A 51,829-nucleotide genomic window follows, 5' to 3' on the forward strand; every position below is an offset into this window, starting at 1 on the left:
AACTAATCTGCAGGCAGAGACATGTTGGCCTGATGGAGACCCGGCCTGCCAAAGATTCTACTTAAAGCTCACAGTAATATGGTTTCAAATATCACAGCTGAGATATCACAGTTATCGCTCCCCTTCTAGCATTAGCATGGATGAATTGTTCTTTAATGGCAGGAAAAATGTGACAACATGAAAAGTGAAACGTGTTGCTTCTAAAACAATTCAGATCAAATAAGGACAAAAGAACAAAGGTTTGATTCCCGTTGCTCTGCTCTGTGTCTCTCTCAGGGGCAGCTGTTCGATCTGATGAATCACTGACTGGGAGCTTTGGGGAGACCCTGAAACTCGACACTCCAGATACTCAGCTGATCGGTGAATATGAGATCATCTGGTCTCATGTTCAAGGGGGAACCACTACCGTCTTAATCCACTATGATGCTGGAGAATGGAGAAAAAATGCAACAGACAAGCACCAGCTGGATGAAAAGACCGGCTCACTCATCATTCGGTCCCTCACTGCTAATGACAGCGGACTTTATCAGAGGCAGCTCTTCAAAGGGAGCGAGCTGATCGAGAAAGAATTTAACCTGACTGTTGTGGGTCAGTAGTGAAATAGTCACGCAACACAAACACACTGGGGACATACTCACTTTAGTTAGCATCACATTATTTACCATTATTTCTTCTTATTATAGAAACGTCACATCATGAAGTCACATTAACAACCCTTTCAGCATCCTTCACAATAAAAGCATCAGCATCATTAACTCATTATCAGATGTGACAGTGACTCTGTGACAGTCAGAGGCTGATGGGAAATGGAGTTTCATATAAACTTTATAAGCTTTTACTTTAATACTGTCATGAGTGATAATATTATATCATGCACACAGCAAAATTTAAACACGGCCAAAATCAATTTAATTACACACGTGAGCTCATGAGGCGAGCGGCTGTTTAACAGATTCATTTATGCACATTATTGTTCAGAGTGTGATTTCCCACCACCGTCACACCTCAGCTCGCTGAGTGTTTCAGCTGCTGAGGTGATTGTTTGATCTGAGATATTTGAGTTTGCTGTAAATGAACTCCTCCTGTTTCCCCAGAACCGTCCAGTTATTCTGCAACACCGGCACAAACGTCAGCTGATCACAGCACCGCTGGTGAGTTTTCAGCGAGGGCTCGTTTCCATATATCAGTATGGAAACATCAGCATTTATTACTGCAGACATGGACAGTTTTTATATTGCTCTGGCAGAGACGAGCGCCTTTCTTAATTCACAGTGTCTATTTTTCGTGATGTACTTGGATTTCCTAATTATGTTTTTAGTTCTAATATTTCACATGAATTTCATCATTGAAATAAACATCACTGATTTTAGTGAAACTACTTGTTGTCCCCTTTTCGTCTGTTCCAGGTCCAAAACCAACTACGCCTCCAAAGAACGGGATACCCTGGATCGTTGGTGTTGCTGTACTGATTGTGTTGGTCGTTCTTCTCGGCTGTGTTGTGTGGAAATATCGTGAGCAAATCAAAGGTCAGTTTGAGCGTAAAAGTAAGAGTGTGGGTTAGGGTTAGTTTCCTGTGGGGTTAGGGTTAGTTTCCTGTGGGGTTACCTTCACCTGTGATGAATGAACTTTCTCACTATGAGACACGATGAGCTGACAGATTCTCAGTCTGTGTCACTGAAAGCAAAACCAGGAAGTCAGATTTCAAAATCCTTTGAAGGTTTGATCATTTCTAGCTTTTATCCAGATATTACAACAAATACCATCACACACTGTGGTCAGCAGCCTGCAGGCATCAGCTGCAGCTGGTTGTTAATATGAACTTAATGAAGTGTCCACCACACTGAGAGACATTAGGAGTCACAGTCAGCATCTCTTGTGTCCGTAGTTTTCAGTCTGGATCTGTAGAAAGAGCTCGACTAAACCTCAGTGAGATGTTCAGTGTTGTTGCATCTGCAGAGCTGCTCTTCTTCTTTCAGAGAGCAGCTGTGACGTCTTTAACACGTGATCCACTGTCATCAGTCGTATTTCGTGTTTTCTTTTGTTCACAGAAAGGTTTCGGGTTCGGTACGCGGCGTGTGATCGAAAAGATCCTGGAGGACCCTCCGGACAGGAGAATGTAACACAGGATACAGCTGTGCAGATACAGCTGTGTAACGGACCTCCCACAGATGTCCAGCGTTACAAAGGTCATGTTTAATGCTGCGGACCTGACAGCGAGCAGTAAATAGCAGTAAATATGGCCTCTGTCTTTACTGTCTGTCTCTTTAAGACATTTGTCTACAAAAGATCCAAAGAGCAGCTGCTACACTGTGAACCTGGAACATCCATGGAGAGAGTCGTAGGTTTTTAAAGTCTGGCACATGTATCTCAGTGGAACTGCTCTTTCTGATATGCAGTGCTGCTTTTACATTTTCTTCATCAGGTACTGAATATCTACATGTTGCACTGATTCTGGATGTCAGTCTCTGATAACACCAAAGATCCACAATATTCCTGTAATTTTACGCATTAATCTTGTAGAAACGCTGAGATGTTCTCCTGTACTGGCACTTCTTCTTCTTCTGTCATGTTAAAATATCTCAGGGATTAAATGTGTAGTTAGCTTCACTCGTCTCGCTCACTTAAGATCAGCGTGGGCTGTAAGTGGCCCTGGATGTCAAACGATTCCTGGATATTCCTGGATATTTAAACCAAACAGGAACGACGTCTTTCCAAACAAACCAAAACTGATTTTGAGGAAACTTGAAAAGCTCTGACAGACCGGGCTGTTTGGTGTTTACTGTTGTAATAATATTGCAATAAAAGACATTTCCAGTGTGTGTGACAGACTTTACATGATTGATCTTTGGCAGTTTTTCCTTTTCTTTGATGTTGTTGTAAAAACCACAGTGAGACTGAAAGATGCTGATTTACTGAGAATTTCATGTGTTTGTACGGCTGGTGGATAAAATTCTGGTTATAAACTTACATTTGCATCCATTGAAATAAAGACTGTGATTAGAATCAATTCACTTTTACTTCATTTGTTTTGTTTGATCAAGTTGATCCTTGAACATCAGGATTTCTGTTGGCAGTTTGTCAGCTGTCATGTTGTTGATCTTTTATATACAGTCTGTGGTTTGAAGCCGCGGGGCTCACTGTTGTCACAGACTGCAGATGTAATCAGTAATCTGTGTCAGTAATCTGTAATCCTGACCGAATTTGACGCCAGGAGTAATTAGGGCTTCTGCTCTGACAACATTCAGGACATGTAACCGTACACTGGTTGGTGGTCACATACGTACAGCTACACTCTGTATCAGCTGTGGACACAAAGTCTACTGTCATTATAAACACGAAGCATTTTTACAGATGAGCCATCACCAGGAAAGAACTTCCTGACTGTTAGAAGAGTGTACGTTTGATTTCTATGAAGGGACCTTTGCATGAAGTGTGAATGATAGTGAGGAACAAGTGTCCAACATTTGGCTCCAGTTCATGGATGAGTGACTCGCTCACAAGTTTGAAGAGGGCGTCTCTCTGGAGATCAGTGAGACTGAGCGTGGGCGGGTTTTTGGACACCTCCCTGATATTCCTCAGGTTGGCAATGACATGTTTACCCTCACAAAGCAGGAAAATCCTAATTCCTTTTATAAAGTCCTGGTAAAAAGAAAGTCCGAACTCTTTCATAGTTCTGTTGCCAGACCTGATTCTGGTTACGTTTTACTGCAGCTGTGAGACGGGTTACAGTTTTATCTCACACACTGATGGTAACTCATTTCCCTGCTGTGGTCACACTCCATGGCTTCATGTCGTCTCCTGTCTCACTGCTGGTCTTAAACATTTAAATACGATGTGTACAATTAAACTAGCTTCAGGCAGCTTCAATCCAAACACTGCTTTCAGCAGCTGATTGTTTAAATATTAACTTGTGTGTAATCTTCATGCTTTTCATACCAGCTCTGTGCCTGTTGTGACCTGAGGCGCACACACTGCTGCAGGAACAATGGATGCCTTCAGTCTGGGTGTGACGGCGAGCCCGGCTGGTGGGGAGCGGTGCACATAATGACGTGACTGAGGAGCTGTCACATCCCCCATGATGTCCGCTCCAGTTTATAAAGCACTGGTTTCAATCAGCTGCTTACTTTCATAAACAGAGTTCACAGAGCAGCCGTGACTGATCTGATCAGGTCACACAAAGTGTAGATGATAAATGTGTCATTAGGAGCCAAGTTCATATCAGATACAGGAGATTATCAGCTGGATAATGAGCCACACACGAGCTGCTGAGTCCAGATTGAAGTTGGTTTAACCAGACAGAGCACAGCTCCCTCTGTGCGACACTGAGCCTCTGACAGTGGGTCAGTCAGTGTGGATAAAAATGTTTTAACCAGCTTGTGTGTTGTAACACATGAATCAGAGATGATGACTTTTTTAAGTCTGCACATTTACACGACTGCATGTAAACTGGGTGCAGTAAGAATTCCTATCGTACACTACAGTGCAGGTATAAGCACACTGACCTGTTTTACCTGAATCTCATCATACTGAGTGACGTCGAGAGGCACAGCTTGGCTGAAGCAGACCCAGGTGTAAATTCCTTTGGTGTTTACCTGATATATGTGCTGATCCTAACGGCTGTATAAAGTGAGAAACAATTAGAGTCAAACACCTGTCTGACAGCTTTGAGCACGCGTTACAAGTTTGTCAGTGAAGAAGTACCCGATGATGATTGTAGATGTGACGCTGCTTTCTCTGTTCTCCGTCGGCTTCTTGTATCTGGGGTAGATTTCCGATTGGCACGAGGAAACGAGGAAGACTTAGGAAGTCTTAAAAGCTTCCTGAGAGTGAAAGCTGCTGGATCATAAAGGCTGAGTCAGCTTCAGACGATTACTGTGTGCAGCACGCTGACATGCTGTGTGTCAGGGAATGACAGCCATCAAAAAGAGTCTGACTTTATGGCTCAGCCACTCGGTTTGTAACAGGACAAAGATTCAAATATAAGAGCGCATTATTCCCGGAGACACTGCTGCTTAGGAATCGGCCTCTTTTCCTTCTTTCTTAAACCTGGATGTTTGCAGTGTGGAATCAGGCTGTCACTGAACACCAACCAGTAACTGCTAAAGTTGTGACCTGTGGAAACTGATCACTGAGCACCGCTGAGTAAACCGGTGAGCTGCTGGAGTGATGATGTAATGCTGCATGCTGAGCCTCTTTATCACAGTAACACTCAGGAACAGCAGCAGGCAAGTCGTTTAAATAACGGAGCTTCTCCAAACACAGTGAGCTGTGAGTCTTCATGGTGACTCACTGTGAATATCTGGATATGTCAAACATGTGCAGCAGGTAGGAAATCCTCAGGGTCATTTCCAGCTTTTAACCTGCCTAAAAGCAAAAGGTCACCTACCCAAATACTGCAGACAGGAAGTTCAGCTGTGACTGAGTAACACTGTGCATGCTGCGTGTGCTGCATGTCTGAGTCACAGCACACTTTCTTTTGTGCCTGATTGTTTGTCTGAACAGTGCAAATACTTTGTTTGTCTCCAGGTGGTTTCTTGTTCCTGCTGCTGTTCAGGAATAAGTGCATGAATCTCTGTGTTACGCAAAACATGCTCGGGGTATTTCAGACTGTCAGAGCAACACTGCAGCAGTACAGCAGTGAGACTCCATCACAGTCCGGAGTTTAGACTGTAAATCACGGCAGACGCCACGTAACCAGACTGTGTGACTGAGACGTTTCAGAGTTTAAATAATAAATTCTAAAGAAACAAAAGCAAATGAAAGAGTTTATGCTTCTGATCCTCTGAGTTTTAATAGAGTTTATAGTTTTAATAAACTCTGAACTATTACACCACAGCCACCGCCTGCCCCCCTCCTGAGTGTGCAGCCATGTTTGCCTGATCAGGTCACACACACACACACACACACACACACACACACACACACACACACACACACACACACACACACACACACACACACACACACTCTTCATCACATTTCTCCTGGAGATCATCAGCACAGTCAACAGCCTTAAAGGTGAAATGTGTTTGATGACAAAGAGCTGCTCTTTTCATCACTCGTGGTTAAACAAGCTCACGTTCTTATGAACAGTTTGACAAGCAGGTCAATGCGACTCATTCAGTGCAGCTCTGTGTGCTCTCACGTGCTCTTGGTCACTATTCAGGTTTCAAGTGTCGACGTCTACGGCGTGTGTGTGTGTGTGTGTGTGTGTGTGTGTGTGTGTGTGTGTGTGTGTGTGTGTGTGTTCTAATGTGATATTTACAGTATATGTAAAATAAACATTTCTGTATAAATATTAATATAAATTGACACAATAGGAGTGCATAATCACAGCCATCAGATAAGCCTGAGTAAGTGTGTTATTATAACAGATGAGTGGATCAGTGAGCAGGGCGGCGCTGTTATGTAGTCAGGCAGGTTTTACTGGAGAAGATTTTTCTTCTGGGTGTGTTTGGTATTGTATGTTCAATATATTATACATAGTTTATTTCAAGAGGTTCGTGGGTTTTTGGAAAAAAGACAGAAAGTAGCAGTAATATATTTCCCAGCATGCCCTGCTGCTGTTTTGTAGTAAAGGCAGAAACATTTCCAGCTAAAATTCAGCTCACACAGATAAATGCAGACTCTAACAGGACCGTGACTTAAACAAACAATGGGACTCTTATAATCTGTCTGAGTCATTAAACATAGCAAACTGTGATGTGAAGCATAACAATCATGCCAAGTGAGCCACTGGGACCACTGGGACCACTGGGACCAGAGGAATGTCCCCGATAAACTGCTGAGATGCAACAACAGCACCTTTCATCAAACCAGTCGCTGACAGGAAGCTGATGTAACAGTGATGGTGTGGAGTCCTCAGTAAAAGACTTCCACAGAAGGACAAACATGCCCCTCCCCAGAGACAAGTGAGGGCAGGGTGGGGTGTACCTTAAATGTGATGCCTCAGGTCAGTGTCGTTGGTGCTGCTGTGTGTTCGTGTGTGCTGTGCTGTGTGAGTAACTCTTCTTCATGATGCTTTTTTAAACTGAAGCCTGTAAACTTTCACACAGAGTTAAATCCAGGTCTGTTTTTGGACAGTAGTGAGCATGAGTCTGGATGTCTAACAGCTGACAGCAGGGACACAGTAACTCAAAGGTCTCACAGGAATCTCTTTACAACCTCTGTTCTTCATTTCTAATGTGAAACACTGATCAACAACGACGCTGGAGTCTCTGTAGAAGATGATTTTGCAGCAGAGCAGAGAGATCAGACGGAGGAATGTATTCAGCTGTTTGTTTAGTTATTGTTCATTTCTCATCATAAAGAGGAAACATGCTAACAAACCACCGTATGATTCATTCAGCTGCATATTTTGGATGTTTTGCTCTCTGGTGTCTCCTCGGTCACTGTGTGCTCTACGAACAATTAAATGTTCACAACTAAACCACCAACAGTCCTTTTCTCAACAGTCTGTTTACACAGTGATAAGATCTCGGAGAGGACACTGTCTCTGAACACAGGTGCTAACGTGTTAGCACGAGTGTGTGACGACATCTGTTCATAGCTTTACATGTAACTCTGTGTTTTTACATATGTGGTAGTTTTCACACAGTAATTTATTTGTTTTGGCTGGGTTGGTGTGGCCTGACTGAGGAGAGTTTTATATTTAGAAACCTTCACATCCTCTTAATTATTGCAGTCTTTTCAGAAACCCACGGGTCCTTCAACACTGCTAACTTGTTCAGGAAGAACCTAAAGCTGCTCTGACTCTTCTAGCTCCCTTCCCCTTTCTTTCCCGTGATCTTTTCCACACTGCGTTGTGCTGGCCTGGTCGATGGGCCTCATCATGGTGCCCTTTGCTGGCCTTTCAGAAGTGTGGATATTTTGCAGATCAGGGGCACAACTTCACAAATGTGCGCTTGCACAAAGCAGAGATAGCAGAGAGGGTACTGAGCGCCTTATTCCACTCAAAGATGGCGACGTACTGTTGCTGAGTCATGCTGCTCGTGTTGCCCTGCATTCCTCTCGCCTGCTGTCCTGTGGGGGGAAGTCTGCCGTCTGCAGCTTCACACACATTTCAAACAGCAAAGAACGGATCAACAGATTTTTGTCTTTAGCCCAGAAAATCATTACATCGTGCATAACAGATGAGTTTAGCAGCAGGCACACGTGTGTGTGTGTGGGGGGTACTCTGGTAAGTGTGTTATTTAAGTCCTCAGAAAGACAGAGGAGGAGCGCAGCAGCCAATGAGGAACACACCAGAAGCTGTGTTTTCTCAGAAGAGTAAATAAAAGAACCCTCAGCAGGCTGATGAGGAAGTGTTTTGGTTTCCCCCCTCATGGCAGCTGTTGTATGTGACCTCTGACTTTGATGATGTATTTTTATCTCCTTTGCTTCCTTTAAAGAAAATCTGCTAAATTGTTAAACTTTAAACAGTGAAGGTGTGAGAGATGCTGGAGAGACTGGTGCACGTCTGACAGTCTGTGGACGTTGGACTGCAGTGCTTCCTTATCGTCCTTTAGTTACTGTGACTTTAATAATCAGAGTACGCATGTGTTCCTGTTTCCTGTTGAACGCCTCAAAGTGTTTTAAGATCTATGCTTTAGTGTCCTTCTAAATTTGTAAAACTTTACTTAAACATGATCCTGATTTGTCTTTGGACTCTTTTGGTTTGTGTTTGAACCAAAAGGACTGAATGGATTCATCTCCATCATCCATGGCTCACTGTGAAAGTGTCCTGCATGCTGAAATGTTTAAATTAGCTCCTTCAGAAATAATAAGAACAGCTGTAGATAAGAAAAGATCTCTTTTATTGGTTCTTTGGGTGCAGAGCGCTTTGGGAGGGTTATGATGAGTCTGCCTCAGAGCTTGTTATGCACTCAAATCGTTTACACAGGTTTACACATTGTTTTGGGGGTTTCCACGACACCGCATTTCCCCCCGAGGTCCACAGAGCCGCTGAAAAAGCTCTGGAGGTCCCTGTGTGAGCACGTAAACCTGTGACACAAATTTCGTCCAACTCACACAGTTTTCCTTCGTGATTTGTGATTGATGTGACATTGATCAATCAGCTGAAAGGAAAACATGGGGTCAGTATCCGTACTTGCAAGTTGAAACTCACACAGAGCCAGGGAAGTGCAGAGTTTTATACGTAGTTTTTTCTTTGCATCTGTAACCAGACGTTAACAAAAAGCATTTGTGTAAACTGGTCAGCTCTTTCTTTGTCTGCAGTGTGTGCTGTGACTGATTTCTGGTGTAGTTGTTTCATTTATTTCATTTTTCCCTCCATAAGAGACGTTTTCCACACAATCTGTATCTGCAAAGTTACCAGTGAGACACACACACACACACACACACACACACACACACACACACACACACACACACACACACACAGGAGACTGCGAGGTCTGACTCACTTCTTCCTTTCTCTGTCTTTTAGCCCCGCCCTCCTGTCACGCTGCTGCTCTCACACACTCCTTGAACACTTTTGATAGAAATGGGTTTATGTGCTACTGCCCTGTTTTGGGGCTTCAGTTGGAGAACTGTTTCAAAGCCAAAGGCCAAAAATACATCAACAAATAACACTCAGTCCATAAGTATTTCCTCCAAACCTGATCCAGGGTAATGTGCTCGAGTGATTTCCTTTGACTGATGTCACAGCTCCAGCAGCAGGCAGTCAAACGCAGATCCTGAAACAAAGCTTGATAAAGGAAATCCTAACGACGCACTCACAGACCGGTGGGCCGCTGCAGGGAGCTTTAAGTTCCCTCCTCATCACCCACAGCAGCAGCAGAGAGTCACATATGAACACAGCCAAGCTGAGCACAAGACTCAAAGAATCAAACTTCCACACATGTTTTCTATTTTCTACCAGCTCAACATAAGAAACAAGCATCAGCATCCATAATCCCAATAATCCAAAGTAAAGACTGATGAAGAAAATCACTGAGAAAGAACTGCTGGAGTCAGAGGATTTGACATCATACAAGATTTTTACCACCACACTGCACAGTACCTCTTACTGCTACTGTCTGTCTGTCACTGCAGCTTGTTTCCCCTGTTGTCTGTTTCAAAGAGCCTTTCATCTTTTTCATCTTTTTCATCTTTTTCATCATTTTCAGCTGAAAGTTGTGTCTAACCTTTGTTTTTGCTGAATTTGAGCTGCAAACATCTCAGAAGGTGAAGCTGAAGAGCTTACAGAGTTTTTCTCACAGTGAATAACTTTGAGCCGAAACGAGTCAGTGCCTTTGAGCAGGGCAGTATCAGACCAGCTGAGTACTTTCAGCGAACAGCAGGATGGCTCTTACAAATATTTGGTTCTACGTTAAAGCTTTTTTCTTTTTCTATGATTCCTCAGAAATAATCTACTGCAGGTCAGGCTAATGCACATTCCAGCATATAACATGTGTTCATGCAGGGCTGCTCTGGCAGAGGGAACTGTAGCTTTTCTGCAGTGAGGTTAGAAAGGGAACAACGCGTGTGTGATGTGGTGAACCACAGACACGGTTTCCTTATCGAGGATGATTTAAGGAGTGTGCAGTGCAAACACAATCTATGTGTGAGGTTTTTATTGGCTACAAAGTCAAAACACGTACTGTCACTCAACTTTACATACGCTCATTAAACGCTTACAAACTCTCAGACTGCTAACAGTCTGCCTTCATGTTTGGCCTTTAAATAAAAGCTGCATGCAGTCATTGCATGAATGTGATTGAGTGAATAGAGTTTAAACGACAGTAACATGCTGTCTGAATAGAAGCATGGACTGTTGTTTCCAGGCTCTTTATTATGAGGCTACCTCATCTCTGCAGGCAGCCACAGACTCTCACTCTCTGTGTTGTTGTTCTGCATCTCTGTGTCTGAATCTATTTCAAACAGAAGGTAAATGCAAAACACAAGAATGTGTGACAGCATAAAGTGGACGTGTTGTACTTTTCCTTCTTCCCTGACACACATTGTGTTCCAGCATTATTAGATGTATTATTATTAGACATGTAACAGACGATCGACACAGAACCACATACGGTGGTGCAAGAACTGCAAAATGTGCACAAAAAAACAAAGACAGTGCAACACCAGACAGAACGACACAGACACACAACTGTGCAATGGAAAAGTGCAACAGTGTTCAGGAGTCTGACAGTTTGGGGGAGAAACTGTTCCCCCGTCTGGCAGTGAGGGCCCGAATGCTCCGGTACCTGCAGCAGGGTGAAGAGTGTGTGAGGGGGGTGTGGGGAACTCGAGCGCCACGTGCAGTTTGTCTGGGTGGAAGGAAACTGAACTGGAAAGCAGGAAGTAGTGAAAGAGTGCCGTGTCTGTTATTGTTGTAGCAGGAGCTCTATGAGCTGTGTGAGTGATTCAGAGAACAAGGAGCAGCTGTTTACTCCTCAGGGCTCATTTAATGGTCTATCAGCAGAAACTGGGACTGTTCAATAAGCTGAGCTCATTTAATTACTCTAGTATTCATTTGATCTCTTTCTGAACTGCTCCTGGTAAGAGTCCATATTACAGGTACAGTAAAAACACCAGAGTATTATTCTTTAATCAACATTCCCCTAAAGAACTGAGTAAAATGTGCATTTGTTTGCAAAATTACAAAGACTGAAATTCATACAAAGTGTGATTTTACTTGTAGTTTAATTACTTCATCTCAGAGGTGGGACCAAGTCATTGTTTTGCAAGTCTCAAGTAATGTCAGGCAAGTCAGAGTCGAGTCTCAAGTCACTGGTGTAAAAGTCCGAGTCAAGTCACAAGTCTGAAACTTTGAATTTCAAGTCCTTTCGAGTCTTTAAAAAAAACAAACGAAAAAATAATGTTGCAGTTATGCTAAATGTAAATATTAGACCATGTAATTTTAAAATCTGTGTTTTTCTCAACACATGACAAAATAGTGAACTTAGAAAATATACACAAATTGTGAAATTGCACCTCTTTAAAATGCAGCTCAATTAAACCTAGCTCCAAGAATAATTTTCACCGACAGTTCTGAGATAAGCTGCATGTTATTCTTGGATGCGGTTGTAGGACCGGCTTTAAAATCGCATGACAAAAATATCATACACATTAAAAAAACTGTATCACCAACGTAGCCTGGACAACATTTGCTAGTTAGATGAAGTCAGCTATCTCATCTTAGCATATTTATATGCATATTTATAATCATACGGTTCTTGGAGTGAGTGCACACACTCATGAAGTTTAGTAACTTCAGGTCACTGCAACAAGCCCAGGTACAGTTTACCGACGGATGGGTGCAGGACCTTGAAATGCACCGTGTAGAACGAAAGACCATCGTACGTATCATAAGTTTACCAGTCTCACAAATCGTCGTCATAAATACACATTTGTTAACCGTTTATAAATAGGACCTTTGAGCTCAACGGTAATTAATTAGTAGTGGAAATAATTTCTGGTACCCATCACAGAAATGTAGCAGTGACAATAATACTGTATGCTGTAATCGTACTGGACAATTAGTGATACAAAAAACCTGTTTTATCCTGTGAATAAAAGTATATGTTTTTGTCAATGTACCATAATAACAGAAGCGAAACGCAACATTGTGTCAGGACAATTCACTATTTATGCACATTAAACAAAGGAGCATAGCGCGACAATTTCTGTTCAGCGCCAGACTTGCTTGTAACCTATATCACCAATTATGTTATGAAAATGACGCATTAACTACAACAGCAGACTGACCTTCGTGGAAATGCTTGGAGCAGACTAACCTGTGAGCTGGAGGGTTCTGGGACGTTATATTTGACCTTTGAATGGCTGCAATCCAGGCCATCCGTCGCATCTTTGTTACTTCGGAAACATGGCTCGAACAATTTCTCTTCAACGACGTAATCCGATAACAACCGATCTCTTTACCCGTCGGCTTCCCGTGGCTGTCATGCGACCGGCTATTGCAGTTAATAATACAACGGCTTCTTGACATTTTTGTGTTTCTTTTTATCGCTGTGTGACTGATTTCAATTGAAAGCCTGCGTGCGCTAGTACCGCTTGCCACGAGTTCCCAGAATCCTTTGCGGTTCTACCCGTGAATGACGTCACATTTTCAATCTCTATATAATATGCATGTTAAATTTTATATTTGGGGTAAAATATCAAGTCTTTTCAAGTAAACCGGTTCAAGTCCAATTCAAGTCCCAGGTCATTGGTGTAAAAGTCCAAGTCAAGTCACAAGTCATTGGTGTAAAAGTCCAAGTCAAGTCACAAGTCTTACAACATTTTTTCAAGTCAAGTCTAAAGTCATAAAATTAATGACTCGAGTCTGACTCGAGTCCACACCTCTGCTTCATCTCCTTCCTTTGTCTGTCATTCCCAAATTGTTAGACCTGCGTTTGATTCCCGATAAAGCATGAGGTTCCACCCATCCATTATCTTCCACTTATCTGGGGCCGGGTCACAGCGGCAGCAGCCTCAGCAGAGAAGCCCAGACCTCCCTCTGCCCGGCCAAATCCTCCAGCCTTTCTGGGGGAATGCTCCGGAAATGCACCAGAAATGCCCCAGCAATGTCCATTTATGGACATGGCTATGTCCTGATGCAGTAATGAAATACTTTTCTATGTCTCACCCACTAACACACGTGCAAACACAAGGACAAGCACACCACTACACCCTCCCGACACCACTGTGGCCACATCAGGGGGAAAACAAACACAGCGGGAGCAGCCGCGCCCTGCAGCAGTATGCTCCCAGGAGCAGCATCGCTCAACTAAAGGGCTGATTAATGTCCCCATGCACCATTTTCATGGCTCACATTTAGCTAATTACAGCAGATGGCAAAGATTACCATGAAGTCATCTGTGAAAATACACAGATCAGGACTGACCTTTGGGAATGCAGCTATTCTTGCTCCTGTTAAAGACCTGAGTGTTTCAGTGAGTTCAGCTGAGACATTGCAGATGTCGACTTTGATCAGAGCGTCGTGTGAAATGCTTACACAGCAGATTTAGGAAGTACAGACACCCAGAGAGGCGTCTGCATGAAGCCGTGGCCTGCTGATGTCTGAGCTTTAGTCGTGGCAGCAGCTGGAAAAATCACAACTGAGACTTTCAGGTGAACACGATGGTTCTTCATTGTTTTCTCTCTGATCATCATCATCAGCTGTGAGTCTTTTTATTCTGATGTTTGTGAATGAGGGATTTTTAAATATGTTTTAACATTGAGACAAATGCAGGTGTGTCTGCAGGTGTTCAGCCTCCCTGCTCTGAGCTCTTGTTTTAAGCTGGGTGCAGATGTGATGAGTGAAGGTGCAGCTTTGTCCATGCTACAGCACAGCTATTCATCTCCATGGTAACATTTAAAAATGTGTGTGTGGGCGTGGCACCAGCATGTGAACTGTTTATCACACCACAAACAAATAAAAAGGAGCGACCTGCCCGCATTTACACAAACACTGAAAGTTACTTTAAACCATTATTCACCATTTACATATCCTCAGAATAACATGTTAGCAGAGGCCATGACTGAGGAGGCACTTCCTCTGTGTGTGTGTGTGTGTGTGTGTGTGTGTGTGTGTGTGTGTGTGTGTGTGTGTGTGTGTGTGTGTGTGTGTGTCAGGGGAAATCTGCATTTTCCCAGTGTGGGGTGTGTGTGGGGGGGGGGGTGCACACAGGCCCTTCACTGGTAACTTTGCAGATACAGGTTGTGTGGAAAACGTCTCTTATAAATAAAATGAAACAAGTACACCAGTAATCAGTCACACACTGCAGAAGAGAAAGAGCTGACCAAAAACCACACTGACATAATCGCATGTCGTTGTGCGACAACCACAATAAGTGGCTCTCTTCATGTTAGTGTGTACACACTGGCACATTAACACCGCAAGCATGTTGGCAAGCTGACCTTCAGTATCTCGGGGAACACATTCAGACATTTTTTCTTCCTATAGATTTTCTTACGCTGACGACACGGCTCAGCTCACCTGTGTCTTTTGTTGGCTCTAAACCGAGACAGTAAAAGGAAGAGGGGGATGGTAAAGCTGAGGCTTGGAGTTTTCTTGGCCTGCTTGTGTTATATTTCCATCTTTAATATTTCCTGCAAAGCGTCTTTATCGGGGAATCTGCAGCCAAATTTCAGCCACACTACACACACGTGGGGCTGAGGGCGAGCCTGTGATGTGCTTCCTGCTTTTTGTATTTTGTGACTCATCATTATGTTTTGCCTGGTGTGAGCGACGACTCGCTGGAATGCTGTTTGAATGTGCACCTAAATGTGCTCATTCGGGCCCAGCAGCATTACAGTGTGAACCCTGATATCACCAGGTGCAGTGCTGTCAGTGTGTGATTGGCTGAAACACCTCAAAGAAGAACGAGATCCATTTAGCATCAAAAACTAGCTGCGACCATAAAAACACGGAGAGCTTTTCCTGACCGAGGACCCACATTCCTCATCCTTCCCCTGAAACTGCCAGTGTCACGGTCTGGGTGGAGTCTGGTGGTGTCGCACAGATGTGGCTTTTATGTGCAGTCCACAAACTTTCAATATCGTGTGGAGATCGTTGTGTATTTGGGATCATTGTCCTGTTAGAGCTGTGGATCTGAAGTGAAGTCGAAAAATTGTGATAACAAAGAGTCTGAGATGCATTTACACAAACACACACAAACACACACACAGGAAACTGTGAGGGGGAATGGCCCCCTTTGTTCCTCTGAGTCTGATGCTGGTCTGACTCACATCTTCCACCAACAGGGTCTCTTTTAGCCCTGCCCTCCTCTCCTGCTCTCACCCTTAAACATCCTTAAACACTACTGATCTTATGTTAATGGGTCTGCTGGGAGAACTGGATTTCTGTCCTGCTTTGGGTTCAGTAGGTGAACTGTTTCACAGCCGCAGACCAACAAATAATAACAACAGACAGGTTTAGATTGCATAAAATTTATTGCTACCATTGTGACTGGATTGAAGAAGACAACATTTCTCCACCTGTGTACCTTCAGACAGGTGTGCACACTCCATATGAAAGCTGATGAGTTTAAAGCTCAGATCAGGGCACGTTTCACCAACTCTGCACAAACTCACAGCATTCAGTGAGAAATGTTTCAATAATATCACATAAGTTCATTTGCTAGTGTCATGGTCAGTAGCATATCAGCACCGTCAGTCAAACATGGGAATGATTTGAACTGCGGAGTACAAACACATTTCTCCTTATTGGCTCCTTCATCTGGCCTCAGCAGGACTTTGGTGAGATGTGAGGGAGGCTGAGGAGATCTTTGGCCCAGAGGTTTGCAGACATCAGAAGTCACTGTGGGAACAAAAAGAAAACATTTTGATTTCACAGAGAGATCTGTGCCACGCTCAGTCAGCTGTAACTGTAGGTTTGCTCCTGTTGCCTTTTTACACCACTGCACTGGGTTTAAAAAGAAGCCGTTAAAAAGTGCCGACTCGGCTTTGATTCGAATGTGAAGAACTGTGTCTGCACAGCAGCCCGGTGTCAGATTGTTCTGGCTATCTGGATCATTTTTAACTGTGAGTCTTTAAAGTTTGCTCAAAGCTCCCTAATGAGAAACACTTCATATGTAACCGTCTTATAGACGTGTAGCTTCCTTTCATTCGTTTCTGATGAAGTCGTTTCTTCAGTTTTCAGCTGCTTAAACCAGACTAAATATCCCTCTGAGCTTCATTATATGCATCACAGCTCCAGCAGGTGACTTCCTCCTACTGACCTTCAGCTGCCGACCAGCACACAGCAGACAGCGGCAGCTACGACGAGCCCCCAGAGGCTCCCGGGGTCAGCAGCAGAGTTAAAGGGAGCTCCAGCCTCTGAAACAACAGAGCAGGAGGCAAAGTTAGCAGCTGGCACATCGAGGAGCGCACAAAGAGCCGTATGTGGCGTAACACAGCGTATTCTAACACTCACCCACAACAGTCACGTTATAATCAAACACGAGCTTTTTGTTTTCTTTTAACATCTCCCCTCTGTAAACGGCGCTCTTCCTGATGTTGGAAATAGTAAGGCAGCCAGACGACTGGTCAAGCTGGAGTTGTCCAGCATATTCCTCTGGAGGCCCACTGATGTCTCTCTCATCACAGAAGAGAAGCATTTTGTTGGAGCCATACATCCAGAGGATATGCTCACCATTCAGCCCGCTGAGTCCCGTCTGTAGAGTGACCGAGCCTCCAGGCCTCACCGTCAGATTCTGGATTTCCTGATTCATTGCCTCTCCCAGAAAAGTGAGAACTGAAAGGAAAGAGCAAGGAGGAGATGATGGGGGGGGGGGGGGGGGGGGGGGGGGGTCATAAATAAAGAGGAAACTAATTACTCGCATGGTGCAAACAGACTTCTGGTAAAGACAGTGTTAGGTGTGACCGCCTGCAGCCTTGGTTTTAAAGACAGTTGAAAGTGGAGTGTGTTTGTGTTTGTGGCATTTTCCCACCACTGACTGCTGCTCTTTTTTTCTGCCCCTCGCCTTCTGTTAACTCTCCTCCCAACCTCTCCTTCTCTTTCCTGTTTCTCAGCCCTGAATAAAAAAATAAAAAAATAAAGGTTGAATAAAATATGACAATAAAGTGGACCAGTATAGCAAATGCTGTAATAGTCCACATGGGAAAATAAATCTGCTGGGCATCTTCTTGGGTTTAAGACAATAATTCTGGTTTCTCCAGACAGACAAAAGAAAAGAAAAAAAGGATGTGTTGGCCAGAACAGCCAGAAGCTCTAACTCTTTGTCTCTAACTCTCTGAGAGTTAGAGACAAAATCCACAGAAGAGCTTTTGTGGTTTTTGCTTGACAGCGAGGAAAGCCCCACTTGTGGCTCGTGCGCGGATGAAAATCTCTTAACATGAATGGCACGTCGCACTTGATCCTTTGACATGATGCTCCCTCTTCACCACTCTATCACATCGTTCATCTAACATCCTCACCTTTCTGTAACATCAGTGTAACAGGAGGTTTCCCACATCAGTGCCCGGGTTAACAGCCAGGACCTGGTAGTTCGAGTCCTGTTGGAACTTTTGAATAGAACCTATTCTATTCTATTGTACATATTGCATATCTTATTCCTCTGTCTCTGTTGCTGCATTGAGCATGTGTATGACAAAAGAACTTCCCTCGGGATAAATATGGTTCTTCTTATCTTATCTCCGTGTTGTGCGCATCGCTCTGCCCTTCTCCTCTCACTTATATCAGCATAAAGTGAGCAGGACGATCAGACTGGAGCAATGTGCAAAGAGTAACAAGGATCTCTGTGGAATCACTTCATCTCTAATCAAACTAAACGACACAATAAGAAAGATGATCCGCTCATTAATACCGTAGAAAAATCAATAAACTACTTACATGCGAGGGCTGCCACCCACATGGACATTCCCTGGCTGATCGCAGCTGAGTGTCTGCACACCGAGTGAGCTCTGAATGAAATGGCTGGCACATATGACAAAACATAATGAAGAGGTCGCGCCTCTTATCAGCGTGCAGGATTCAATGGATCCCACCTGGTGTCAGTGACCTGATATTACAACTAATCGCTGATTAAGCGGAGCTCAAACCAAAAGAGCATCACTGCAACTTCTGTCACTGAGTGAAACTCTGCATTTAAGACGTTTTATAGAAGGGACCACATGTGATCGTTGTTTCCTCCAATTAAAGCAAAGGAAATGCGACAAACAGACACGAGCACAGACTTTCATTATAATTTTTCCTCAAACTTCATGTGCTTTGTAACACGAATAGTTGGAGCCACCTGGTGGATAAATAACGCAACTACACTGTCAAGGTTCCCCATCGCTGCACAGTGCATGCGACAGGAGGTGGGTGCGCGTGAACGACGTGAATTTCTGTATGCTTCATAGTAAAAACATTCCCTCGATGGTAATGTTTATGTATTTTCATTATAAGCACTGAAAATGCTTATAATGAAGCTGGATACCACCACCGCATGTTGTCCTCTGTATGATTGTGTGACCAATAAAGCTTGTTTCTTAAGTGCACCTGGAAGTTACAGCCATCTCGGTGGACAAACAGTAACTTAATTCTCGAGTGGAAATTTTGATTAGCATGCTAAGTTAATACAGTTAGTATGAGATTGTAACCGTTCTGACACAGATGTGGTCCCCAAACGTTTTTGCGCCACCGACCGGTTTAATGTCAGACAATATTTTCACGGACCGGCCTTTGAGGTTTCGATAAATACAACAAAATAAAATGATATGACCGAGACAAAAACTGCGGTGTTTTGTAAATATAATAATAAACGTGAATTCGCTTTGTAATTGTGTCACTTTATTGGCAGCGTCCTCCTGAAATGCGCCAACAACATTGAGAGTAAAAGACCCTCTCAACCCTGAAAACCATTAATTTCACACCCGAGCCTCAAGTCTCGCAGCCCGGCAGCAGACGCATTACGGACGCGGGGTTTGGGGCCGCTGCTATAAAACACGGTTGATGATGACTGTGTGCTGTGTGTGTGTTTGTGTGTTTAGAAATAGAAATAGGCTTTATTTAATCCCACAATCAGGAAATTCACATGTTAGATCAGCGCAAGGGACAAGAAGAAAAACTGAATCAGAGATATATTCCAAAAAAAGAAAAATTGTGTACAAAAAAGCCAAACTACTATACTATGTAAAAATGGATATATACAGTAAAAAACACCAATATTTTCCTTTTTATACATAAAGTGCAGTGGGGATGAGGCTTACTCTCGTTCTTTCTTAATGTCTTTGGGGCAAAACATGATCACAAAACGGTGCATAACTGAAGACAGATCTTTAACCAGGTCTTCCCATTAACACCTGACCTGTCCAGAGGGTCAGTCAATGAGCTTGTCAATAGCTTCAATGCTAACATGTTAAATGTAATGGACACTATTGCTCCCATTAAGGTGAAGGTTATCTCTGGAAGGAAAAAGTCTCCATGGAGAAACTCCACACTGGTGAAAAATGAAAAAAGAGAGTGTAGGAAAGCTGAGCGCAGATGGAGAAAAACAAACCTCCAGGTTCATTATGACATCTATAAAGAGAAACTTCACAATTATAATTTACAACTGAGGAGTGCAAGAAGGTCCTACTTCTCTGACATCATCACTAAAAACAGCCATAATGCTCGGGTCTTATTTTCTACAGTTGACAGGCTAACAAACCCTCCTTCATTCGACCATGGCCTGCAATGACTTTGCCAAATTCTTCACAGACAAAATCCAAAAGATTAGACAAACAATTACATCAACAGCAGATCCAGGATATGTACTGTGTCCACCAAAAAACTGTTTAAACACCATGAAACAGTTTCACCCGATTAACAGCAAAGACCTGGAGGACATCTTAGGTCAGCTGAACTCCTCCTCCTGCTGTTTCAAAGACTTTGGAGTCAGACCTGTTACAGATCATCAACGTTTCTTTAATGTCAGCTGTGTTTCCAGAACCTCTAAAAACTAAATAAATAAACTTGCCTTGTAATCTAAAGAACTGTGCTAGTGTGGATGCTGAAACAGTCGTGTGATACCAAACACCAGAAACCAGAGATTTGTTGCCTGACCACAGCTGAGTCACCCTTTTATTGTACTCGGTGTAAAACACTCCTTTTTCTTCTTGAAGTTCACTTAATCGACAAAGAGCGACAAGCCTGGCAGAACATGATCACGCTTCCTGGCACTTCCTGGCTTCCTAAACTTGTCCTGCAAAGGGCAGCCAAAGATTTTAAAAAGGAATGAAACATGAATCTTTTTTCCTCCTTTTTAAAAAGTTATCCATAGAAAAAGTGAAGACTTGTTTAAAAAGTGCCAAAGCTCTGTAAGTAAAGATAATGAGCTATATTGAAATGAATTTAGGGTTTGCATTAGCTCTGTTTGTTTCTGTATTGTACTTGACTTTTAGAAACTTCACAAATATAAAATATCGAGCCCTTAACTGCCTGTAGCAAGAAACGAACATCTTCTTAGTGGAAATACAGAAGCAGTTCTGTGAGCATACACATCAGCACTGTGGGAGGCTGCACCAGTCTGCAGCATCATCGAGCATTAGAAATGCGTTTAAACCCAAACTATCTGATGGCCCGTCTGTGGTAAACAGGTTGAACTGCGACAGTGGGAGTATTCCTGGGCAGATTTAGTAATGCGCTAGAAACTTTGATGCAGACATCTTGAGTTTCTCTGAATCTTTTGATGCAGGTGTACAGTGTAGATGAGAAGAGTTGCAAAGCTGTTGCAATTTGTCTTTGAGGACAACACTTCAAAAACAATCTTCTTACTTATCTTCCTCTGTAAGCCATCTTTTTTTTGTTTCAGCCAATCATGTTACAGACTTGATGTCAGGTAATTTAATTACTTGCTAGAAAATCTCCCAGCTGAATCCTTTTGAACTTTCACCTGTTCCAACTTTTTTGGGAAATGTAGCAGAAATCAAATTTGAAATGAGCTCATTTAGTGGATGAAGTTGTATAATTTCTCAGTTTAAACATGTTGTGCTATTTATGTGCTGTTGTATAAGAAATGTTGTCTCATGTGATTTCAGTCTTTTAGTTTTCATTTTGTTCCAATTTAAAGAAAGTCACAACTTTTATGGAGATTTGGTTCTAAATAGAAGAATGAAAGCAAGGCAGGAGGAAAAGGAGAGCAGTGAAAATGACGTACACGTCCCCTTTACCATGGTGAATTAAAGAGGGCAAAACAGGAAGGAAGTAATGGCAGAGTTACTGTACTGTAGTTGAAGTTATGATTAAAATTATAAAGTTATAAAGCTGTCACTGATTGGCCTGATAGGTCTGAGAGCTGAGTATGAAAGTGGGTTCAGAAGAGACAGGATCACAACAGACTTTCTTCTTTGTCTGAAGAAACAAAAGCTTAATGAGGAAAACTCTCACAGCTGTGGTTTTCCACATGGAAAGCGTTTTACATGCTGTGAAGAGTCGCAGTAGTCCAGTGGGCTGAACAGCCATCACGTCTCAGATTCTGACACAGCAGGAAAGAATTTGCTGATATTCCTCAACTGATAAAAAGAACAACAAACCGAACCCTTAAGATTCAAATTCACTGAACACATGTCAAACCTCTGGGACCAGACAGGAAAATCCCTGTTTGTGGATATGTAGGTCTTTAAAATTGTCTAGAAGATAGCACCAGGAGAAGGTTGGGGAAATGTCACTATGGCTTCGGAGGCAAGTCACAGCAAACTACTGGATAAACCTGAAGGGACTCGACAAAAGTAATTCAACAATAACAAAGATGTTTGATGATTTGTGGGAGCGAGTGAAGGAAGAAAAAACCAGTTTTGGTTGGAGAGACATCAGGATCAGAACATCTTTATCGTCACTGTAACAAGTACAAAGGAATTAAGTGCAGTCGTCAAGTGAAAACGTTTAACTATGATTACAAAAGAATTATATTTAAAAAATGAGGAATAGCACAGTCGTCCTTTGCACTGTCCTCATCAGGCTGAACTGGAGGTGAGTGCGTGTCATTCAGTGCTCTGACAGCTACAGGCTGCTGCTCAGCCTGCACGGACATATTCCTGCTGGGAGCAGCTCACAGTTTAAAGGATGCAGTTTCCCAGGGACACCGTCGTGAATATCCTGTGTTGTTTGGCTTTGTAAGTAACATATAACATAGTTATAATGACTATATATATATATATATATATATACACTCAACAAAAATATAAACGCAACACCTTTGTTACTGCTCCCATTCCCCATGGGATGGACGTAGAGACCTAAAATTCATTCCAGATACACAATATAACCATCCCTCCCAAACAGTGGTCACAAATCAGTCCAAATGTGTGGTAGTGGGCACATCTGCTATATTGAGATAATCCATCCCACCTCACAGGTGTGCCACATCAGGATGCTGATCTGACATCATGAGTAGTGCACAGGTGTACCTCAGACTGCCCACAACAAGGATTTGAGTAATCACCCTGATTTATTCGTAAATCAGGGTGGAAAATAAGTATTTGGTCAATAACAAAAATACAACTCAATACTTTGTAACATAACCTTTGTTGGCAATAACAGAGGTCAAACGTTTACTATAGGTCTTTACCAGGTTTGCACACACAGTAGCTGGTATTTTGGCCCATTCCTCCATGCAGATCTTCTCGAGAGCAGTGATGTTTTGGGGCTGTCGCCGAGCAACACGGACTTTCAACTCCCGCCACAGATTTTCTATGGGGTTGAGGTCTGGAGACTGGCTAGGCCACTCCAGGACTTTCAAATGCTTCTTACGGAGCCACTCCTTTGTTGCCCGGGCGGTGTGTTTTGGATCATTGTCATGTTGGAAGACCTCGTTTCATCTTCAAAGTTCTCACTGATGGAAGGAGGTTTTGGCTCAAAATCTCACGATACATGGCCCCATTCATTCTGTCCTTAACACGGATCAGTCGTCCTGTCCCCTTGGCAGAAAAACAGCCCCATAGCATGATGTTTCCACCCCCATGCTTCACAGTAGGTATGGTGTTCTTGGGATGCAACTCAGTATTCTTCTTCCTCCAAACACGACGAGTTGAGTTTATACCAAAAAGTTCTACTTTGGTTTCATCTGACCACATGACATTCTCCCAATCCTCTGCTGTATCATCCATGTGCTCTCTGGCAAACTTCAGACGGGCCTGGACATGCACTGGCTTCAGCAGCGGAACACGTCTGGCACTGCGGGATTTGATTCCCTGCCGTTGTAGTGTGTTACTGATGGTGACCTTTGTTACTTTGGTCCCAGCTCTCTGCAGGTCATTCACCAGGTCCCCCCGTGTGGTTCTGGGATCTTTGCTCACCGTTCTCATGATCATTTTGACCCCACGGGATGAGATCTTGCGTGGAGCCCCAGATCGAGGGAGATTATCAGTGGTCTTGTATGTCTTCCATTTTCTGATGATTGCTCCCACAGTTGATTTTTTCACACCAAGCTGCTTGCCTATTGTAGATTCACTCTTCCCAGTCTGGTGCAGGTCTACAATACTTTTCCTGGTGTCCTTCGAAAGCTCTTTGGTCTTGGCCATGGCGGAGTTTGGAGTCTGACTGTTTGAGGCTGTGGACAGGTGTCTTTTATACAGATGATGAGTTCAAACAGGTGCCATTCATACAGGTAACGAGTGGGGGACAGAAAAGCTTCTTACAGAAGACGTTACAGGTCTGTGAGAGCCAGAGATTTTCCTTGTTTGAGGTGACCAAATACTTATTTTCCACCCTGATTTACGAATAAATTCTTTACAAATCCTACCATGTGAATTCATGGATTTTTTTTTCACATTCTGTCTCTCACAGTTGAAGTGTACCTCTGGTGCAAATTACTGACCTCTGCTCGCCAGGTTCGAGCTGAGGCGGGTCCAGAGCTACGCAGTGGACGTGACGTTTGATCCAGACACAGCAAATCCTTACCTCGTCCTGTCTGATGATGGGAAACAAGTTCACGATAGTGACGTGAGGCAGAAGCTTCCAGACAACCCAGAGAGATTTTCTTACTGCATCAATGTTTTAGGAGAGCAGAGTTTCTCTTCAGGCAGATTTTACTTTGAGGTTCAGGTTAAAGGAAAGACCGAGTGGACTGTGGGAGTGGCCACGGAGTCGACCAACAGGAAGGCTCAAATCACACTGAGTCCTGGGGACGGTTTCTGGACTGTGAGGCTGAGAGATGGATACGAGTACAACCACAGGTTGATTTTTGGTAACACCAGCAGTAACCAAAAGTTACCGTTGGTGTTAAATCTGGTGCTAACAGATAACTAACAGTTTATGGGTTTGAAGCTTGCAGCATAACTGCACAGGATGGCGTTATGTACAGTTGAGATCTTTAACTCATCTGGATCATAAAGAAATCATTTCCTTTTTTTTTATTTATTTATTTATTTATTTATTTATTTATTAATCCTAACTCTGAAAGCATGTAGTTTTGTGTATATGGATACAATTATACTTATCAGAACTATTTGAAGTCAAACTGAACTACCTATAATTTCCTAGTTGTGCCACTAGAGGGCGTCATTGTTGAAGCTTAAACTAAAGTTCTAGTTCAGCCTGGAAAAAACTCAGCGGATAATCCAGTAAACATCATGTATTTGAATCTTTGTCTGCTACAACAGATAAACAAACATTATGACGATGAACTGTTTCACAGCTGGATTTTATTTTTCTTTGTACAAACCGCTCGGCCGGAGCTGTTTAAAGCTAAGAAGTAGTCCCACCCACAAAGCAGGGTAAAGTATTTTTGGATGTTTTGTGATGTAAATAATTTAATCATGTGTTTTCTTAGGCAGACTGTTATCATGTAACTTGGCCAATCAGCAGTGGACTTCCAGAGACACTTGCTGTTGACCTTGATCATGTGACCTTAATCTGCATGCACAGAATTCATCCTGCTCAGCCGGAAGTCAGGAAAGTCGGACATCTTGTTAGCAGAAAAGCGTCAGCTAGCCGCTAAGCTAATGGCTACAGTAGAGAGAGGACTCGTGCTGGCAGCATTAGTGTGTGAAGTGTAGGGATGGGTATTGATAAGATTTTCACGATTCCGATTCCATTTTCGATTCTATTTAATGATTCGATTCTTTATCGATTCTTTTTAAAAAAGGAGAACACTAAGGTCGTTTAGCTTAGAACTTTGTTTTATATCTTCTCTTTGAACAAGATAGAAATTTAGGAGTAACATGGCCTTACAAACCCAACAGTGAGATCTTAAGAGATCCAGCCTACGGCTCTTCAATGGGGTGTCACAGGGTCCCCAGGAAAAAAAATTGTAAATGTAAAATAATAAAATAAATATTCTTCTGTAGCAATAACAAAGTATAACATAAATTATTCTGTAGCAATTACACAAGAATATCCAGAAATGTCCCTGCCTACAATTAAACACATTCATTACATCTGCTGTGGCCAATGGGTGCAAACCTTTGACCACAAACTGAGTCACTGCTCGGTGACATTCGTCTATCCTGGCCTGAAAGGAGACGCTACCGGTAGACTGCAGCAAGAACTGCCAGCATCTGAGCCAGAATCGTTTGCAAAAATGGCAAACACTTCCAAGGAATTGAAACAGTGGGAACCGGTTCTCAACAAGAACCGGGTTTCGATACCCATCCCTAATGGTGAGACCCTCTTGGCGTGGCTGGTGTTGTCGAAGAGGCTGACCAGGCCTCCTGGTCTTGCTGGCCTCCTGCAGAGCCATGATGGTGGAGCACTGGAAGCGCTGGTCGGTCTTGAAGTCCTGAGTAATCTCTTACACCAGGCCCATTAGGAGCAGTTTGCATATGAGCAGCTTGGAGGATTTCTGCTAACAGCAGACCTCTCAGAGAACCACGGGCCAGGGCCTGTAGCAGTGAGGCTTCTGGTCGCTGCTTCAGAGGTGCTTTGCCTCCAGTGGCTTTGCAGTCATCCTTTCTTTATGTCTGCTGTCAATAGGAGAATATGGAGGAAGAAGAGTGCATGCACTGTGTGCAGGAGCAGCTGTGATGCTGTGGCTCCTGATTGGTGAGGAGACCCCACCATCTCAGCGTGCACTGCTCATGTATAGCAAGTCACTAGTGCCATATATCGACACATGTCCATCCCGTCCAGTGAACAAATCAGCACTATTTGCTTAACATACTTGTTAAGTGATTCGTTCGACTGCAGTTCCGCGTGGGTCGTGTCCACCGGGGCTAGCCAGAAACGCTGCCCGTGGCAAGGATCATACGGATCATACGCACAACAACGAGGGGCTCAACAAGCTGCTGGGTGAGTCACCGTCACTCAGGGTGGAGTGTAGCCCAACAAACAGACAGTGCTGCTGCTCAAGAAGACCAACAAGTCTGTGAAGATCCAGGAAGCACAGCAGCAACAGAAGTCCAGCTGCAAACAAACACAAAGACTCTTTTAAGAACTGCACACTGTTCTGTCTCAGCAAACATCGTTACCAGTCTAAACTTATTCATCATTCCTTTTTGTTTTTTCATTTTATACTGTTTTCCAAATAATCCCAAATAGGTAGAAGAAATTAAAAATACATCCCGAAGGTTAAACTGTCAGTGAAACTACTTTCAGCAGTAACTGAATGTCTAATAGTGTCATTTAATGATTTATTCATTACTTATTTTGGCGGAGTGTGCCAGGCTCCCGGGATCTATATGCCAGTAAAAGTGCTGTAAAACAGAAAATACAGTTAAATGAAAACTTCCTTTTTGCTTCTGTGGTTTGGTCCTGGTGTGTTTTTCTCTGTGGCTGTGGATTTTCCACTTTGTTTTTCAACGTTGCAGGTTTGCTGCAGTGTCCTCGATGCACCTCCTCACAGTTCTTACATTTCCCCTGACATTCTCAAACACAGTCTCCCTCAATGATAAACTCTGTCAGAGAACGTTTTTGGGACGTTTTGGAAAATCAAAAATCTGGTGTCGACTGCTCCATTCTGGATGTGCAAAGCTTGCTCAGTCTCATCATCAGATTCAAACTGTAACAGGCTAACAGCAGCAAACTCAGCACAGCTTTATCTCTGACATCACTGAGTGAGTCTTTAGACGCCCGGGTCAGCTGATGTCATCTCTCATAAACAGCTTTTCTAAACATTTACCGTGAAGCTGCATTTGTTTGCACATGTGTGTACATGTAGTGTTACCAGAGATGGGCAGTAACGTATTACTTTTTACCGATTACTTTTTTCAAGTAACAAGTGAAGTAAGGGATTACTATTGCAAAAAAGTAATTAGATTACTGTTACTTTTTTATTGCGTTACTAAACTGTGATGTTGTTTGTGAGAGCGTCTCATGACAAGGACGTACGAGTGTGCGACGTCCATGGCAGCAACAGACGTGTGCAGATCAACAATGGATAACATGGCGTGATGGAGAGAGTACAACCATGCATCGTTTAAAGTGTGGAAGTACTCACATTACTTTGAGTTTGATTCTGTAAAAAGTGTCTGAAACTTCTTTTTACAGCGAAAAAAATCCTAAACTTCTGACCAAGCAGCGAGCACGCTGCCACGGGAATGTGACAGAGAAACCCCGGATCCTCCCACTGACATGACCGCTGTGGGCAAACCTCCACCCGCCCCACTCCTGCTAAACAGGTGACAATAGATTAGACAGATCTATGATTTTAATTCTTTTCTGCTGTGTTGTATTTGCATCTATTTGAAAGAGTGTAAACACAAAACATGATTTTATTTTATATGCTGGATTATGCAGGAAATAGGTTTAAATGTTAAACACATTTCTTCAAGTCAAAGACTGTTGCATATAATATAATTGTTGCCTAATGCAATGTGCAGTAAGTTAAAAGATTAAAGCTGATAAAACAATTTTAAAAAGAGATTTTTTCATTTGATTACATTTCATTTGATGATTAAGCAGAAAAAATAGAATGGGGCTGAAAGGTCTGTTGCTTCATTACATATTCAGGTTGTGTATCATATTTTAAAAAAAATACAAAGTAATGAAGCAACTAATTACTTTTGAAAATAAGTAATCAGTAAAGTAATTGGATTGCTTTCTTGGAGAAGTAATCAGTAATTAGTAACTATTTACTATTTTTAAGTAACTTGACCAACACTGAGTGTTACACACTTACTCGTTAGTGTTACTCGTGTGCTGTCGCTCATTGTCACCTGGAAACAGGAAGATGATAAACTATGTGTTGTGTTAGTGTTGGTGAGTTTCTTTAGTGCACTTCTTAAGTTTTTCAAGGTAACACTTCAAACTTCTTCTTTTGAGTTGAACTGTTGTTTCTGCTTTATGGTCAAATGTCTACGGTCATTACTCGCGTCACAATGATGAGTTTAATAATTTAAGTTTTACTAGTTTGTTGAAAATGTGAGCAAGATTTAGAACAACTGAGTTTACACACTGCAGGGACATTTCCAATAGACCAAGTTCAACAAAGGACAGACCTGAGTGGATTTTTACTGAGTGGTACTGGTTTGGGGTAAATGTTACATGTTGTTGGATTTTCATAACATTAAAGCTCTCAGACTCACTACCCGTGTAGTTTATGTGGTGTAGAATTACACCATGTTTTCACCACACAGTAAAGATGTGAGGTGTGGGCTTTCAGCTTTATTCAAAAATGCTACATTACCTGTTTAGGACAGTCCCCTCTATTTGAGAGGTTCAAAAGTATCTGACAAGCAGTTTCAAGGGTGGGTGAGGCCTGTTCTAATTATTCTATCATTTGATAATAATCATCATCATAATAGGGTGCCTTTCTAAAACCCAAGGTCACCTTACAAAGAGGAACAAAATATTATTACTTAAAATATTATTATTATCATTATCATTAAGGATACATCTGTCACCATCTTACAGTGCTATGATTGCAGCCATTCCCCAACTCTCTGTGTGACTGGTACTCATGGCCATTGATCAGTGGTCATGACAATTTGCATATTAATGATCATAACCTGACCTCCCAGCCATTGTTCCATCACTGGGCTGGTTCCAGTCAAATGTGCTGTTTATAAGGTTGGAAACCTGCAGTCAGCTGAGACTGAAGGAGTGGGTGAGTGATGAAACGTTTCTCCCACTGAAAACATCCAGATGAACAGAATCAACTTTTGGGTTATGTGTAGGCAGTCAGGATTTTTACTGTGTCACCAGCTGCACACAAATGACTCTTTATTGGATGCTTTTGTCATCATCAAGACTCAAACGTTTTTCACTCCATAACGATGATTATTCTGACCCTGTTTTGGTCTTTAGGATGGCCTGGTTTATAAGATTGAGTCTGTAACAGCATCATGACAGTTTTATGAAAAAGTAATACATAAGCTTGTGCCCCAGTCACAATTTGTTGTTTTTCTTTATTTCAAGATGCATAATGACCAGAAGAACTAGTCATCCACCAAGCAGAAGTCTTCATCTTTATCTGGTAATGACTAAGAAGGTTACAGCTCGCACAACTGAGGCTGTCGCAACAGATTTATGATCACAACGCCTTTGCTCATCTGCTTCCTGCTTGTTTTCAGAAACCTCTGCTTTCATTTGAGACAAATAACCGAGAGCAGGGTGACTGTTGGGGTGAGAGTGTTAAAGTGTGTTAAGCTTTAAAGCTGTGCTGCTTTGAGTGACATGAGGCTGTCAGCAGCTCCCACTGCTAAAAGTTACAGTGGGGCAAAAAAGTATTTAGTCAGCCACCGATTGTGCAAGTTCCCCCACTTAAAATGATAACAGAGGTCAGTAATTTGCACCAGAGGTACACTTCAACTGTGAGAGACAGAATGTGAAAAAAAAATCCATGAATCCACATGGTAGGATTTGTAAAGAATTTATTCGTAAATCAGGGTGGAAAATAAGTATTTGGTCACCTCAAACATGGAAAATCTCTGGCTCTCACAGACCTGTAACGTCTTCTGTAAGAAGCTTTTCTGTCCCCCACTCGTTACCTGTATGAATGGCACCTGTTTGAACTCATCATCTGTATAAAAGACACCTGTCCACAGCCTCAAACAGTCAGACTCCAAACTCTGCCATGGCCAAGACCAAAGAGCTTTCGAAGGACACCAGGAAAAGTATTGTAGACCTGCACCAGACTGGGAAGAGTGAATCTACAATAGGCAAGCATCTTGGTGTGAAAAAATCAACTGTGGGAGCAATCATCAGAAAATGGAAGACATACAAGACCACTGATAATCTCCCTCGATCTGGGGCTCCACGCAAGATCTCATCCCGTGGGGTCAAAATGATCATGAGAACGGTGAGCAAAGATCCCAGAACCACACGGGGGGACCTGGTGAATGACCTGCAGAGAGCTGGGACCAACGTAACAAAGGTCACCATCAGTAACACACTACAACGGCAGGGAATCAAATCCCGCAGTGCCAGACGTGTTCCGCTGCTGAAGCCAGTGCATGTCCAGGCCCGTCTGAAGTTTGCCAGAGAGCACATGGATGATACAGCAGAGGATTGGGAGAATGTCATGTGGTCAGATGAAACCAAAGTAGAACTTTTTGGTATCAACTCAACTCGTCGTGTTTGGAGGAAGAAGAATACTGAGTTGCATCCCAAGAACACCATACCTACTGTGAAGCATGGGGGTGGAAACATCATGCTATGGGGCTGTTTTTCTGCCAAGGGGACAGGACGACTGATCCGTGTTAAGGACAGAATGAATGGGGCCATGTATCGTGAGATTTTGAGCCAAAACCTCCTTCCATCAGTGAGAACTTTGAAGATGAAACGAGGCTGGGTCTTCCAACATGACAATGATCCAAAACACACCGCCCGGGCAACAAAGGAGTGGCTCCGTAAGAAGCATTTGAAAGTCCTGGAGTGGCCTAGCCAGTCTCCAGACCTCAACCCCATAGAAAATCTGTGGCGGGAGTTGAAAGTCCGTGTTGCTCGGCGACAGCCCCAAAACATCACTGCTCTCGAGAAGATCTGCATGGAGGAATGGGCCAAAATACCAGCTACTGTGTGTGCAAACCTGGTAAAGACCTATAGTAAACGTTTGACCTCTGTTATTGCCAACAAAGGTTATGTTACAAAGTATTGAGTTGTATTTTTGTTATTGACCAAATACTTATTTTCCACCCTGATTTACGAATAAATTCTTTACAAATCCTACCATGTGGATTCATGGATTTTTTTTTTTCACATTCTGTCTCTCACAGTTGAAGTGTACCTCTGGTGCAAATTACTGACCTCTGTCATCATTTTAGGTGGGGGAACTTGCACAATCGGTGGCTGACTAAATACTTTTTTGCCCCACTGTATCCTGAAACACAAGTCTCTGTTTGTGTGTCTTCCTCCTCTTACACCCATGGCTTAAAGACATGTTCAAATAAGGGCATGAAGCCATTCAGAGGGTTTGGCCATCATCAGCCTGCCCTCTATAAAGGTGTCTTCTCCTTGTAGCTGCATCCACTGCAGCAGCATCTCGTCCTGAACAGAGCCTCCAGCATCCCTCAGACCTTTCTCCACCACTGCAGGTAACAAAGGTTTAAACTGGCACAATATTGATTAGAATTCAGAATAATGTCTGACATGCTGCAGACTGTGAGAGTTTTTTAGTTTTTTTTATTAAAGACACTTTAAAATGAATTTTTAGACAAACACCTCCTGAAAGAGCAGAGCTGTTAATCTGGTTAATTATGGTGAGTTTTGGAGAATAGTCTGCAGATATTTGGACACTGTTATATATTCACTCATCTAATTTTTCCATCCTTGTTAAACCCACTCAGATGGCTGCTCCTTACTGGGTTTCTGTAGCCGTCCTTGTTTTGATGACCGTTACAAACGGCGAGACTGTTATTGACCCAAACCAGCTCGCACCAATTGTAGATGACATTCTGAACAGGTGAGTGAACGTTCTGTGAAATACAGAAGAAAATCTGATGATGATGATGATGATGATGTTTACAGCAGCTGTTTTTAACAAACAAACTGAGCATACAGAGTAACATGTGACAAATATGCTATTAAAAGTGTATCACACTGGACTCTAACACAGATCAGCCTCTGTTTAACTCTGTCCAAACTCTCAGTGAAACAAACCAACACTGTTGTGGTTTCATGTAAATCTTTCCAAGTGAAATCAACATCAGAACCTGTGTGTGTGTCTTTTGGCAGGTACACACCAAGCTACATTGGTGCAAACAACAACAGGTCAGTAACAAAGGTCACTTTAATCTGCAGCACAGTACTTACAGTGTGCTTTATAGTAACAGAAGCAAGCTGAGATCATCAGAGCTGCATGTAGAAGCAGAGACTGACAGAACAAATGCATCTTTACAAACTCACTGTTATTGACAATAATAGTCTCTGTTATGTTCTTTAGCTCTGACACGCTGGGTGTTGGTGAGACGAACATGAAACTGTCTTTAACCACAACCTGCCAATGGAACATGCAGACTTTATACGTAGATCAATAAAACAAGTGTTGATTATTGAAGCAGGAGCATAAACACACAAACACAGCCAAAAGCAGTTTGTGTGTAATGGTGAGGTGCAGGTGGTAGAACACTTTATCCCAAACGTCGATTCTGTTCATCTGGTAGAAACGTTTCATCATCATCCAGCTGACTTCTTCAGTGTCAGCTGACTGCAGGTTTCCAACCTTATAAACATCCAGATGAACAGAATCAACTTTTTGTGGATTTCCTTACCTGATGCTTGAGCTGCATGAAGATGTGTTGCTGTTACACTTTCAAAACAACCAAAAGATTTTAATCAATTTTCCAAAAGTCAGAAAAAGACTGATTTCCTGAGCAAAAGGAGACTAAACTCACTTTGGCTGGTTTAACACTCTGGATACTTTTGTCTTCACGTTATAAAGAAAATGTTTTACAGGTGAATATTCTCTGTTTGCTTTGACAGAAAGTTTCCCATGTTCAGTGTGGCCGTGAGCGTCCCGTACAATGAACAAACAAACACGTTTGATATGAATGGAGTCACTGATGGTGGTGAAGTTGTGAGGGAGACGATTCTAGACTGTGACGTATACCAAGGTGACAGAGTGATGGCAGCCACAGTGCTGAGATGGCCCAATGTTCTCGAGCAGTGTCCTAATGCTTATGTACAGTGGACCGATGTTTTGCGGAAATGTCGTAAACAGGACATGACATGGAATGATGTTAAGTTGTGTCGTAACATTAACATGCGGAATGGCAGAGCTGATCATGCAGAGTTTCGAACCCTGCAGCATGTCAACACTTTGGTCAAATCAGAAAATGATCTGATGGTTTTCTACATCCGTGCCTCCCCATGTGATCAGAGATGTACCAACCAAGATAATCGTCTGAATATTCTCACTAACATAAAAAAGATATGGGGGTGGAAGAATTATGTTGTTGTGTTTTCAGATGTATTTAGACCTCGTGATGGTGGGAACATACCTGAGAATAACCTGCGTGAATCACTTAAGAGGCTTGGGAATGCAATCGCAGATCAAGGGTCAAATGGTCTTCAGCATATATTCCGATGCTACCGGCAGCAAGAAATGAAGTGCTTTAGCTGCGATGACGTTACAGATGGTGATACAGATGGTGTTACAGATCAATGTGTTTCAGATCGTAAGCAACCTGACAGAAAACTATCTGATGTTGGGAAAAGTCAGGAAAGAGGGAAAATACAGAATCAGAGCAAGAATGTTGGGAAAAGTCCGGAAAGAGGGGAAAAACAGAATCAGAGCAAGAATGTTGGGAAAAGTCCGGAAAGAGGGGAAATACAGAATCAGAGCAAGAATGTTGGGAAAAGTCCGGAAAGAGGGGAAATACAGAATCAGAGCAAGAATGTTGGGAAAAGTCCGGAAAGAGGGGAAAAACAGAATCAGAGCAAGAATGTTGGGAAAAGTCCGGAAAGAGGGGAAATACAGAATCAGAGCAAGAATGTTAGGAAAGGTCAGCAAAGAGGGAAAAAACAGAATCAGAGCAAGAATGTTGGGAAAGGTCAGCAAAGAGGGAAAAAACAGAATCAGAGCAAGAATGTTAGGAAAGGTCAGCAAAGAGGGAAAAAACAGAATCAGAGCAAGAATGTTAGGAAAGGTCAGCAAAGAGGGAAAAAACAGAATCAGAGCAAGAATGTTAGGAAAGGTCAGCAAAGAGGGAAAAAACAGAATCAGAGCAAGAATGTTAGGAAAGGTCAGCAAAGAGGGAAAAAACAGAATCAGAGCAAGAATGTTAGGAAAGGTCAGCAAAGAGGGAAAAGACAGAATCAGAGCAAGAAGAAGCAGAAGGGTAACATCCAGAGAGGAGTGATGAGAGAAAATCATCAGAATTAACCAGAAGAGGGAAAAAGAAAAACAGAAAATGTAACCCATGCTTTGCATCGTTTTCCTGCATCCATGTCTAACTTTTAAATGTGTGTGTTCGTCACAGCAAGATTAACATGTGCTCCTGAAATCACAGCTGCATCGTGCACTCTGGTCATTCTGGTCCACGATACTGTCGGCGCCTCTGATTGTGTGAACTGAAACACAAACAGTGTGTGTAGAGTGTAATCCATTTATAGCCTCTGATACTGTCTCTGATTAAAGCTTAATAAACTGCATCAAAACATGTCACAGCTTGGATCTGGTCTGTCCTTCTTTCAAAGCTCGATGTTGTATTTTCTGTTTCTATGATTAAATATGAAGTTTGAGGTAAAGATGCTGCAGGTTTTCTATTCACGGGTCACTCCACAGAAACTCTGTCATACAAACTGTCGGCTCCCAGATTTGAAAGCCAACATGATAACCTCCTCCAGCCAGCGGTGTGGAGATCCAGCCAATTACAATCAAATCACTCAAAAGGATCCTCTGGAAACAGCAGAGTTATTGAAACAGAATCACATGAACACTGAAACATTACAACACACAGAGCAGCAAGCTGAGCAAAGCCCGGGTGTAGAGCCCGATGTCACCTCTGACCCTCCATACCTCCTGCAGCTGCTGATGGGTAACTTCCCCTCCTTGCCATCCAGACAAAAACAACAGATGCAGGTCAGGGGTTGGGCCAGGCGCCATCTTCAGATGGGGCAGCTTTGCTTTGCTTTGCTCTGCCACACAGCTGAAACATGACAGAATGCATGTTTGTAGTGAAGGGCAGATGAAGCTTCATGAAGCACTGAAGCTTTTCATCCAATTGGTTCACCCCAGCGCAAAGCTTCTTGAAGCTTCATTTGCTCTAGCAGGACACCTACTGGACGTAAAAATATTAGTTGGCATGAATTTGAAGAGTGTGGCCTTTTGCACACAGCCTGTAAATGTCAACAACAAAAGGAGTGTGTAAAACATCTATATTGTAGTGATGCAGTATACTGTGTATATTTATACTGGCAGTATGGAAAATGATCGTTTGGAAATGCTTAAAATGGAAACGATCATTTACTGTGAGGTGAGGTGTGGTTGGGGTGTGGACAGTAGTTGTGCTTTTGTAACGTTGAGGTATGGACAGCTACACACTGAGGCTTTGAGCCTCAGTCCTGCCTGTTCACATTTTATTCTGTAAAAACAAAATTTTCACTGCTTTTACGTCCTTTTTAGTGGGGAGAACATAGCTGGGATTTAATGATTTAACAGATCTTTTGAATCCTTTGTCCTCCACAATGCTAAATGGCTGGGAGTCCTCAATCACCATGGTAACCAGGTCTTCATCTATTGGAGATTGTTCTCCTGAGGAAAGACAATAAAGACAAAGCACAAATATAAATATCACACACGTAACTTATTACAGCTGTATAATGTTGTTATATCATTTAGTAACATTACTGCATGCTTTCCAATTTCATTGTACTACTGTACTATGTATGACTGTGCAATGACAATAAAGAGTTATCTTATCTTATCTTATCTTATCTTATCTTATCTTATATTATCATTGCATTTGATGGCTCACCTGGTCTTGCTCCACAATCGGTGTCCCCCTTACTCTCAGGCAAAGCTCTGTAGTGCCTAAGCATGGATGAGGTGTTGTTGTTATATCCCAGCTCCCTGGCACAGAGCAAACACTTCACCTTGTACACAAGTAAAGACAGCTTAACATAAATTGTATTGCACCATCAGTATCATGAAAATACATCTTCTGTAGAAATTTACATACCTTGTTGGGAGGAATAAGATCAAAATGTTCCCACACAGGGGAGGACATCCTCCTCTTCTTAGCTGGCTCCATTCTCTCCTGACTTTCTCTCCTCACTCTCATAAACCTCCAAACTGTCTCCAAACTCTCACTAACCGCAACTCTCCATCAAACACCCACATTTTGAATGAAGTCTGAGGGGTTTATATCTGTCATAGCTCGCGGCAAAGTTCGAACCACTTCATGAACCAGTCACGTGGTACAGCCGGGCAGCGAGGCTTCGGACGTCATCATTTTCAGCTCCTCCCATAAATAAAGCAAGCCTCGATACGCGCATCGCGGAAACGCCCCCTCCATTACTCGACACAAGCTTCGAAGCCTCGATACAGAACGTCCCATCACTACATGTGTGTGCCTGTTAGTGATGGTAAATTTGATTCTTTTTACTGAATCGAGTGTTAATGAGTCACTCACCAAAGTGAATTGGGTGTTTTGAGTCATTTGATTCACTGAGTCAGTTGACCAGAGAGTGCAAAAATTTTACATTTTCACTCAAACTTAATTTGTTTGACTTTTCATGTAAATCCCACTGCTAAGATGAATGATTAAAAACAACAACAACAACAACTATTTTATAGAGAACAAAGAGCCAAAATATTTCTAAAATTAAGCAATTTCTTATCAAAATTGCTTAATAAACATTTATTTTGTTTATTTGTATTTTATTAGTATTTTCCTTAAGTGTGTCAAATATATATTTTCTCATCTAAATGTCCACTGCGTTGTGAGCCAGGGGGCGGTAATGCGCCTTAACATTGGTTGCCAACCAAGAAGAAGAAGAAGCTGTGAGCCAGGAGGGGGGGGGGGGTGAGTGAGTCCTGAGTGATTCGTTCGCTCTTTGATTCAGCACAGTAGCTCAAATGTGCTGTTAGCATGTTAGCAGCACGATGCTACTGTGAACCGAGGAGCTATTTTCTTGATGTGAGCTTCTACTCAGGGGTTTTTCTTCCAGTTCAGAGCAGAAATGCTTTTGTTACGAAACTGGCTGTTGTTTTCCCCCCCACAATTTTAATTATAAGCTAGATATATTTCTACTAATGGAATTAGTTTGCTAACAGAAACAGGGATGAGTCAGTGAGTCAGTTGGCAGGGCTCTAGACTAACTTTTTGACATGGGCGCACCGGTACGCCTAACTTTAAAAATTTAGGCGTACCGGCACAAAAGTTAGGCGCACTCAAATTTTTCAACCGCATCACTTAACACCGCAGTTTTACATGTGCACTTTCTTTGGGGGGGGAAGTCCATACAGACAATATTAATTTCTAAATTATTAACTAACAAACTTGTGCTTAAAGTGCTTTGTCAATATTGTAGAAAATGTTAAAAACTTAATCATCATCTTGGCCTCCTCTGATGACCTGTTTGCTGCTGTCTGCTGCTGAAAGGCCGTGGGGAGAGGGGACACTTGGGCAGTGCATTTATTGCAGCATATAATGTGTTTTCTGGATACACTGTGCTTTTTCAGCATTCAAATATTGATGGCACCGTGTCAGAGCACTGGCTATGAATTTCAGACAGATCAGGCCTTAACTTAACAAAAAAGTTATCAATAGTTCTTTTCATCTTTTCTTATTACCCACAGCTACAGTACATCCACTTCTCTCAGGCCTAGGCTGCTCACTAGGGCTGAGTATCATCACTGATTTCTATAATCCATTCAATTCCGGTTCTCAAAGTCCTGATTTGATTCAATTTAGCCTCAGACAGTCAGAAATATTATAATTCTGATCATTTATCAGTACTGATACACATGAGACTTCATCAGAATTGTGAAAATCACAGCAGATGCCTTTGTGTGAAAGTAACTGAGAATAAAACACAGGAAAACATGAAGGAGATTTTCCTGGTCTGGCTTTTTATAGCAGATAACCTTAAAAATATTCTGCAATTTTGCATAATTTTAAGAAATTTAAATTTCTTCAGTATTGAACAGCAGAAATTAGGCTTTCTTGTCCGACGTCATTTAAGTGAAAAAAGAAAAAGCGCTGTAAACAACGGTAGACTGGTGGGTAATAAGCGAATGAATAATGCAGAAAACAGATTTGAGACGGGAAACTGTTCCTGAAGTACAGAGAGAGAGAGAGCTGTGCAGGAAGTGTGATTTTTATCATGGTGGAAGCAAAACAGCAAAAGTCAGAGGGAATTCATGACGACATTGATCAAATGTGAAGCGCAGTTTGCTGCTTCTTTTGCTGCAGGCTCGGTGAATTTTGGTTGGAGAGACAAAACCTGCAGCTCAGAATCAGCGCAAAAAGACGTAAACACAGCGCGGACCCGAAGAATCGCTAAGCTCCGACAGCGTGTCCGTGTTCAGGCCGTCGGGTGAGAAAGCCGAGAAAGACGAAGCTGATTCTGATGTGTTGGGTCCGCTCCGTGTTTAGGTCTTTGTGTGGAATCCGTTAATGAATTGATATCGCTTTATTCAAGCTACTCACCTCTCTCTTCCACCTGCACTTTCAACTGGACCACGGCCAATCAGAGAGGTCCCGCCCCTGACTATCTCTGATTGGTTTAGTCCACGATAGGGGCAAAATGTGTCTGTTGTTGACCACACGGAGAGTTACAGAGATTTTTTTTTTGTTACCGGAACAGTTGGTCGCACCTGTGCGACCAAATATTTATTTTTAGTCGCACCACTGAAAAATTTGGTCGCATTTGCGACCAAATTGGTCGCACTCTAGAGCCCTGGTCAGTTGGGCTTGTGAATCATGATTCACGAGTCAGTAAAGTGATTCTCGAGTATTGAACGATTCGTTCATGAATCGAACGTCACTAGTACCTGTTTGTCTGTGTCTATATGTCAGGTCGGGTCTTAGACTCCACCTCTCTGGGAACTCCCAGGCCCTTCTGGAGGCCTTTCTCCCCTCACCACACTCCCTGCCGGTGGCTGATGCCCTCAGAGGTCGGTGCGTTGGTGGTTCTTGGTGTCCGGGGCTGGGCGCTCAGGTATGTACCAGCTCACTCCCGGTGGCTACTTGGCGGGGCCTAGGTGCACACAGGTGTTCACTGTTCGTAGACTTAATAACGTGATGGTGTTGTGTTTAGTATGTTGCTCTGGTTTTTTGTTTTGCTTGTTTTCTTTTCTTTTTCTCTCAACAGGTGATCCAGGAGATTTTTTTTCCCCTTTCTCACTGTCCCTCGTCCCTTCTGTTTTTCTTTTCCTTCATCTTTCTCTCTCCCTTTCCTTTCCCTCAGTCATGTCTGTCCCATCTGTAACAACTGAAAATATAATAAATAATAAAAACAAAGGTCGATCAAATGGACCAATACGGCAATGCCATGATGATCCATTTGGCAAAATAAATCCATTGGGTCTCCTTGTTGGTCTTCAGACAACAATTCTGACGGCTAAAGAACCAAATGGGACAGGCAAAAGGAAAAAAACAAAAACGAATTGAATTGCATTAAATTGAATTAACGAAAAAGGGGATCCGGCTACTCTGTTCAATAAATGATGTTTTACCCCTTTTTCCCAGAAGGCAGGAAAAGGACATTTCACTGTGTCCTTGTCAGGGGCGATTTTAGCCCCAAAGATTTCTTACTTTTTTGACAATATTTGCTGTTTTTGTGACACACTACTAAAAACGATAACAAAGATGAAGACAACAGACGATGAGGACAGGGAGGAACAGGGGTTTAAATGCACCAAGGAGACAGTCACAGGGAACTCTGGACAACTGGAGACATTTAAGGATGCAGGGACTGACAGAGACGGGGAGGAAGTCTCATCGTGACGTGTAAAGTTTATTTTGCCTGGCTGGGCAGCTCTCTGGGTGCTCAGCGCCACCAAAGCTCTGATCCTAGAATCGCCTCTGGTCCTTGTCAAGTAAGCATTTATAAAGAAAGACCTGTTCACAGGGTGCCCCCTGATGGCAACAACAATTAATCGCTGATAAAGTGGACTAACTGAAGGAGAATAACTGTAACATCAAATTCCTTTAAGGAGTGGACTTCCTTTGTATTACTCACTCGCAGTTGTCAGATTAAATTTTTGTGATGACTGGTTTTTACTGATGGACTGCTGTCACTGATGGTGACTAATGAACTAATGGTGAGCAACCCAGTCTTTAAATCCAGCTGGAACCTTTCTCATGGTTTTTCCACCCACTTTCCATTTTCACAGTGAACGATGACTTTGTTCTCTGGACCATAAAACCAGAGGCTCTGATATCTACGGTGCTGTTCTGTGATTTCACTGACCACAGTGATCTCTAACCTGGACTGAAACATGTTACGATACTGGTCTGAGGGGTTTTTGCACTTCCAGGTTCTTTCACTGTGTTTGTTCTTTAGCAGGAGTTTGATTAGAGGAAAGAAACCGGAGTTGTTTTAATGTGGTCGTAGATTTTTGTTGTTGTGACATCATAGTACAGGTCACCTGATGTGAAAATATTGAGTTTTGCCAGCAGGTGGCAGTGGCGGCTCAGATAAATAAGTAACTGGCAAAGTAATCCCTTATTACAAAAGTAATGCAGGCCAGTCAAGGTAATGGAAACCAACACTAAGACAGAACTGCTATTTTGCTGTTTCAGAACACCTGGACGAACGCTGCCTTCCTTCAGTGTGTAAAACAGTGTTGGCATTATTTTAACACATGCTAAGTAATGTCTGTAAATCTTAATTTGTAGGAGTTCTAGAAACAACAGCTTGATCTCTTCAGAAAGTTAAGACGAACTCTGTCAACTAAACTACTTTCAGCAGTAGCTGAATGTCTAATACTGTCATTTAATGATTGACCTATTACTTACTTTGGAGGAGTGTGCCAGGTCCCGTGGGTGTCTTTGTCAGCAAAAGTGCTGCAAAACAGAAAAATTTTAAACAGTTTTTACAAAATCTGCCTTTTTGCTTCTGTGGTTTGGTCCTGGTGTGTTTTTCTCTGTGGCTGTGGATTTTCCACTTTGTTTTTCAACGTTGCAGGTTTGCTGCAGTGTCCTCGATGCACCTCCTCACAGTTCTTACATTTCCCCTGACATTCTCAAACACAGTCTCCCTCAATGATAAACTCTGTCAGAGAACGTTTTTGGGAGTCGACTGCTCCATTCTGGATGTGCAAAGCTTGCTCAGTCTCATCATCAGATTCAAACTGTAACAGGCTAACAGCAGCAAACTCAGCACAGCTTTATCTCTGACATCACTGAGTGAGTCTTTAGACGGGTCGGTCTCTCTTTAATGTCAGCTGATGTCATCTCTCATAAACAGCTTTTCTAAACATTTAGAAGCTGCGTTTACACATGTAGTGTTACACACTTACTCGTTAGTGTTACTCATCTGTAGTCGCTGAGAAACTGGGAAGATTTGCTAAACTATATGTGTATATATATCAGTTTTACTATGTAAACTGAGTCGGAGCTTTTTAAGACACCTGGAAAAAAAAACATGTTTAATTACCTCATATTAATCAATATATGTAATTATCAATTACTAAGTAATAGTGTATAGCTTTAGTGCAGTTCTTAAGTTTTTAAAAGTAACACTTCAATTTCAAACTACTTCTGAAAAAATCTGTTGTTTCTGCCTTATGGTCAAATATCTATAGTCAATATGTGAGTCACGATGATGAGTTAAAATGTTTGTGGCAGCTGCAAAATAAACCAGCTTCAAATACCATAATTCTGGTAGTTTGTTGGAAATATAAAGAGGATTTAGAACAACTGAGTTTACACACAAAACGTCCCCCATGCAGGACTGAGTGCCATTTTGGGCACATTACTCTTTCTGATATATTTTTTTTAGCATTTTCCACCTTTGGATGGTGTAGAACAGAGACTGCACAGGAAACCAGGGACAGAGTGGGGCTGATTTGACAAGACACCACCTCATACATGAAACAGAAAATGCCGTCTGATCTGGACTTTAGGCCTCGGTTGGTGACCTCAGGAACACAGCTGCTTTCCCATCGTGCCGTTGCTTAGATTTGTACAGTTCCTTTAACTAGTTTACTGTTTTCATTGGGCTTTTTTAACTTGTTCTTTTGTAGAAGTTGTTCCCGTTTGCTTAATTATAGAGGCACCGGCTCACATTATACTCAGCTTTTTACTTCTCTCACTTGTTTTGTTTGTGACTGCGCTCACTACCTGTGTAGTTTATGTGGTGTAGTTTTACAACATGTTTTCACACACAATAAAGATGTGATGTGTAGACTTCAATTTAGACTTTAATTCAAGGAGATTATAGAAAATACTAAGACCAAAGACTTGCATTTTAGGTTAACTTGTCATTTTAGATGAACTTATTACTTTAATATTATAAGCAGACAATCTTCATATCAAATTCAAGATACAGACGCAAAGAATAGCTACTAGTGCCTACTCTCTACTCAAATGTATGGTAGTGGGCCTATGGCAATGATAAAATGTAATTTTTCTTGCTACATTCTCTTCCCACAAATATCCTCAGTCACACAGCATGAGGGTGCAATGGATGGTTTCATGAAGATTAAACGCTGTCACTAGAGCTAAATCCAGGTAAACACCTCTGTCAATATTTACTGATATAGATTGAAGCAGCTCTTCCTCCTCTTACACCCATGGCTTAAAGACATGTTCAAATAAGGGCATGAAGCCATTCAGAGGGTTTGGCCATCATCAGCCTGCCCTCTATAAAGGTGTCTTCTCCTTGTAGCTGCATCCACTGCAGCAGCATCTCGTCCTGAACAGAGCCTCCAGCATCAGACCTTTCTCCACCACTGCAGGTAACAAAGGTTTAAACTGGCACAATATTGATTAGAATTCAGAATAAACCACACAGAATATTTTTCACTACGTTCAAGTGATGAGTAAATTTGTCTCTCTTTAAAGACAGATAAAGTAGAAAACAGGCAGACAGATTTTTTTCAATGTCATTCCAGGAGAAAATAAAAGTTCAGTGAAAATCTGCACTGAAAAAATGTTCAGACTAAGACCAAACTCATGTCTGTGAAACTGAGCCTAAAACTCTCATTTAGTCCTGACATCCTGCAGACTGTGAAATATTTTTTGTTTTTTGTTACAGACACTTGAATTTTTAGACAAACATCTCCTGAAAGAGCAGAGCTGTTAATCTGGTTAATTATGGTGAGTTTTGGAGAATAGTCTGCAGATATTTGGACACTGTTATATATTCACTCATCTAATTTTTCCATCCTTGTTAAACCCACTCAGATGGCTGGTCCTTACTGGGTTTCTGTAGCCGTCCTTGTTTTGATGACTGTTAGAAACGGTGAGACTGTTATTGACCCAAACCAGCTCGCACCAATTGTACAAGACATTCTGAACAGGTGAGTGAACGTTCTGTGAAATACAGAAGAAAATCTGAACATGATGATGATGATGATGATGATGATGATGTTTACAGCAGCTGTTTTTAACAAAGAAACTAGCAAGGTGTGAAAAAGAATACAGAGTAACATGTGGCTAATATGCTATTAAAAGCTGTATCACACTGGACTCTAACACAGATCAGCCTCTGTTTAACTCTGTCCAAACTCTCAGTGAAACAAACCAACACTGTTGTGGTTTCATGTAAATCTTTCCAAATGGAATCAACATCAGAACCTGTGTTTGTGTCTTGAGCAGTGCAGTGTCAACTTGAAGGGAAAATATTGTTTACTTCTCTGGAAACACATCCATACACAATACATCCTGTTAGAAAGTCCTCCTGTCCGGTCATGCGTTACCTGCATGGGAGGAGCATCATCCCAGCAGTTGACGGTAGAAACTATCAGTTGAGAGCGTAGTCGGAGAGTAACGCTGCTGCAGGCAAGCTAAGGATGCATAATCAGTGAAAGAGATGTTTATTTTATTTCTTATTTGTACTAATTTCAGAAGCACATCCCTACACACCAGCTAGAGTGTGTGTTCAGTGTGGGCCAGTTATAAATAAAGTTCTTTAATACTGTGACATCGTTCCTTGTCTCTGACCGGGCCTTATTACCAGGGAACAGTGCAGAATCACGTTTCAGAGAGATCCTGTTATGGGATGTTACAGCATCTCTCACGTTAAATAATAAAGAGAACACCATACAAGATTAAGCATGAGCAGAAACAGATACCATGAAAAGATTATCATAACAACATTACAGGATGGCATAAACACAGAATTGTACCCAATTTAGCTTAAATCTCTCATTTGTGGGTCAACATCACCCTCTAGTGGACACAATTGCTCACTCAAATGCTGCTATGGTAACGGGTGCACACTCTGATTGGCTGATGGATTGTTTCTACCGTCATGCTCCTTCCGTGCAGGTAACGCCTGACCGGGCAGGGGGACTTCTTAACACATCCTTTCTTTCAAGGCTACCATTCCTGTGACTGCTCGCTTACTTGATCAGTGGTGTGATGTCACAGCATACGTTCATTCACAGTGGAACTGTGCCCCCTTGTGGTGACGACTAACATACTGCGTCCCAGTTAAACAACAACAACAATAATGCACTCCAACACGTTTCAAAACCTGAGTACACAAATCGAATATCTCATCACACTGGACTCTAACACAGATCAGCCTCTGTTTAACTCTGTCCAAACTCTCAGGGAAACAAACCAACATTGTTGTGGTTTCATGTAAATCTTTCCAAGTGAAATCAACATCAGAACCTGTGTGTGTGTCTTTTGGCAGGTACACACCAAGCTACAAAGGTGCAAACAACAACAGGTCAGTAACAAAGGTCACTTTAATCTGCAGCACAGTACTTACAGTGTGCTTTATAGTAACAGAAGCAAGCTGAGATCATCAGAGCTGCATGTAGAAGCAGAGACTGACAGAACAAATGCATCTTTACAAACTCACTGTTATTGACAATAATAGTCTCTGTTATGTTCTTTAGCTCTGACACGCTGGGTGTTGGTGAGACGAACATGAAACTGTCGTTAACCACAACCTGCCAATGTAACATGCAGACTTTATACGTAGATCAATAAAACAAGTGTTGATTATTGAAGCAGGAGCATAAACACACAAACACAGCCAAAAGCAGTTTGTGTGTAATGGTGAGGTGCAGGTGGTAGAACACTTTATCCCAAACGTTGATTCTGTTCATCTGGTAGAAACGTTTCATCATCATCCAGCTGACTTCTTCAGTGTCAGCTGACTGCAGGTTTCCAACCTTATAAACATCCAGATGAACAGAATCAACTTTTTGTGGATTTCCTTACCTGATGCTTGAGCTGCATGAAGATGTGTTGCTGTTACACTTTCAAAACAACCAAAAGATTTTAATCAATTTTCCAAAAGTCAGAAAAAGACTGATTTCCTGAGCAAAAGGAGACTAAACTCACTTTGGCTGGTTTAACACTCTGGATACTTTTGTCTTCACGTTATAAAGAAAATGTTTTACAGGTGAATATTCTCTGTTTGCTTTGACAGAAAGTTTCCCATGTTCAGTGTGGCCGTGAGCGTCCCGTACAATGAACAAACAAACACGTTTGATATGAATGGAGTCACTGATGGTGGTGAAGTTGTGAGGGAGACGATTCTAGACTGTGACGTATACCAAGGTGACAGAGTGATGGCAGCCACAGTGCTGAGATGGCCCAATGTTCTCGAGCAGTGTCCTAATGCTTATGTACAGTGGACCGATGTTTTGCGGAAATGTGGTAAACAGCAGATGACATGGAATGATGTTAAGTTGTGTGGTAAAATTAACATGCGGAATGGCAGAGCTGATCATGCAGAGTTTCGAACCCTGCAGCATGTCAACACTTTGGTCAAAGCCAAAAATGATCTGATGGTTTTCTACATCCGTGCCTCCCCATGTGATCAGAGATGTACCAAGCAACAAAATCCTCTGAATATTCTCACTAACATAAAAGAGATAAAGAAGTGGAAGAATTATGTTGTTGTGTTTTCAGATGTATTTAGACCTCGTGATGGTGGGAACATACCTGAGAATAACCTGCGTGAATCACTTAAGAGGCTTGGGAATGCAATCACAGATCCAGGGTCAAATGGTCTTCAGCATATATTCCGATGCTACCGGCAGCAAGAAATGAAGTGCGTTAGCTGCAATAACAATGGTGGTGTTACAGATCAATGTGTTTCAGATGGTAAGCAACCTGACAGCAAACTATCTGATGTTGGGAAAAGTCAGGAAAGAGGGAAAAAATAGAATAAGAGCAAGAAGAAGAAGAAGCAGAAGGGTAACATGCAGAGAGGAGGAGTGATGAGAGAAAATCATCAGAATTAACCAGAAGAGGGAAAAAGAAAAACAGAAAATGTAACCCGTGCTTTGCATCGTTTTCCTGCATCCATGTCTAACTTTTAAATGTGTGTGTTCGTCACAGCAAGATTAACATGTGCTCCTGAAATCACAGCTGCATCGTGCACTCTGGTCATTCTGGTCCACGATACTGTCGGCGCCTCTGATTGTGTGAACTGAAACACAAACAGTGTGTGTGGAGTGTAATCCATTTATAGCCTCTGATACTGTCTCTGATTAAAGCTTAATAAGCTGCATCAAAACATGTCACAGCTTGGATCTGGTCTGTCCTTCTTTCAAAGCTCGATGTTGTATCTTCTGTTTCTATGATTGAACATGAAGTTTGAGGTAAAGATGCTGCAGGTTTCCTATTCACGGGTCACTCCACAGAAACTCTGTCATACAAACTGTCGGCTCCCAGATTTTAAAGCCAACATGATAACCTCCTCCAGCCAGTGGTGTGGAGATCCAGCCAATTACAATCAAATCACTCAAAAAGATCCTCTGGAAACAGCAGAGTTATTGAAACAGAATAAACAGAATCACATGAACACTGAAACATTACAACACACAGCAAAGCAAGCTGAGCAAAGCCCGAGTGTAGAGCCCCGATGTCACCTCTGACCCTCCATAACTCCTGCAGCTGCTGATGGGTAACTTCCCCTCCTTGTCATCCAGACAAAAACAACACATGCAGGTCAGGGGTCGGGCCAGGCGCCATCTTCAGGTGGGCCAGCTTTGCTTTGTCACAGGTAGGGTTGCCAATTCCCTGAAAAATAAATAAGGGACACCTCGTGGCCAGGGCTGGGCGACCCAGTTGTCTTCACCCTTCCCAGTGTGGTGAATTTTCTAGCTCTTTTTTTGTGTGTATTAGTCATCTATTTGTTGTAATCATCTATCCTTGCAGTTGTTTATTACACAAAATAAATGATATTATCACACTTCTGGCCACATAGCGCTGATATTCACTGCACATGCCCATATTAACCTTAACCAGAGGGTTTAAAATAACAAACCAGTGTTTACATACCATCTGCTTCTGCTGTGGCCTGGTGGACAAGAAAGTGGTTAAGGGTTCCCCGAGCTGTCACGCCCCTCATGTTCTTCATGTGCCCACCATTAGAAGCATGCCTATAGGGCTTTGGAGCGTGATGTCACGGGGGTGGGCGTGGAAAGGATTTTGGCCCCATCCGCCATTTTGGGGGTCTAAGTAAGGAGCGAAAGCATAGCTATGGTTCGTACTTGCTGTGTTGTCGGCTGCAATGTTCGATCTTACGACCGGCACGGGAATAAGTTTGGATTGTCTTTTTATGCTTTCCCAACCTGGAAGCAACATGAAGGAGCTCATGTATCGGATATTACCAAACGAAGGCGTCTAGCCTGGATAGCAGCCGTGAGACGAGCTGATATCAAGTTCTGTTACGTCTCCAGATATCAGCTGGTGTGCTCAAGACATTTTCATTCCGGTAAGTTCTAAATATGTTCACATCACACTTTATAGCTGAATAATATCATCGTTGGTGGTCTCGGAAGTTATAGAAATTGCGATCAAACATAGAATGGAGTGACTTGATTGGTTGATGTAAAGACAATAAATGAAATGAGACAGGAAGGACACAAATTGGCGTTAATAATTTACCCGATTATCAATGTGTTAACTTGCATGTACTTTACAATTACGGGCATATAATATGATAACGATATTTTAGCAGTTCAATGATAAATGTATAACATTAATTATGGTGGAGGGTGGAAAATGGCTATTTCACTCGATGCACTCCAGCTGACTTACTTTGACCACGTACTCAGAGTTTGGCGGCTTGAAAATAGCCAAATCTTGCACCCAGCCATTTGTAAATTGGATGTGCGCCTCCAGTGACTTGTAATTACGAAACTGGTTCGCTGTGTAAGCGCTTACTCCACAAACAAGATACGTGAAGATATCGGGGTAGGACAGTGGCGGGAGGTCGTCTGGGTCTTTACTCCACTGCCGTATTTCATATGGGTCCAGATTTGCGATGCACTCTATTTTTTCCAAGTACCGCTGCTTCGCCTCTGGACGCAATCGGTCTCTATACCGTCCGTTTTCTTTTGAGCTGCTTTTAAGCATGTTTCTTGTCGTCGTTGTTCCAACACAGTGTCTTTGTTTTGACTCGTAGACCCCGAAAATGGAGCTGCGCTCCCACAATGCATTGCGGCGTGACGTCAACTCCAAAGCCGTGCAGTGCAGTGCGCGTTATAGGTGTTATCGTGCACTTTCCCAGCCAGGTGTTTTCCTTTTCCCCTTCCTCCCTGTGCTTTTGCAGCCTTTCTTTTCTTTCTCTGAGCAACAAACATTGCTGCTCTAATGCTGGGCTCACACTGTGCGATTTTTGGCCCATTTTGAGCCGATTTATGAGTCGTGCGACCGATTTGGTGATCGGCCCGATTTTGGCCTTCATCGTGCATCGTGTAGTATACGTGGGGTAACGAGAAGCGATTAACACCTCGAGCAGCTCCCGATCATCAATCGCTCGTGAGGGTCTCACCGCAGCCGCTCACACTGCTCACGCGCAAACACGTAAACATCGGTGAAAAAGACGGTGCAGCTCGGCTGTGCAGCGTGTGATCTGGACACAAGCGATGGAGGCACAACTTGTAGAACTTTGGAAAGCTCATCCGAGCCTTTTCGATGTGGCCCCACAAAATTATCACGACCACAACAACCATGAAAATAGTTGGATCTACATGCTGCTCAATCACAGCTGATCATGTTTTTCATTAGCAATTTAGCAAAGTTGATGGTGGTGGTGTGTCTGTGTGAGTGAAAGACAGAGAGAGCGAGTGACAGATTTTCTGTTATAACCTTCATGTTATGGAGGCACAGTGTGAGTACTCAGGTCGCATCAGAGCATCGGGCGGTATAGTGTGAGACCTGCATCGTGACCTACCAACTTCTAACCCCTGCGAGTCAATCGTGCAGTTTGAGCAGGAGCTGAATAACGCGACTGAAAAAATCGCACAGTGTCTGCCCAGCTTTAGGTGTACTGTCGTCCGAGACTTGCACCGCAGTGTCGGCGTTTGTTTCCCTGTTGGCCATGCTTCTTGTTGTGGTCATCTGTTGTCTTCCGGTATTTTCTCCGTAAGCGACCTTTCCTCGACCAATGAGATGAGCGGTAATCTGAATTGTCATACTCGTCATAAGTGTGCTGTCAGCTCATTGGTCACAAAGCAGGAGAGGGGCTGGGAATTATGTTTTCAAACAAAGCGTTAATTCCATTAACATTTATAGACTACTTTTGATTCTCACTGTATTACGGGACAAAGTGCGTCCCTTATTAGCTCAATACGGGACGTGTACTTTTGTTTCTAAATACGGGACGATTCCGTATTTTAAGGGACGGTTGGCAACTCTAGTCGCAGTCGGCCATAACACGATTAAAGTTACACATCGGTCCTACTTATTAAATCTCACTACAAACAGTGTACATCACCAGGTGGCATAAACCTATGATATACATGTGAATAATACTTGACCAAAGTTTATGGGTCATGTCACAAACCATTTGATTGCTGTTCCCAGGACTGCGCTCTTCTGGACAGAGATCTCCGATGTTATTCCCGGGATCTGCTGGAGCCACTCGCCTAGTTTGGGAGTCACCGCACCGAGCGCTCTGATTACCACGGGGACCACAGTTACCTTCACCCTCTACATCTTCTCCAGCTCTTCTCTGATCCCTTGGTATTTCTCCAGCTTCTCGTGTTCCTTCTTTCTGATGTTGCTGTCATTCAGAACCGCTACATCGATCACGATTTCTGGGTATCAGCCACCTCCTCCTCCTATCTGCTGGTGGTAAATACCTCACAGGGGCCTGTCCTTCCATGATGGTTCCTCGTCTTCCTCCTCTTTCTTGGACTTATGCTGCCTGAGGTATTCACTGAGCACACGGACGGTCGTGGCCATCTTACTGATGCATTCGTGGATGTTCGTTGTCTCATCCTGGTCTGTGGTGCTGACACTCACCAGTCCCCGGCCTCCTTCCTTCCACTTAGCGTACAGCCTCAAGATGCTGGACTTGGGGTGAAACCCTCCATGCATGGTCAGGAGCTTCCAGGTCATCAAAAAATCCACAACAAAACCTGCTTAAATTGTTCCCTTCTTATAAATCTCACACTTTTCATGGTAACAACTAGCTTCATCTGCATTGATTACATGATTAAATATTTTTCTCACTTTTCTGATTCAAAATAAAACACAACGTTGCTTATTAGCCACACAAGCCTCTCCACCACAGTGAAATACAGTGACTCCATGTCCAAGTAGCTTTAGCATGTGTTCATGCTGCTGTTTGTTTGCTGTTGTTCGTGTCAGAGTTTGGGCTCGTCTTTCTTACTGATGCTAACAAGCTCATGACATGTATTTGTGTATTTATGGTGCTGGAGGATATAAAATACTAAAGTTGATGAATGAGGTTCATCTGGTAGTAACTACTTCACTGTTTCTCTGGTTTGTTGGATGTATGATGGCAGTAATGTGGTTTATTGTTAGAAAACTGGAGGCTGGAACAAATTTCAGAGGGCTGAAGCTTCCAGCTCATAACCAGGCACCAACACACAGTCTGATATGAGGTCTCCAGCAGGAGGAGGACAGGACACTAACTTTCACATCACAGGAGCTGCTCAGCTGACACTGCAGGAGGCGGAGCTCCACAGGTTACAGGAAGTGATCCAGAAGCACATTTACTCTGACACACGCTCAGTTCAAACACCTGCTGCGCTCTTCGCTTTCTCTTTTCTTTTCAAACACACCCTGAGCTCACTCTGTCATGTTTGCTTAGCTTTCACAAGACTTGTTGAAACTGCTTCATGAGCTCAATAATACACAAACACTGTGGCAGTCTGCTGTCACACACATTTAGCACAAGTTAAAGGGAAGTAACAATACAACAGAACGAGGAAAGGTTGTTGGATATGAGTCTTTGTGTGGATGAAGTTTCAGAAATATTTGTAAAAATCAGCTGTTAAAAGTCTTATGCAATAATTTTTAGTGTAAGTCTTAAATCAGTTTATTCTAAATGTTTTCATTCAGAGGAAATTAAGCAGAAACATCCTGTCGGCTTCAACAGGTTTGATAACAGGTGTAAACTCATCGTTCACTCAGATCCATGAAGACGTTTCCAGCAGTCACAAATAAACACAAACATGCAAACAGCTGTGTAAACATC

General features: G+C 42.6%; 3 protein-coding genes and 1 long non-coding RNA gene across 6 annotated transcripts in view; 3 read left to right on the forward strand and 1 right to left on the reverse strand.

Moving 5' to 3' along the window:
• Positions 1-3,007, forward strand: part of LOC308396174 (uncharacterized protein) — a 9,397-nt gene extending 6,390 nt beyond the window's left edge. The window contains exons 2-5 of one of the 2 annotated variants that reach the window (XM_080881305.1): positions 277-588; positions 1,095-1,151; positions 1,407-1,526; positions 2,049-3,007. In XM_080881305.1, the coding sequence (XP_080737431.1) occupies positions 277-588; positions 1,095-1,151; positions 1,407-1,526; positions 2,049-2,197 (638 nt within the window). In that variant the 3' untranslated portion in view covers positions 2,198-3,007. The remainder of the gene's footprint in view (positions 1-276; positions 589-1,094; positions 1,152-1,406; positions 1,527-2,048) is intronic. The other variant, XM_080881306.1, reaches the window with a different exon arrangement.
• A 12,862-nt stretch (positions 3,008-15,869) lies between these two features.
• On the reverse strand, positions 15,870-18,472 carry LOC308396176 (uncharacterized protein). 2 transcript variants are annotated; one of them, XM_080881308.1, is made up of 5 exons: positions 18,281-18,472; positions 17,379-17,462; positions 16,862-17,182; positions 16,668-16,764; positions 15,870-16,246 (listed from the first exon to the last, which is right to left on the reverse strand). In XM_080881308.1, the coding sequence occupies exons 1-4, from the start codon at positions 18,306-18,308 to the stop codon at positions 16,670-16,672; spliced, it is 528 nt and encodes a 175-aa protein (XP_080737434.1). In that variant the 5' UTR covers positions 18,309-18,472; the 3' UTR covers positions 15,870-16,246; positions 16,668-16,669. The 2 variants fall into 2 exon arrangements, with proteins under 2 accessions (XP_080737434.1, XP_080737435.1); XM_080881309.1 differs by lacking the exon at positions 17,379-17,462 and having other exon boundaries at positions 18,281-18,445.
• Positions 18,473-27,899: 9,427 nt separating this feature from the next.
• Positions 27,900-34,879, forward strand: LOC308396159 (uncharacterized protein). Its single transcript, XM_080881281.1, has 7 exons — positions 27,900-27,966; positions 29,705-29,762; positions 31,748-31,821; positions 31,941-31,986; positions 32,074-32,189; positions 32,462-32,497; positions 33,209-34,879. Exons 1-7 carry the CDS (start codon positions 27,920-27,922, stop codon positions 34,608-34,610), a joined length of 1,779 nt encoding a protein of 592 aa, XP_080737407.1. The 5' UTR covers positions 27,900-27,919; the 3' UTR covers positions 34,611-34,879.
• Positions 34,880-37,252: 2,373 nt separating this feature from the next.
• On the forward strand, positions 37,253-39,670 carry LOC308396180. The gene is made up of 3 exons (XR_013971522.1): positions 37,253-37,368; positions 39,253-39,394; positions 39,548-39,670. It is a non-coding gene; the product is annotated as an uncharacterized lncRNA (long non-coding RNA).
• Positions 39,671-51,829: the final 12,159 nt, after the last annotated feature.

The sequence above is a fragment of the Rhamphochromis sp. 'chilingali' genome (genome assembly GCF_963969265.1).
Source record: "Rhamphochromis sp. 'chilingali' genome assembly, chromosome: 4".
NCBI lineage: Eukaryota > Metazoa > Chordata > Actinopteri > Cichliformes > Cichlidae > Rhamphochromis > Rhamphochromis sp. 'chilingali'.

Coding starts and splice junctions, on each gene's coding strand:
- LOC308396176 (XM_080881308.1), bottom strand. CDS start 18,308: ATGTCCATGTGGGTGGCAGCCCTCGCAT. Junction 17,463..18,280: donor GTGGGTGGCAGCCCTCGCAT/GTAAGTAGTTTA, acceptor TTTTTTATTCAG/GGCTGAGAAACAGGAAAGAG. Junction 17,183..17,378: donor AAAAAGAGCAGCAGTCAGTG/GTGGGAAAATGC, acceptor CTTTCCTTTCAG/TTCTCACTTTTCTGGGAGAG.
- LOC308396159 (XM_080881281.1), top strand. CDS start 27,920: ATGACCGCTGTGGGCAAACCTCCACCCGCCCCACTCCTGCTAAACAG. Junction 31,822..31,940: donor ACCTTTCTCCACCACTGCAG/GTAACAAAGGTT, acceptor ATGAATTTTTAG/ACAAACACCTCCTGAAAGAG. Junction 32,190..32,461: donor GTAGATGACATTCTGAACAG/GTGAGTGAACGT, acceptor GTCTTTTGGCAG/GTACACACCAAGCTACATTG.